Source organism: Octopus sinensis, unplaced genomic scaffold (assembly GCF_006345805.1).
Source record: "Octopus sinensis unplaced genomic scaffold, ASM634580v1 Contig10782, whole genome shotgun sequence".
Taxonomy (NCBI): Eukaryota; Metazoa; Mollusca; class Cephalopoda; order Octopoda; family Octopodidae; genus Octopus; species Octopus sinensis.
The window spans coordinates 73,436-142,333 of record NW_021832222.1 but is presented as its reverse complement, the minus strand read 5'-3'; the positions used below and the strand labels follow the sequence as shown (position 1 = coordinate 142,333).

The 68,898-nt window shown below is 35.0% G+C and overlaps 1 protein-coding gene, 1 long non-coding RNA gene and 1 pseudogene across 2 annotated transcripts; 1 reads left to right on the top strand and 2 right to left on the bottom strand.

The window, feature by feature from the left end:
* Positions 1–30,474: 30,474 nt before the first annotated feature.
* LOC115228522 (ras-related protein Rab-11A-like) lies at positions 30,475–31,230 on the bottom strand. Its single transcript, XM_029799093.1, is given in 3 exon segments — positions 30,475–30,889; positions 30,938–31,049; positions 31,182–31,230. Coding segments are annotated over 3 exon segments (555 nt in total). The 5' UTR covers positions 31,210–31,230.
* Positions 31,231–42,550: 11,320 nt separating this feature from the next.
* On the bottom strand, positions 42,551–50,932 carry LOC115228521 (annotated as a pseudogene).
* A 12,899-nt stretch (positions 50,933–63,831) lies between these two features.
* LOC115228514 lies at positions 63,832–64,355 on the top strand. Its single transcript, XR_003883220.1, has 3 exons — positions 63,832–63,889; positions 63,920–64,171; positions 64,204–64,355. It is a non-coding gene; the product is annotated as an uncharacterized LOC115228514 (long non-coding RNA).
* The last annotated feature ends 4,543 nt before the right edge of the window (positions 64,356–68,898 follow it).

Below are 68,898 nucleotides of genomic sequence, written 5' to 3'. Positions count from 1 at the left end.
GGGGTAATAATTTGACAGATCTCATTGCTATTTCTCGTTTCATCTCTAAAATTAGGTCTTCTAATCACAAATGAACTGTGCAGACAGGCTTGCTCCTTCAGAAGATTCTTGTTTTGACATTTTAATAAATTATGAAGCATTTAGATTTTTTCTCATTATTCTAAAATATCAATTATAAATTTTAAAATTTTATTTTTATTTATGAATCGGTTTTAAAGCACATTCTGCTTTGGCATCGATTTTAATTTTTGTATCGAATATATTTAAAACCAAATACCGCCTGGGGATTTGTCAATTTATGAATTGTTGATTGATCGCATCTAGAAATTGAGTGATCGCTCGCTGCGCTCGGTCGCTCGCAGCGCTCGCGACATAATACATGAGAACCCGTAAGAAATTTGAACTGTTCTGAACTTATAGAAGATTTCGAAAATAAAAATCATAATACTAATAATACTAAAAAATGAAATCTTAATTCCCGAAATGTTATATTTCAGTGTTCTGAAATCAATTTGACACAACTTGATAAAATAACAAATATTATTCGTGAGAATGATCATATTTTTTTAATGTGAAATTGTGTTTACTTTATAATATAATTTTAAGACAAAACATTCGAATGCATCGAAAGATTCCATTGGAGTCTTTACGCGACACGTGTCCAGTCCTATCGATCAATTTTCTGATAAGTCAAATCAATTTTAATTAGTTATAATCTGAAATCCTTTTGCCTAATGAATTCCTTTTTTTCACATTCAATCATGAAATAATTGTCGTTTTACTTTGGAATAAATCAACATATGTTTAAATGACCGAGTTTAAATGATTTTGAATAGGCGATGGAAACCATCCTATACCAAATTTAAAGATTAATATTCTATAATCAAATCGGAAAAGCAGTACCATTTAAAAATCTAGTCAATCTGTAAAAATAAAAATATTGAAATAATTGATCCTCATCCTTCATTCTACATCCTCAAGAACTATCTTTTGATCCCAAAAATTGTTTATACCCTGAGGAGCTCACCTTGTTTTTATGCCACCCAAGTGCTGGAATCTTATGATTACTTGGTTCGGAGGTCTGCGGAGAAAATTCTCAATGTGCATTTCGACGATATTGCCTGGTGTCAGGCTAAACTTCCTGTAAGTCACGGGGGTCTGGGCCTCCGTTCCAGTATTGATTTGGCTCTTCCTGCCTTTCTTTCTTCGGCGTCTGGATCATATCTTCTTGTCCAAAGATTCTGGAAAAAACTACTAAATCATCGTTGGACTCTGATATTGATTTGCCCTCGCTCTTGGAAACGCAATTTCTGAAGTCCCTTCCGATGTCTTTTCTCAGCGAGACTGGGACAAAATTCTTTCCGTCGATCTTCAACTGACTTGGAACCACTCCTCGACCACACACAACTGGCTTGTTTCCGTTCCGCCTGTCAGCCATACTCAGGCTCCTGGCTGAATGTACTCCCTTCTCCGCTTTGGATACTGTCCTCGATAGGGATTCACTCCGTCTGGGTATCTGTAATCGCCTTGGACTCCTGTCTGCAGACCTCACCCATGTCGTTGTAGGGATAAAGTTGACGCCTTTGGACTAAATCCTCTGTCTTGTCGAATGAGCGCCGGCCAATTTCCTCGGCACACCGAAATCAACAATCTAATTTACAAAGCTCTAGAAAGAGCTGGTTTCCCTTCTATTCTGGAACCGACGGGCCTTGTTTTTGAAGATGCAAAACGTCCAGACGGCTGTACGCTTTTTGCTTTTGAATCCTGGAAGCAGCTTGTTTGGGACGTCACCTGTACCGACTCTTTCGGCAAGGTGACTTAAATGCTAAGGTGTCGACCCGGTTCGTCGGCCGAGAAGGCCGAATTTGCAAAAGTAACAAAATATGAGGATTTACTTGATCGATTTTGCTTTTGGGCAATTGCCGTAGAAACTTCCTGTGTTTTTGGGGCCAAGACGCTTACTCATCTCAAGAAACTTGATCGCCTGTGCATTTACCGCTCCAGAGATCCGAGGGAATTTGTATTCCTTATTCAGAGGATCTCGCTGGCTGTTTTACGCGGGAATTGTCTTTCAATCCTGCGAGCCAGTACATAATAGCTAGATTTTTTTTTGACGATTTCTCTTATTCATTAAATAATCGATTATTTTATAAAATAAAGTGAAAGACCTCGGTATCCTCATTGCTCGGAAGAAGATGGATGCTCGCGAGTCCTCTTGGTTGAGGCAGAGGATCTCACTCGCAATCGTGCACGGGAACACGCAAGCAATCCGTTCGGCTGGGCTATAACCCCTGAGTAAATCTTTAACTTTCTAATATAGCGAAAGGACTGTTTTTGCGTTCTTTGCTCGCTTTTTTTTTATTTTAGATTTTTGCATTTGTATATTAAATCTACATTTCGTCCTTTTTGACTATTCCACTTTGAAAGATATTTATCCATCGCGGAATTTCCTGAATTCTATAATATCTTTAAAAAATAATTTCAAAAAACTATATTGTCTAAAAAATACTAAAATTGCAACTAACTACAATTGATTTTGCTACCAGATTATTAATTCTTAATTCATTTAAAAATATAAATTTCGTTGTTTAGTTTCCAATTTTTTTTACAAAATCTTGTATTATTGCCTTGTTTATTGTTGACGCTCTTCTTTCGACAAAATTATTTTCACAACAGTTTTGACTGTGTGAATTTTGTGCGTCATGGTCTTCCAAATTCTAAATTTCCTGTACAGATACAAATGCAAGTATTTAACAGCTTTGTGGTGTATTCGGAAATAAGAACTATTAAGCATTTTGCTATATTTGGTAGGCGATTTATTCCTAGGCCTGAGCAAATCAATTTCGGAAAACATCGGTTTTCATAGTGTATACCAGGAACGAGATGTCCGCGATGTCCTCCAAATGTAGCAATACGAGTTGCTTTGTGCACAAAGATGCATATTTTCAATTTCAACCTCAATCTGGCCAATCATCCTTTTTCTGTGTTCTTTCTATACAATCTAGTTCCGCAGTGAGAATCACTGGTGGCGGTGTCACTTGTCAAACTATTTAAGCATCGTAGATGCGTGGAAGCTTTTATCAGGTGAACAGCAGACAGGATCGAACAGGAAACCTATGTGACTCTAGCCCGACACCTACCACTGTGCCACCTGGTTTACCTAGGATCCGAAATCATATCCAATCTACAGTGTGGCAAAAAGTCACGGAACGCTTGCATATTTGACTAAATTTAATAACTCTCGAAAATAATATTAAATACTGTAGTTTAAAAAAGAAATTAGAAATATAAAACATTTAAGATTAATTGTTCAAAAAACTATACTAACTTGAGTTATTTATACTGCAATAATTATCAATTTTTTGTAGAAGTCAGTTTAATAAAGGAAAAAAGTCATGGAACGAAATCAAATTAATATTTAGTTGCACTGCCTCTAATCTTTTTTGTAAGGATAAATAAGTTTCTTATATTCAAATTGAGTAATATTTCCTATTGTTCATCGCAAATTGTTTTCAATTCCTGAATTTTTTCGGCTTCCTTAAACCAACTTTCATTTTTAATTTTCCATAAATTTTTGATTGGATTGAGGTTTTGTGATTGACTTGCCCATTCCAAAACAATTATTTTGTTCCTTAGTAACCATTCAGCAGTCATTTTAGACTTATGTTTTGGGTAGTTGGCATGTTAGATGTTCATTGTTGTGTTAAATTTAATTTAGCAACCGAACGAAACATGCATTCTTTCAGGATTTCGCAATATTTGAGCGAATTTATTATTCCATCTATTACAAATAATTCACCGACCCCTGTTGCTGAAAAACAGCCCACAGCATTATACTTCCTCCCCTATGCTTAATGGTGGGTATAGTGCATTTTTGGTTATACGCCTAATTGGATTTACGTCAAACTAAAGACATGTAGTTTAGTCCGAAAAAGTTGTATTTTTGTTTCATCCGATTATAAAATATTGTTTATGAATTCATTTTCTTTATTTAAAGGATATTTGGCATATTTAATTCGTGCAGAAATGTATATTTTCTTCAATAACAGAACACAACGAGGTCTTTATTTATTGATACTTTCATTACGCAGTGTAGAAGTAATTGTAGGAAGGGATACTAATATTCATGTATTCTTTAAATTATCTGCCAATTCTTTTCAAGTAATTCTTGGTTTTGTATCGACTATTCTTTTCATTAATGAGCAAGCACGTCGAGTTATTTTCTTCGGAGCACCTGATCTTGGTCTTTTAATGATAGTTCCGTTTTGTTTCCATCGGACAATAATATTCTAAACAGTGCTTTTTAGTAATATCAGCAATTTGAATCTTTCCATAACTTTACCTCTTTGGTAGGCAGTTACAACTCGTTGTTTTATGTCCAATAAATGCTCTTTTCTCGTCGACATTATAATTTTAATAACGAGTGAAAAATGAAAGTGTATTTATACTAATCACAATCTATTAATCAATTTTATTAAAGTTACCAATCATTTTAAAGAATAAAGAAGATAGCAAAAAGAAAGAAAAATTCCATATTTTCTTGATAGTCTCATCACTTTTTCCATATAAAATTTGACGTTTTTTAATTAAAGTGCAGTTTTAATGATATTTAGTTAAAATTCACGAAAATCATTAATAAAAAATCGGTCAAAAAAAATCTCTGGAATCACCATGTCAGTGTCTGCTGTCTCCAGGAGACGAAGACTACTGAGGAAAACATCACACTGGCCGGCACTTGTCGAAACTATGGTCTGGGAACATGGGCGATGAAGTTTGGAGGCAAACCTAATTCTATTATATCAATTATCAACATATATGAGACCCTGAGAGAATTGGCAAAGAGGAGAGGCACCTGGAGAAGGTTTTGGGACAGTATCGTTGTTCACGCGGCACAAGGGAAGCTTAATTAGTTTTATGACTTCTCGGGAGTGCTTTTATTTTTATATATTTGATTTTATTTAGCTGCGAAGACCACGGTAAGAGTCAAAAACAAAGGTCACGTGATCCCGATGCACTCGACCAGGGACCTCATCTTCGCCCGATGATCTTTCCACAAGCCCACACAAGATCGCACCGGGCGGCAGGCCGTTTTTGGCGGAGCATTCGCTGACGGGCCAAGGTTCAGCTTGATGAGGTCTTTTAGAGAAGCTGGACCGGGGCGTTGGCTATCATGTGACCAACGATCGGTTAATCTGAGGGCCCTTTGTTGGGCCTCCTCGATTCGCCTCCTGTTGGACCACGATAACCGCGGACCCCATAATCCGCAGGCGTAGGCAATACAAGGTTCGAAGTACTGGCAATAGATATTCGCCAGTACCGGGTGCGACCCGTTTTTCCATATTCCTGATAGAGTTCGTAGGATGTTCAATTTTTTTCGCATTTGCGAAGAAGGTTTAATAATAATAATAAAAATAATACAAAATTGCATTGTAAAGAGTTCTAAAAGCTATCAAAAATAATAATCATTATAAAACATGTAAAATTAAAAAAAAGATAGCCGTTCCATGACTTATTTGGCCACTATATATTTATTTGATGACAACTCAACGAGGAAGGAATCCACGCTTTCAAATGAGTTACTGAGCGTTGTGAGCATGGTTTGGTTAGTGAGTATAGACGCAGAACGGTGGGGAGAAGGCAGACAGGCAGGGCAAAGCCATCTGGTGATTGCCGAGGCAGCTTTCTTACTGATTTTGAGACAGTAGAGATGGAAGTAGCCATTGCAAAGGGAGCAGCGAACCTCATTTTTGCAGACACCACATGATGAGGTCTTGCGGAAAAAGTGTAGACTAGTTTGGTTTCTTTAACACAGCTGCCATTTTTGCCAAGTTTCTTAGACACTTTCTTGTCAGGTTTCATCTTCTTTATTTGATTGATAAGAGAATTAATTAGTAGCCCTAAGAAAATTTTTCTCTGATAATATAATAGAATCTTATGTTGCCTCTGACCCTTTAGTAGGTTTAACTATATACCAAATGCGATTTTACGTTATAATTTTTTCATTTTCACAAATAGTATTCATTATTGTGTCAATTCGTGTCATTTTAATTTCAGAATTAAAAAAACTGACTTGGAATAAAATATCACAGTTGTAGGTAAAACCATTTTACTTTTTGTATTTAGTTCACTGTTCAAATTATTGTGATTGTCGACATCCGAGACCCGATTTCCTGAACGAATCTGATTGCCTTTCCATCCAAGGAACCGGATGCTTCACTTGAGAATGGAATGAATTGATACTTCTCCACAAGTGAAGAGTACTTCCGCATTTTTTTCATTCAGCATTTACAATTTATTATGACAGATGTTGGCACCTGAAGGTTTTTCATGCATCCAATATGCACCGCCGGCCTGAGCGAGATGTCAATATGTTGTTTCATCTTGTCGCAGGGATATTTACGATTTTACGAGATGTTGGAATTTTAGCATAATTTTTTATTTTTAATTATTTTTTATTAACACATATCCGATGTGTTAGTTGGAATTGACTATCAAGGAACTTGAAAAAATTTAGATAATTTAAAATCTACCAATAGCTGAAAATTTATTGAATAAGAAACAACGATTTTGATTAAAAATATGTTTTTGAAGACGGTAAAGCATTTTTACTGAAGGATGATCTTAAATTACAGTTCTTTACAGTTGTAGATAAGGAATTTAAATTTAAGATATCTGCTCTATTGAAGTCTGAGCATAATAAAAACCATTTTGGCTGGATAGACTTAGTAGTATGTGGAGGAATAGTTTCTACAACATAATGAGAGAAGATATCCGTTCTGTTTTACACAAATGTGCTTATTTCTAAGTATTGACTGTCACCGGCCGTAGGATGGACGGCGCCGTTGAGTGGACACTAAGCAATATTTTTAATTAAAAATATTTGTACAATAATAATCTCCATTAAAAAATCAAAATTATTTAAATAATTCACAGAAACAAAACAATTGTCAGTTAACTAAATTAACCCAGCCGAACGGATTGCTTGCGCGTTCCCGCGCACGGGAATAATTTATTAAATATTCCTAATTTTTGTTTAAATTAAGAATCGCGTGAGAATGGTTTTGTTGTATCTATTGCAATCCTTTGTTGAAAAATTAATTAATTATATTGAAACTGGCTTGATAGAAGATGAAACACAGAGGAAAAAACGTTTTAAAATACGTTCTCTCTCAAAAAATTTTATTTATGAGCAATCTGTGCTTTTCATTCTGAAAAATGGTAAAAAACTAAGATTCTTCACTATCGAACAAAATGAATTAAGATGAAAACAATTAAGGTAAATATAAAATCAAATTTTGGTAGGCTAACACAATTTAAACCATTTTGGTCGTGATAAACTTTATTCCAAACTCTGTGAAGAAATTTATCCGATTACGAGAAAAGAGATCCTTACTGTTGTAAGCCGGTGTGAAGTTTGCCAGGTTTAATATTTATGAGCAATATAGGCGATGCGTTTGATGGCCACTAAACCAACTATTACTCCTATTATAGCTTATGAACCACGAGATCGTTATCTCATAGATCTAATTGACTTAAGAAGATATGCTGATATTAATGATGGGTATTCATGGGTATTCGTGATTTAATATTGTAGTTGTTAGTATTAATAGACTCATTTTCAAAATTTGGAGTCGTTGAACCTGCAAAGACAAAAAATGCTATTGAAATTTCAAAATTAATAAAATCATTTTTTGCACCATTGGACATCCATTTCTTTTGCATAGTGACAATGGAAAGGAATTAGAAACTCCTTGTTAGAGAATGTATGCAAGGAGTTTGGAACTAAACAAGTTTTCGGCAGGCCAAGAGCACCTTGGATTCAGGGCCAAGTAGAAAGGTCGTCTAAGAAAAATTTAATTATATAGATTCAATCAATCCATAAAAAGATGGATATCGGCTACAAGTGCTACGAATGGAACATTTGGGAGATATTTGGATATTATTAAGAAAATTGTGTATGACTATAACACAACAAAACATGATACTACGAAACACAAACCATTTGACGTGTTTATGAGAATTACTAAAAACCAAACAATTCATAATAAAATTAAATCACTTGAAATGTTTACTGCAGACGATATAAATGAAGAAATACTATACGAAGACATTACAGAAGAAAATACAGTTGCAATATTAGAACAGAGAAATAATGTAGTAGCAAATTTAGAAAAAGCAGGAGCGAAAATGTCTAAAAAATGGAAATGGAAATTCGACGAAGAGGATATAAATGTCGGAGATTCTGTTATTATCCGACATGATAGAGACGCAAATGTGAATAATAGGAAATATCCTCTTCACGATGAAATATCTTCAGAGAAATTTTATATCGTCGACAAAAAAAATAATTTATGTGTGTTAAAAGATGAAAATGGAACAGAAATTGAATCCATTCACATTAGTAGACTCAAACGATTAGGTTAAATTTTTGGTTAATAAAATTTTAAAAATTGTATAAAAAGTTTTTCAACTTAAAATAAGAAGCAAACACACCGCGGCCGAAGGCCGCATAGGGGAATAATTGGATTCTAAAAAAAATCCGGCCCGAAATATAATAAACATTATGATTTTTAACCAATAATCGTAGAAAAAACGGTGTGGTTGGTTTTGTTAGCTCTCTTATTTTCTCAAAAGTCACCAAATTCATCGAAAATAGGCTTAAAATGGGACTTGGAAAAATTAAGGTATGTTTTATATGAGCAAAATTGAAATAAATGAGATTTTGAAAGTGTCCAATGAACGGCGCCGTCCAGCCTACGGCCGGTGACATTGACTATTTATTAGCTAGTCAAAAAATTGATATTAATGAGATTTTAATGTGGTTTATTAATGAGCCGGTGACATAGAATGTCACAGGCTGGATAATGCCCTGGGTTGGATAATACCCCCTTAAAAATTTTATTAAAATCAAACGAAAATAACCTGATAATTAATTAAAAATAACTTGATAATGAAATTAAGTCGATTTATTCAATTTTTTATCAATTTTTTGATTGAATGAATTTTTCCAAGAGTCGACAAAAACCGGCATCACCAATTTTTCCGAATCAATAACGTATTGTATTATAATTATACAATTTTTTAGGTCTACCATTTAAAAACAAATATTAAAAATTCATAAATTTTTATTATATAAAAATTTTTTATAAGAGTCATTTTTTTATACGACTTTTGTGTACATGTTTGGATAATTCGTCATTCAGATCGAAATAATCGGATCCAATTATCTCCGATTGACTTGATTCAACCGCTTCATTTCCATCGAGTGACAATAACGCCGATCTTATTTCCTCCGGGATTAAATGATTTCCTCGCATAAAAATTTCGAACGGTGTCATCTTGGTCGTTTCATGCTTCGCCATGTTATATTTATAAACGATTTCTTGATAGAAGTCTTTATAGCTTCCAAAAGACCCATTTGAGGCACTAGTTGAGCTAATCCACCTTTTGATCTATTATTATTATTATTATCTATTGATTGAATCTAAAGATAAATTTACAAATAACTTGCCTTTCTCTGTAGAATAAATGGGGGACCAATCATGTAAAAAATATTCTTTAATTTTCTAGTAATTTCCTCCGCTGATTTCCGCCTGGCAAGTTTTACAACTGCGAATTTAGAAAATGAGTCTATAACCACAACCAACTACAATTTATACAAAAAGAAATACCCATCCATTATCGCTATTAAGGCTAGCATACCTTCTTAAATCTATCCCTTCCTCCTCGAAAATTAACTATTCTGCTAATTTTCTGTATCTTTTTTTCAGATTTCTGAAATCGGTCAATATAAAAAACATCTATTTGAATATTTTTGATTACTTCAAGTTCATCTTTGGTAAGGTTGAGTATAACCATTTCTGAAATATAGATTTGATCGATTATACTTATTATTTTTTCAAATTGGAAAACTTAGATAACCAAAACAAATTTACATGTTAGATTAGTTTGAAAAAAAACTTTGATAAATTACTAAAATAATTAAGAAAATCAAAAAATCTAATCAAAATTAATTTGAAAAAATATTTATTTTTTTAAAATAACGTTGAGAGGGCATTATCCAACCCAAGGCATTATCCAGCCGGTGACATAGAATGCTAAGTTTTTTGGTTATCGGAGAAATAGGATTTAATTGAGGGGCTTATGTTTCTATAAATATTTTATTTTTTAGTTTGATATTTTTAAATTTTATGTAAATTCAATAAGATTATTTGCATCTCCATTAATTATGAAAAGTGAGGAGGTTTCCGGCATTTACTATCTGGAATTGATTGATTTGTAAAATGATGTTGAACTGAAAAGTTGTCCAGCAACATTTCAATAATTGCCTTTAATCGAGAATTCAAAAGAACCGATTTCCGAATCTAGTCAATAATGTAAAGAAAAATTTAGCGCTGTTTGGATCAACATATGTCTGTGAATCGACATTTAGTAAACTTGTTCGAATTAAAACAAAGTTTCGCAGCAGATTGACTTATAGTCATCTAAATGATTTGTTACGTACTTCAACTAGTAAAATTAAACTTAAGTTTGTTAACCGTGGTCCCCCGGAATTCTGAAAAAAATATATTAAAGTTAACGTTAATTTTGTAATTACAAATCAAAAACATTGAAATTAATCCGATTTTATTAGCGTGGTTTATCATAAGAAGAATCATCGTCTTTGGGTAGATTCCCACGTTCAATTTGGATTTACTAAATTCATTCCTTCAAATAATGAAATAAAGCCAAATGCATGATTTGCCATAAAATTTTGGGAACCAATTCACTGAAATTAGCCCAAAAAATTTTATAGTGTAAAAGTGGTTTCCAGTCTATAAAAGGTTAAGAACTGCTTCTGTAACAATTCCGAAATTATGGTTTCTAATTCATCATTTTTAAAATGCTTAAGACTGGTCACTATAGTTATCATTTGAAAATGAAACGTCGTCAATTTATTGTTCAGATTTACTGGAAATGTTGTCTAATCCATCGTCATGTAACACCAATTCATCTTAATGGTTTCAAAAGTTATACATTCTTGGCGTATATCATAACTCATAGCACTTTCATCGCACGAAGGACGCCTAAAACTTTCAAACATTCCAAAATTCGACAATTCTGCAAAAGTAGACAATTTTTTAATCCACGCTAAATTAGAATAAGATCAAATAATACATCGGAACCAACCCAGACTGAGAAAATATCTTTTTATCAATCAATGGCCTCATCCGAAGACCAGAAAAAAGCCTTTGTGTGATGCCTCAAAAATTACAGATAACCAACCGTTGAAAAACGCGGAATACGGAAATGTAAGATCCATTATTTTATTTTACAGAGAAGAAATTTTCCGTGAGAAATACCTCCCAGTCGTGACATTTTTTTTCGTGGTTTGTATTCATCGCCCAAATGCCTCCAATGAGTGCCCCAATACTTGTCCTATAATCATATCAATGGGGATTTTAGCCTCCTGCATTCTCGGATGACCCCAATGTGAGAAATACCCCTTTTATTCTACAAACCTGGCATCTCCTCCACCCAAAACCAACCCGATTGTCGATCCCGTCAAAAAATTTGCCAGTCGGGAAAAATCCGACAAACAATCGATTAGTCAAATATTCCACATAATTTCTCGCCTAAAGTCCATTTCCCCAAAAACCTTCACTTTGTAGAAGAATCGCTTGGAACAGCGGACATGGTGGTGGAGTGTACACCAGGAACGAGCATTGAGCCACCGTGATGTCCCCAATGGCTTGTGTTTGTCATCCAAATGTAGAGCTGCTTCTGTGCACGAAGATGCATATTTTCAATTTCAACCTCAATCTGGGCAATCACCCATATTTAAACAACCGCGATGATTTCGTGCCCATCGGCTGCTCTGCTCACAATAAGGACACAATCCGACTGAGTTATACACCTTTGAATCCACACAGTGTTTGTATAGTCCGCCAGAGTTGATATTCATTCTACATATCAAATGCATTCTTTTTGAATTTTTGAGTACGTCTGAACTGGTTAACCCCAAAGTCGAATTATTGCATGACACAATTCAAGCAAAAATGCATTAATAGGGACTTTTGAGGTTATTGGCACTACTTTCACAGTGTAGATGTTAGTAGCCCGTCTGCTATCTGGTCAGCCATACACTAGGTGCAAAAAAAAACCGTTTTTTCGAAATATCAAAAATTTACTATGCAACTATATTGTTTTTATTAAATAATTGAATAATTTATCATTTTTTAACACTAGTTTTATTTTTATATTTGAACTTGTAATCATTTTTACTTAACAAATTATAACTAACAAAAAATCAAACGCAATAAAAAACCGTTTTATTTTTGATTATTTAAAGTTAGTATTCAATATGGTCCCCTTTTGCCTTAAAAAGCTTTTGTGCTCTATTCGGCATGCTTTCGATTAATTTTTTTATAAAACTAATCGGTATTTCGTTCCAAATATTTTCGATTTTTCTTTCAATTCCGAAACATTCTTTGGATGAAAGGTGTTTAATTCCCTCTTCATATGAGCCCATATATGTTCGATCGGATTTAAATCCGGTGATTGAGGTGCCCATGGTAAAAGGTTTACTTTCTTTTCTTGAAAAAATCGCATAGTCATCTTGGAAGTATGACATGGTGCCATGTCTTGTTGGAAAATAAAGTCACTAAGCTCCATTTTTTTGCAGATTCCCATAAATGGTTACATAGTGTGTTGATATAAAGTGCGGAATTCATATTCCCGTGTATAAAAGCAAGCGAGCCCATTCCGTAATAGGAAAAACAGCCCCAGACCATAACTTTCCCCCCACCAAATTTTACAGTAGGCGAAAGGTTGCTTTTTTGAAGGCCTATATTGTTTTTCCGATAACAATATTGCCGTTTTTTAATATTAAAAACTTCGAAACTGTATTCGTCACTGAAAATTGTCCTCATCCATTCAGTGTTTGGCACAGTAATGAAATGCTTTGCCATGTTATAGCGTTTTTCACTATTTATTTTGTTCAATAATGGTTTTTTTCTACATACACGAGCATATATTTGCTCCCTTCTTAAATTATTTGCGATGGATCTTTTACCGACTGTTCTTCCGGTTATTTTACGGAGATCATTCCTTAAGCAATCAGCTTTTTTTGGGGGGTCCTCTTTAACCAGGTTGAGTAAAATAAGGATATCGTCCTTATTAAGAATTTTTGGTCTCCTCGAACCTTTCATTCTTTCAGTCGTACCATATTTAATGAATTATCGGATGAAGTCAGCGATAATTGATCGCGGGATATTAAGCTCGTCAGATATTTTTTTAGTGGTCCAATTTAACGCATTCAAGCTTAGAATCTTTCCTTTTGTTATTACATCAAGCATTCGTAATTTTATCGAGGGTTAAAATTCTAAAAAAAGTAAAAAATGTCACACTCACCAGAATAAACGGTTTTTTATTGCGCTCGTGTAATTAAAATTTTTAATTTAGACATATAACACAATACAAAAAAATATAACAAATTTAGGGTTAATTTAATGATCCCTTTCGATATCGACAAAGAAAAATCACGGTTATCTCTGCAAAATATGCCGTATTTAAAAAAACGGTTTTTTTTGCACCTAGTGTATTTACTGAGATTCCACTCACTGGAGAAGCCAAAAGTTCTTGTAAATAAATTTAAAACCAATTATTGTTTTAAGTTTATTTAAATTTATTGACTATCTTTATGATTTATATATTTAATTATAAAATAATTAAATAGTTTCTCTAGTGGACGTTTAACAATGCTATCTGTAAAATCCGCACGAATTGTGGTAGAGGAGGAATCAATGCTGTTCAAACGCTGCCTAGTATATTCTTGTCCAAATATATTAACAGGACAAGGGAAAATTCACAAAGTCACTAAAACATGCCTCTCTAATGCTCAAGTCCCTTTCCCCCTCATTTCTCCCCCAAGAATACTCCGAAATTGGTTATTTATATACCCTATCCTAATTAGAGTCAATGTGCATTAAAGAACTGGACTATCTGTCCAAATGGCTGGGAATGGTCTCTAAGAATCCCTCTGATTTAAACCCCTACTACGAAGCCCTGCAGTACTGTCCCCAGACAGTAGCCCGTCTTTATCTCCTCATCACAGTGGGGTCAGTTCTATGCCGAATGGGGGACCCTTCTGTTATTATTGAAGACATTGAATGGATGTTATCCTCTCTACAACAACCACTACAGTCCTTTTATATTCGAATACATTTTTCCCGCCTTTTATATGATGTCTATACTCCACAAATACCCACTTCTCTCCTGCTGGATAATTTTATATGTCTACATCTCATGTGGTGCAGAATTCGTTACCATTCGGCCTATAAAGACAGTCAGGCTATAATCAGGGAGACTCTTCTACCTTTGGTTCAGAGTTCCTTGGATTGGCTAGCAGCTTATCCAGTTTCTACTGAGGCTATTTTAAAGCAGTGTTTGTACTCGAAGGATGTTCTCTCACAGACCACATTGGCCTTGTCTTTGATAAGATTGTTTCCTTCTGTGGTTGAGGATGTTGAATTTTTGGATTATGTTCTTTTATTTGAGTCTGGTGTGGATATTCCGTTTATTTTTACTGCTTATTTTAATAGGTTTTTTTAATATTTGTGTATTTTTGGTTAGGGTTGGGGGTTACTTGAATTGTCCGTCAGTTAACACACAGCAGACCAAAACTGTTATTTTTCAAAATTGTTTTAAAGCTGTTTTGAAGTTAATTTCTGTTTTGTTTTTATTTTAATTTTTAATAGGAATCAAATTTCGAGGTCATTGGGATAATAAAAATATGTGTTAGTTTTTTTGAGCTATGTAAAGACTACTCCACCAACGACAATATATTGTCAATAATTTCCATCCTTGATAACCTATTACAAAACAGGTTAACCACATATAAATAATAAATAGTATTAAAACCAGTTTATTTGAAATAAATAAAATAACAATAAAACTTATAACTGAATTACTGTCAAAAACGGTGAATTTATGTGACGATTTGTCACTAATTTTGACTAATCAAAACTTTATAAATCTCTCCAATACAGCATCTCTCAGTAAAGAGGAGGTCCTCACTTTGGTTTCCATTGGATTAAAGGGAAATCCATTTATACAGGAGATGAATAATGTTCAATTCATAATGTTAGTTCTAGTTCTATAGGTTACCTTTGTCCTGTCATATTTTGCTTCGGAAAATGGATTAGATGAGCCGGCAGTTGGTCCTCTGATTTCCGTCATTCACGAATTGTCACCAAAGTATCCAAAATATATCCAAGTTGTTATAATTTCTAACAATAGATTCTGGATTATATTTTTTCTGAGATTAAAGGCAAAGGAGACTTGGTTATGTCAGTATTGCCAGTACTTATCAACAAATGGATATACTATTCTTACATATCACCAGAACTGAAAATAATCGAAAATGTGTTACAAGCTGTCAATGTCCTCGAAAAAGCACGTTTTTACACTCTTTCAGTAAAATGTTTAATACAGACATTATTACTCATTGATTCCCTTAGCAAAATGGATTTACAAGTTCAGGGAGTTCTTTGTATTGACAAGGTTGTTTAACTTGTTATAAAAATAGATTTTTGATTATCTTAGTGTTGTTGATAAGGCTTCCCGATTGGATTGTTTTTTGCAATTGGTGGCTGCATTGACATATGTCAGTAACATACCAATAGAAGTAGTGGTTGGAGTTAAGATTGATAGGATTTTGTAAATAATTTGACAAAATCAGTCACAAATTTGTTTCAGGATCCATTTGAACAGTCATCTGCTATAATTGCCTGTTCCCGTTTGTACGTGTGTGTTGGGGATCAGAAAAGAATACTTTTTTGTTTAAAGAAGGCTTTGAAAATGGCGAGTCAGTGTTTGAATAGTTATGGACAAGTTGTTTTGGAGGTGGTGAATCATATAATATACTACCAATCCAAAGGGATATTGGAGGTGGGTGATATTACTTATGTTTAGGTCGAATATGAAATGGTAATGGATTGTATTAACAGGGTGGATGACCAGATTAGTAGTGGAAATGACCGCAGATATCGAGATAATATTAATGCAGCTGTCATCTCTCATTGGAATAATCATTAATAATTATTAACTTTTTGACTAATTGAATTATTTGTTTTACAAACAGGCGAGATTAATTAAGTAAGTGAAGCAGTATGCATTATACAATATAATACAAACACTTTTTCTCAGTCGAAAAATACGAACTGCATTCAGTTTTTTTAAACACGTCTTTTGTAGTATGCCTTCTTTGAAATTAGTATTCTTCTCGAATGTTACTTTGAGATAAGTTGCTCTTTCATTTCAGCCCTCTACAGATCTTGATTTATTATTCTCTCAAATTGAGTCTTTTGCTTTTGTCTGCACTTGTATTCACGTTCACGATTAGAATTTTGTATATTTTGAGACTCACATTCTGATTTCATATATACTGGTCCCATATTTTAGTTATATAATGCCATTTCTGACCAAATAGAGCAAAAACTAAAACACGTTTAATAGTAAAATTTTAAGGGGCGCCTTTCTTATTGTTTATGGCATCTTGTTAGACTATAAAAGAAATTTATTAAAAAACTTTTGATGTTAGTACAATGTTAAATCCAACGGAGAAAAATGCCACCTTCTCATAGTTTTTCAACGACAACTTGAATGAAAAATCTCACTAACTTTCAAGCAATTTGGAATAATGTGGGTTCAGAAAAACTTAATACATATTTTTATTGATACTGAAGGTTTATGGAAAGTATAGCTAAAATAGATGTGTCTATTCAAACGTCGATTTTTAATACGAAGGCAAGACCACGCTTGTGAATACCAGAATAAATTATAATGTGATCCGAGGATATTTGAAAACTGTTATCGGGGGCCGATTGAAGGATGTTGACAATCTGGACAAAATTAAAAGAAAAGCAAGACAACAAAACGAATGGAAAAGATTAATGATGAAAAAGTTAAGAACATGACACAAGCGAAATCAATAGCGAAATCAAAGTATTTTTTAATAGCACTGGTAATGGTAACCCAGACTTTCATTAACTAATTAACATTCTAGCAAGAAATATATAAAAATTCTAAAAAGTGAAACATCAAAATCATTGACTCATATCAAAACAAGCAGTAAAATAATATTAAGACCAAACAAAAGTCTATTTTAGAGTCTATATCAGAGGTGACAGGGATACGGTTCGCGAGAAAAGTTTAAAAGTGTATTTAAATTTTTTCTTCTAATTCCGTTGAGATCCTTGTTTAGTGCAACAGGGAAAGTGACCCTGGGCCTTCCTCTGAACGGTATGTTTACGTCCATCCTAAGTACGTGTCCAAACAGCCTCCATCTTGATTCTATAATATTGATGCTTATTGGTCATAGCGTATAATTTGTCATAGCGTATAATTTTCTGTTAGGAATCTTTTTTGGCCATTCCAAATCTTTTGCATTTTCTTGTACATTGCAGAGGCCTAAACTCTCCGGTACATCATGTCCTACTATCACCAAGTAATAATCCCAATTTCCTTTTTTTCCTCCAGCTTTCATTAATATATTTCGATTCCCTTGCGATTCTTACGTGTTCAGTCTTTTTTTGCTTAACGTGCAAACACCGTCTCTCAAATTCGTCCGGAATTTTCTCCAAAACAGATGGTGTATTTAAAATTTTGAATTATTATTTAACGTCAGATACAAATATCTAGATTCTAGAATTTAATTATCGATAAAAAATTGTAAATGGAAATGCGGAATATCTAGCAGAAATCAACAAACAAATCGACGAATTTTTCAAAAAACATAAAACTAAAGAATGGAATGATTTTATCACATCTATATCCCCACATACTGCATCCCGTGGTTTCTGAAGAACCCTCAGAAAAATTCACACAAGGCAAACATGCCCTCTCTAAATGCCACCGACATCTCGTCCGAAAAATCTGTCCTATCCTTTCGGGATCAAGCTAACATCTTAATTCGTCATTATGCAAAAATTAGTCACCTTCCTACCCCAAAGAATCTCCGTTTCATAAGAAAATCTCATTTTAATTCCAATGTCAATTCTACGCACTTTATTAACATCCCGGAATCACTTACAAAGCAGCTTGTTGTTAACTCGAGGAATTCTAATGCCAGAGGTCCGGATGGTCTTGTCATCCACCATCTAAAAAATCTCGGTCCAAATGGCTTTCTGGCCCTGACCAATTTAATCGAATACTCGATCGACCATGGTTTGGTTCCTATGCTTTGAAAAAAAATTGATCATCATCCATATTCCAAAACCAAATCGAGATACCTCTGACTCTTCTTCTTTTCGACCTATCTCTTTGATTTCAGTGGTTTCAAAAATAACAGAACGAGTAGTACTGAGCATCATAAAACCTTTCCTTCCATTTGCTGAATCTCAACACGGCTTTCGTTCTTTGCATTCCACTTTGACCCATCTTTCAAGACTGACACAATTCATTGCGGATGGGTTTAACAATCATAATCCTCTTCAAATAACACTTATTGCATCCATCGACATTGAAAAAGCATTTGACAGAACGTCGAGACATGTTCTGTGTAGGAAAATAATCGATACGGAATTTCCTCATCAAATAAAGTCATGGTTACTCTCTTTCCTTTCTGGGCGTCTAGGTCGCACGACAATCATGTCCTCTTACTCACGTTACAAATACTTGCCTAACGGGGTTCCCCAAGGCTCGGTTCTTTCACCTGCTTTATTTAACTTACATCTGTCCAGTATCCCGACGAACAATAATATTCTACTTCTCTCCTACGCTGATGACATAATTATTGTCTCTTGCCACCAAAACATTAACACCGCTTCTGGATCTCTGCAGGAACACATGAACACTCTATCGTTTTGGCTGAAATGCAATCTTCTTCAACCTTCCACATCCAAATCATCTGTTACTCCATTCACAACTGACCGTAATCAGTTCTACTTAGAGCCTAAACTATTCCTAGACAACATTCCACTCCTAGTTGAAAATTCCCCAAAAATCTTGGGTCTGAAATTTGACTGCTGTTTATCTTTCTCGAAACATGTTTCATACATCTGTGAAAAATCCCAGAAAAAACTCAATGTGCTTCGAGCTATTGCGGGGACGTCATGTCTAATAACTGTATACAAGCAGTTTATCAGAACAACAATGAACTACGCTGTCCCAGCTTGGGGCTCCTGTTTATCTATTGCAAACCTTGAAAAACTTCAGAGAACCCAAAATTCAGCATTACGAATTATTACGGGCTGTCTAAAAACGACACCTACTGACCACTTACATTGGGAATCGAAAATCCTTCCTATCAGAGACCATTTTGAAATGCTTGGGTTACAATTTCTTGACAAATGGCGAAAGCTAAATCACCCCGCCTACTTTCTCTGGCACTCCTCCAATAACAGGAAAATAATTCCGACCTTCGCGGACAAAATCCGCATGCTTAAACTATTTCTTCCGGACAATAACCAGAAGAGAATTCACGACTTGGTAGCTACGAAGGCAATCAAATGTCTTGAAATAAACAAGCTTCTAGGGCGCATTTTGCCACTAATAAACAACATCGAATCCTCTCTCGAGAGAGAAGCCCGAGTGAACTTGGCCATTTTCCGCTGTGACCATCATATTGGGCTACGCAATTATCTGCGAAGAATAGGCCTTGCCGAATCCACGAATCCCACTCTCTCAGTGACCTTTTCTCGTGTCCAGGCCCACCTTCTGCTTCCTCAAAACACCGGATCGCGATCTGAGATCTTTGGGAGCGTCCGACATTGACACTTTCGTTCATGTTAGCCACCGGTTTCCTTCAATTGAAGGGGCCGGGGATAAATAAATAAAAAATTGTCTCTTAAAATAGAATAGTTTTGTATTTTTCAAGAAAAACCAAAACCCCCAAAACAAGAAAAAGTCATTAACGAAGAGATAAAAACAAAACACCAAAGTGTCTTTTTCAATGCCAATTCCAATTATAATTACTTAACACAACTTTTTGCCAGGACCATTCAGATCGTGGGCACAGAGGATTCTTGTGAGTCTTGTAGCCTTCCATCAAGTTCTACCTCATATGCCATTTTCAAAGCGAAACGTCTTGTCTTTTCCAACTGTTTGATAAGCTAGTCACTCTCCTCCGTACAGAACCAGCCCTCGTTGCAATTTGTGAGGACTGCCGTTCTTTAGATATACATTTCCAAACCCAGATGGAACCTGGTTAGGCTTTTAAGGATTTTCAAACAATATTACAAAACCTGCCACTGATTTTCATAAACAACTCAAAACGAAAATCAGTTCATTCATTATCTTTACTATTGCTATTGACAGTGCTACATTATATAGATGTGGTTCAACTAACTTAATTCATTCGTGGCGTGGACGAGGATTTCACGTTCACAGAGGAATTCCTTGATTTGATACATATGATTGACACCACTATTATTATTATTATTAAAGCAATCTCGCGGAATCAAAAAGTTAATTAAGATTCCACTTTTGCCATCCGACTCAGGATACGCTCTGTTAGTCGTATCCACGCTCCCCTGTTACGTGCGAGGTATCTCAGTTCGTCCAGATTATTGGCCGATTTCAGTTTCCTTACAATCGACGTGAGATCATGGTCGAGCGTAGTCGGTAATGTTGTTCTTTGTCGGCCCCTATATGCCGTTTTATTTAATGAGCAGAAGTAGGATTCCATGTTCTGATTGGCCGGCGTCATTTCCGAGGCTCTTAGGACATGTCCAAAGAGCATCCACACCACTAAGGCAAATGGAATATTGAAATCTCTTATTTAAATCTCTTAGATAGGTTTAGAGTGGAATGGGGACGTGCTGTTAATGTGGCTACAGATGGTGCTCCATCAATGAACTGGCGTTGTGGCTCAATTTAAAGAGAAGGTACAAGCTGCAAATGGAGGATGTGATTTTTGGATATTTCACTGTATTTTGCAGGACGCACTCTGCTCTCTTGTTTAAAAAGTGTAATTTTTACAACATTGAATGTTGATATGAATCGTTACAAGGAGAAAATAATAGGATTACTTCGACACATTTTGAAATTTTCTGTGAACTTGAAAATAAATTTACTGTTTTCGATCAATATTCACTTGAAATATTCCTGATCTTGCATCTAACTTACAATTGGAAATGTTTGATTTGAAATATGACTCAGATCTGAAAAATTAATTCACCATCGTAAGCTTAGACAGCAAATATTCTGTTAAATCGAAAAATTCAAAAATTAATAGTCTGGCCCGCGGAATCCAAAATTTGTTTAATCCGGTCTGAGGAAGAAATGATCAAGAGCCATAATTATGAGGAATTCGAACTCCAAGAGAAGATCCAAATCAGAATGTGAATAAAATTTAATAAAAATGTCAGTTTATTAGATCGAATAGACAAGTTTAACATCGTCGACTGAAACAATAATGCCACGACACAATGGGCAGAAAAAGATTGCTCGGTCGGAACCTGTTCCGGAAAAGGCCAGGAAATTGACTATTTGTTATAAAATGTGCTGAACATATTTTGTCGAGTTTTATCCCCACGTAAACGTTTCCCTTCAATCGAAATGAATTTTTGAGAACTGTAATAAATTTGATGGTTCCTAGTTCGTTAACTTTTATTTTTATTCACCAGTAAAATTATTGTGCGTAATTACCCGATCTCCTATTTTAAATTTTTCGCAAAATGATTCAAAAGAGAAAGTCTGATTATTGCACCAAATATTATTCCGATTCCAAAAATTTATGCAACTTAAACATTTACATTCAAAAGGATTCATTTATATAAATTGGCACCGATGAACTTATATATATTCGCATTGATTTCTCGATATACTAATTTATAATGTTGTAACTACTAATTAACGGATTAAGCTCATTTGGGGAATAACAGCAGCCGTCACCTTTGACTAAAACTATCAAAACTTGCAATGTTCCCATGGGTTCCCGGTGACCCTTAGAACTTGGTTCCAAATCAACTTTAGAAAATTTATGTGCAAATTATTTTTGCTAATATCCTGTCTATTTTCTTTGTCTTTTCGACTTGCTTTAAAAATTTCCCAACTCGGAAAATAAACACAGACTACCAACATTTTCCGATTCAGAGTTTTGTTTAATTATTTAATAATTTTTTATAAAAATGAATAAAAAGTTAAAAAAGGACAAAAAATTATTCGTGTAATCAAAGTATAAAGAAAAGTGGATCATATATTCTGCATTTTTTCAAACTGAATAATCTACAAGAATAAAGAACAAATCCAACAAGCGGTGCCTGTGCTCTAGAAATGGACACAATCGACTTCTTCAGTGTCATGGGGTCACTTATATCCTTCAATATAAACACAATCCACCACCTTAATAAAAGATTTAGTCACGTTAAACAAACGGAGAGCACATCGAGTGAATATAACATCTGATTTCTCAATCTTGTTCTCTTTGAGCACTCTAACCACAACAGCCTTGAGAAACTAGAATATAATAAATATAATAACATGACTGTAATTCCCCACATTCCCCGACTCAGTTTCAACCAAAGATTGTTCCTCATCCTTCACTTGAGGCACATTTATTGTCTCAAAAAATAAACAAAAAATACTTTCTCAGCCAAAACTTTACAAAAATCCTGATTTTTAGTTTTCTGACTCAACAGCTGAAGGAATCTCAAATCAAACTTTGTCATATCCTCATTCCCTGAAATGACATCCGCGGAGAATGTCCGTTCATTATAAACCGATTTCAACTTTTCAAACACATTTTTCTCGTCACAATCCTCCCCAATAGCCCGAATGACAGCAAGGACTGAATCAGTGGTGGACAACCAACCAATATTCCCAATACAATTCCCATCAGAATATTCTCTAAGCATAAATACAACAAAAACATGTTTTTCCGTAGTTTGACCTGACTGTTAATTTGTATTAAATTAGTAAATAAGGAATCATGTGGAGAGCGGAGGAGGAATGCAGAAATACTGGATTGGGAGTCCTCTGCACTGCCTGTGAGCAGAAAATGAAATGTCTCGTACTTAGAAATGACAGGATTGCTGGGATATGTCCATACTACAAATAAAAACACATTTCACATTCATTCCGCTCATTTGGTGTGGTTTGTGTCCATTTTATCCACGCAGAGAGAGAGTTGGTTTCTGTCCCGTACGGGTTCTCCACCGGTGATCTCGACATGTAAATGCGGAGAACAAAAAACGACTAAAAATATATTTTTAACGAACATTTTGATATTCTTTTAATAGTTTACAAAAAGCGATTGATTGAGAATGACTGAAATTTTGGCGGGAAATAAACCTTTCGTTGAACTGTAAAGCCATTTCGACGGGCTCGAGTAAGTAACTCGGGACAGAGTGTGGAGAAAAATGTCCGTAAATATTTCCATAGAACGCCCCATAGTTATATGTCATAAATTTTTTCTATATATTTTAATTAATATTTTTATTTATTAATTACATAATATATAAATAATAAATAAATATCATACATAATGATCCGACGTGGTGACATTCTTTTCCACTAGTTGGCAGCCGATTGCAACAATTTTCTAAAATAAAAAGAATAATAAACATTATCAATTAAAATAGAACCACGCCAAACAAGATTGTTGTGATCAGACGATATAAAAGTCCTATGGAAACGAAATGCGTGTCGATCGGCCAGATTTCTGACCTTCGACTCCTCATTTTTGTCCTTATTTAAGCAAATAATATTAATCGAGGCATTATTCCACAATTGGAGACGTTTCAGGCCATTTAGTTTAGATTTGCTACAATTTTTATGTCATTTTTTACGAGAGCGATTCATCCGTTTCCACAAAACAAAAAACGTCCACAAAAACCCCGCGTTCTCAAAAATTTATTTTATTTTACCTTTTGATAAAATTGTGGCAATTTTGTGAATATTTTTAAAAATTAGACTTTTCAATGGCTGTCTAAAAATGTGAGAAAAATACAACGAGCAGGCTATTCGTTGTTCTCGCTGTTTGGAAATTAAATAACACATCAAATAATCCACGGACATGTCGTCCAGCACGTGTAAGGGCATGTTATTGTGGGCCAATGGGATTAAATATGAGTTGCTCTGTCCGGTGGATTCTGTTGATAGGATTGCTTTGTCCAAAATGTTTTGATGGCAGTTTAATATTGATAAATTGTCTTTATTTTTATTTAAGTTTATTTACCTCTTTCAATTTCATCATCGGTCACCACCAGAAAGTAGTTCTTGATCATTGCATAAATTATTTTTTTTATAAATTTCTTAACTATTAAATGTAAAACATTTACAAAAATTATTTTTCTAAATATTCTAATGATAGTATAAAACTTGACAAATAAACGTGTCTACATCCCCTGTGCCTGTCAACAATCACTTCGAATAGAAGGAGAAGATTATTTAATTAATATTTACTTCAATTCTTGTTTTGTGTCAAATAAAAATAAAAAAATGTATCTATGGAAATAAAAGTCGTTTTATAAATGCAAAGCAATGAAATTTCAGTATTTATGCTGATGGTAAAAGGTCAAATAGAAACAGCCAAAGTATTCTCAAAAATAAATATTTTCAGTTCCCGCTAAAAAGTGAAATATACTGCAAATATTCATTCGTTTATGGAGATGACTGGCAACGAATATCAGTACATGTATATATATATTTTCGAGGGTCTTGAAGAAGGAATCTCTCAAATGATCCGACATAGTTTTGACTACAGAAAAGAATTCGTTGTCAACTTCCCGATCGACATAACCTTTAAAAGTACAAATCCATTTGGCTGTATGAATATCCCAACAATCCATTAGGGCCACAAATCATTGTAGAATGCAGTTCGTATGATAGTTTTGGTCGTGAACATGTTTGTGGATATGGATTATGCCATGTTCCTACTGTCGCTGGAAAGTAATACATTATTCAAACAGAAATAGTCACGTTCTTGAAATCCCAATGTTTGTTCCCAAGTCTTCTTCCACATATGGCTCATTTATGGCGGCAATATCGGGAAAGTATCCTATTTTTGTAGATGAGAGACGCCTGGCCACTGGAGAGGACAGACAATGTTTAGTTTTTTGTTTTTATTTTTGATAGTGGTCAATGTGCAGACGCAGGGATTTGTAAAAATACAGTTTAATGTTGTTGCTAAAGATACTATAAAAATGAACTATGAATTCGATAAAAACTCGTCTTAAATAATTCTATTTGATCATAAAACATGTTTTTTCAATAAAAAAAGAATATAAATTCACATTTTTAATAACTAAGATTGATTCTACTCCCCACGTGTGATGCTTAAAGAATTGGATTTGCTTTGATTCGACTTTATAGTTAAAGAAATTATAAATTAAATGTATATTTTGTGACATGGGCGGCTGGATACGTATAGGCAACCGGTTATATTTTTGACCTTGTAGATGTCAATTTTTAATCATCGAATAACTTGAAAGAATAATGCATTTTAACAAAAAATATTAAAATTAATCATTTTTTACTCTTGCAATTGGTACCGTCCAAATCTCTCCTTTATCATATTTTATCTATTAAATAAAAATGATTGATTTGCCTCGACTCGATTACTTGATAAAATGTTAATTATTTCAGCGCCCGGATAGAAAGGAGACTCGAATTTATCCATCCCCTGTGTACGGGGATTGTTTGGTCTTCCATGTATCTGAACTAGATTGAACTCTTCGCATAGATCTCTCAGAGACACATTCTTGAATTCTGAACCATTATCTGATTGCAAAATCTTTTCAAGGTCCATATAGGTAGAAAAGTGATCTTAAGTTGTCGCATACTTCTTTTGAAGATTTATAAAAAAGAAGTCTGACAAATGCAAATCTGAATAAATTGTTGAGAGACCTACTACCAACCTACTATAAACACCTACTACCAACCTACAATTGTAACCGGTTGCCCATGTGTAACGCGTTGCCCATGTCACATATTTTCCACATTTATATAAACTCACAAATTACAAAATCGGAGAAAATAAGTATTCAAGTCTTATTAGAGCAGCAGCGGCCAGAGTTTATCTTGGCATTATGCCCTCTTGGTCTATATAGAATTATTGACCCCAATTTCTTCCAATATTCTTAGCCTATAGAATTATTGACATCTTTCTCTTAGCATTTTATTATTTCTGCTATAAAAGTACTCCAGGTTAATTCAATCGGGCTTAATATGTACGAATATAAGCCAATCGTAAAAGTTCAACATTTTCTTCCTGCTTCACAATTGATTCCAATTGATTGTGAACAGGAGCATTGTCAATTATAAAAGTAGAATCTTGTAAAGACCTGCATTCATTAATTAATTCTTTCATCCATTTTTACAATCTTCTCTGTAAGAACATCTTTTGCATTGAAAATTAAACAATGTTGAAGCAGACATTGCACTTATATAAGTTAGAATCTCTCGAATTTGGAGTCATAACAAAACTTCTTCCAGCAGATCTTATTTTAAACAGGAAATCCAAATAATGTATTCTCTTTTATTTATTTTCAGGTGAATTTACATTGGCTATTATAGGTCGACTGGTTTTGCTCAGCTTCAATCCAACTGAGTAATTCATTTATAATTACAGTAGACTATCCATTTAACGAAAAAAAATTTAACGAAAATATTCATTTTACGAAAGTCAAAATATTTTTTTACGTTTTTCCTTAGATAAATTCAAAAATAAAATTTTTTTTTCTTTGTATTAGTGAATATTTAAATATATTTAACGAATATTTAAATAACGAAAATTAAAATTTTTGATAAAATTTTAAAATAATTTTTCCTCGCTATTTCTTTGTAGTAAATCATGTGTGCAAGGGTGAACAATATGAAGAAAAAAAGAAAAACTTATCAAATTCAACAAAAACTTGAAGTTATTGATTTCAAGAAGAATAATCCTGCTGTTACTCAAGAAAATTTGGCTCAGCGGTTTAATATGCCTATTGGAGTGATAAATTCAACGTTGAAGAAAATGCAATTGTATGGATCAAGGCGTCACAAACAAAAAAAGAATATTACATTTAAAAGTTGTACTGATAAGATATATGAACCACTATATGCATGGATTCAGAACAAACGTTTCTGTAATTACACCATAACTAATGAAATGGTACGCGAAATGGCACTCAAAATTGCTCAACGATTTTATATTGAAAATTTCAAAGCATCTCACCCATGGATTTCACGCTTTAAGGAAGAGTATAAAATAAAAACACTCACGATTTCTGGAGAAGAACAATAGTGGATCCCGTTTTGCTTATAGATTCATATGAACGCTTTGCAGCCATGTTAAAAAATATGGATCGAAAAATTTTTACAACTGCGATGAAACTGCCCTTTTTTCAAATGTACTCCAAAAAAAACATTAGTTCTTGACTCCGAATCAAGGGCTTCAGGAAAATTTTCTAAAGAACGAATAACACTGTTATTATACACAAATATGGAAGGAGATAAAGAGCATCCGTTGGTAATCGGAAAATTCAAAAATCCTCATGGTTTTAAAAATATTAATATGAATAATCTTGGGATTCAATATGCAAATAGCAATAAATCTTGGATGACCAGTTTAATTTTTAAAAACTGGGTTGACCGGTTAAATTCCAAAATGAGTGTGGAAATAGAAAGATTTTGCTTCCTTTAGATAATGCGCCAGTTCACTATTTTGATAGCGAATTCAGTAATATCGAATTGTATTTTCTTCCTCAAAAGACAACATCTAAGATTCAACCAATTGATCAAGGGATTGTGCATTCATTTAAATCGTTGTATAAAAAAGGAATGACTAGAAATTTGAGTATGGGAACAAATATAGGAACATTGTCATATACAGATGAACTTACCAAATTCAAATTAGTGAATGCTCTACCTTTAATTATTGAGGCTTGGAACGAAGTCACAGTGACACTATCAAAAATTGCTTTAACAAGGCATTAAATAATTGGGCGAAGATAGATGAAAAAATACTTGAAGAATCCACTGACGAAAAAGGTATTAAATTTAAATCACCTTACAATTAAAGATAATAAAAGTGAAATTATGATTGAGTTTCCTGTCTGTGCACCTGTCGTCTGCGAAGAAAACGCGTATCTTGATACAATATAATGTGAGGAAGAAAATGAGCATGAAGAAATAGATAGCACAAATGACAATCCCATTGGTTATGCAGATGCACTTAAATATTTGGAAAATATTGAAAAATATTTTTTGCAAGAATCTGGTGAACATATTCACCTAATTACAAATTTGAGAAATATATTGGCAAAAATTAAAAAGAAGGAACCTAAAATTACCGATTACATGACAAATTTTTAATTAAAATATTTTTTTCGTTAAATTCATTTAACGAATGCTCAATTTTCATTTTCGTTAAATGAATAGTCTACTGTATCTGATTGCAACATTGACTTTCGTAATTACAAATTTGATTTTTATGTTTGCAATTTGAAGCTTTTAATAGACAAATTAACTTGAAAATGGCATCGAATCGACAATTGAGTTCTCATACTTAAAAAATTTAATTTTTTACCTAGAGTAATTATTTTAGATTAATTTAGTATTTTTACAATATTAATTCACTTGTGTGTTCATGTGGAACCTGTTTAATTGCCTTTCGGTATTTTATATCAAATATAATTAAATAGAAAAATATTTCAAAAAGATATTTCAATACATCAACATATCCACAAACAGTAAGATCACTCGATACATCCAATCTAACCACACTCAAGAATGGACTAAGAATAGCCACCCAGCCAAGCCCCAGTCTAAACTCCTCAGTCCTACTTACCCCTAAAATCACAGATCGGAATTTTTATCGACGTCGGTTCCGCGAATGAATCAACCACAAATAACGGAATCACCAATTTTATAGCCAACGTGGCTTTCAGGGTACGGAAACCCATTTTGACCACCAAGGGGACATTCAAAAGGAACAGAGATCAACTTAAACGGGAGGTAGAAGGCATGGGAGCTGTCCTCGACTATATATATCACGTGAAATATCAGGTTATGTCATAAACTGCAATTCTGAGGACTCCGATAAAGGTTTTGTTAGTTTTAATACTTTATTAGCCCTTGAAATACTTTCCGACCTCATTTTGAATGCCAAATTTGAGGAAATTGATGTAGAAAATGCAAGAAGAGAAATTCTTCAAAATCTCGGAGTTATTTTCACAAATTTATATTTTTAGGAATTGGAAAGTGACTATGAGACGGTTGTGATGGACTATTTGCACTCCACGGCCTATCAGGGCACAGCTCTCGGCCAGTCTTCATTTGGTCCCACAAATAATATTCGGTGGTCATTTTTTGAGTTATAAAAGTTCTTTGGATCGGTTTTTGTTGAGAGAATTCGCAAAAACTCATTTTAAGCCAACTCGGATGGTTTTGGTAGGATCGGGTGGAAGTTTCAGCCAAAATGAACTTTTAAAAACCGGAGAAAGACTTTTTGGAGAGTTGGAGAACACATATGAACATTCCGTGCCCAATTTGACTGAGAACTTTCGTTATACTGGCTCAGATGTCGATTTAGCAGTCATATTTCATAGATGAAGTTGAGAGATGATGACATGGACTATGCACATGTGGCTTTGGCAGTTCAGGGACCGCGGTATTCCGCGATTGACTCGAGAATTGCCTTGGATGTGGCCAATGCACTGACTGGGCAGTGGAGTGCCTCGGAAAGTGCAGGAGGGGCTGATTTGGCGTCTCCTCTTTTGAGGAAGGCGGCTGGATTGGGGGAGGTCGTCTCTCCTTTCAATTTATGTTACAAGTCGACTGGGCTGTGGTTGTTTGGTCATTTCATTGATAGGGGGAAGTATATTGTGGCTCCTCGTTCGACAGTATACTCGTTAGTGCAGGCTGTACAGCAAGAATGGATGAGACAGTCCTCTAACATAAGTCAATTCGAGGTGGAAAGAGCTCGAGCGTCTCTAAGAACTCGTTTATTGATGGATTGGACTAATCCTACAAAGCGTTGTTGGGATATGGCCAGGTGGGTGTGATTGGTTTATCAGGGATGTGTTTTACTGTGAGAGGATTCTTCCAATGCATGAATTGGAGTCGAGAATTGAGGCAGTGAGTACTCAGGCTTTAAGGGAGACTGTCCATCGCTACGTGTACGACCAGTGTCCTGTATTGGCTGCAGTTGGTTGGTGTTGCTGATTCCTGAGGTTGCAGGTCCTACGGAGACGTTGGCGAACTACAATAACTTGCGCACACAAATGTACTGGTTGAGGACGTGATTGTTGTACTAACACTACTAATTATTTGTTGCATTAAGTAATTTCCTACTTCATTTACAAAGTCGTAAAATAACTTTATTAGTATTAAGCCAGAATCATATGAAATAAACTTAATATTTATCAGCAACACTTTTTGTTGGGATTTGATTGTTTGCCGAGGGAGACAGTTTGTGATGATGGCTTGATTGCACCCACCTCAATATCCTTGGCCAAATTATGCGACTTTCGCTTGAATATTTCTTTCCAATAAATAAAAGTGAACTCACCCTTCAATACAATTCCAAATGCTTCCTCGACATTCACATTCCCCAAAGCTGACGTCTCCATGAAAAATAAACCATTTTCCTCTACGAAATATCCCAAACAAATAACCAGCGAAACTCGCACCTTCTTTGGCAGAAACTGCTCTCAAATGCTGCAAATCCTCTTTATTCCCGACCAGTTGTACAACAGCAGAAGAATCGACATGTTCTTTTAATTCTTTAAGCCATTCAGTGCAGTTCTCATATGTTTTGTGTTTGGTTATATCATAGACTAACATAACCCCAGCCGCACCCCTGTAGTATCTACAAATATGGACTGGACACTACGCGCTGGTTATTGCTTTGTATCGCTCCTGTCCAGCCGTGTCCCACACTTGTGCCTTTATTCGAACTCCGTCATCCAAGACAACTGTTCTAAGAAAATAAGTCAGGTGTGAAAAGTAGTGATATATAATAGCTCACTTGGTGGCGAATTCAACACCGATTGTGCTTTTGGATTCGAGATTAAAGTCATCTTTGGTAAACCTGGAGAGAAGATTGCTTTTACCGACGGACGAATCGCCGACCAGTACAACTATAGGAGGAAGTTATAATACCACAGGATTAATTGCTAGTAATAAATATAGACCACAATTGCTACATAATTTATGCTTTTTGGAATATTTTTCGTTTTTGATTATTAAATATAAAAGCCAATATATCTTACTTTTATAAATGTAGTCATAACCATCCATTAGTGGGACAATAGCCTTAAAGACACAAAGTTTATTTATAATATTTTTTAAAAATTAATTCTTTTATAATATAAACAATTTAATAATTAAATTCTAATAATTCATGATGAGTCAATTGGCTAACATTAATTGTGCCAAAATCATATTTTTCAACAAATTCTCACAATTCATGTCAGTCGTATAAAAATTGATAAATTTAAAAAATCCATAAATAAATCGAATATTTGTAAAATTAAAACTTTGGACGACATTGTTAAAGGACGAATGTGTAAGGATTCTGGTCACATTCATGCGGCATAAGAGACCGTGGCTTCCCTACATTGTCTCATTAATACAAGTATTATTGACACGTTTATTATTAAGTTTGGTTTTCAATATTGGCACAAACTTTTGGGAATTTTCTTCCTTTATTTGAAATTCTTTTATTTTTCCACTGACTTGATAACATAATTTAGAACAGGTCACAAGTTTGACATTTTTCATTAATCAGAATTGATTTTTTAACATAATCCATTTTGTGACCAAATTTTCAATAAAATCTACAATCCATAATAGAAATATTAGTTTCCAGCCCAAATCATTTCCGCTGTGCCGATTAATTGCCCTTTTCTCGGCTCTCTGACCATTAGGATTCATTATAATCCGCCTTTTTATTCTGACTGTAATTATCATAAATGTAAATGACCTAAGTCGTGTCTCATGTCAATCGCAGATCACCTTCCTATAAACAATCATTCATGAGAAATATAGTCCTCGCATATTATTAAAATCACTTCTTCATAAAAATCGATAAGCACTTATTTGAATTGACATTTCCCTTCAGTAATCGTTGTACTTTTATGAGCTGTTTTTTATATAGTTTATTTTACATATTCTGGATTTATTTACAAAATATGTTGATTAAAAATATTTTTTATTGTTTTGGTTTTCTGTCGTGAATGGTACTAAATTTAAAAATTGCCAAAATTGTTGCTCGATATCTCAGTTCCAGTCAAAATCTCGGAATAAAAAACATTTTAATTATCGGCGGAGGCCAAATGGGATCAGGAATAGCTCAAGTTTAAATAGTTAAGTGAACCCAAGGTCTCCGCAATTGGTGGCTATCAAGTCAGTGTGGTCGATATGAACTCAGAAATTTTATCAAAAAGCCAATCCATGATATCTCGGGGACTCAAATTGAGTGCCAGGAAACTGAAATCTTCGGGGCTTCCGAAGTTGATTTTTGTAATAAAAAATTCCAGGAAGAAATAAGTAGAATCAACAGTTGTGATAAATCTATAAATTTCACCTCAAACATTATGGGTGTGGCCAAATCTGCGGATTTAGTTATCGAGGCCGTCGTTGAAAAATTGGAAGTAAAAAAACAAATTTTCGGATCTTTGCAAAAAATGTGCCAAAAATCCACAATTTTTGCAACCAACACATCCTCGTTGCCCGTCGGTGATATTATGGAAGGAATCGACGGGATTGAGAGATGCGTAGGACTCCATTTCTTTAACCCTGTGCCAATAATGAAATTGGTCGAGGTAGTAAAACTCACAAAAACCAGTCAAAACACAATTGAAATGCTAAAAAAATATGTCGAGTCTTTAGGAAAGACATTTGTCCAATGCAAGGCTTGTTTTTTATTTCCAACAGTAACAGGACACTCCAGGATTCATTGTGAACCGTCTCCTTTTGCCATATCTCATAGAATCCATGTTAATGTACGACAGAGGGGATGCTGAGTTGAGAGATATCGACACTGCTATGAAAGCGGGAGCAAATTACCCAATTGGACCTTTTGAATTGTCGGATCTGATTGGCCTCGATACTATCAAGTTCATTCTTGACTGTTGGCATTTTTATTTTGGAATGTGTTTTAGTTTGGGCGCAGGCTCAGCCAGACAATCCTCAGTTTAAGTCGATCAGTGTTTTGGATAGATTGGTGGCTGAGGGGAAGTTGGGGGTCAAGACCAAACAAGGCTTCTATAATTACAGCAAATAATTTTGGTTGAGTTTTTTTCGTTATTTTGGGAAATAAACTTTTTTTCTGTTATATTTTTCAACTTTACAAGCGACCTCATCTTTGCTGGGTAATTTTCCCAGGAACCCCATGAACGATACAACCGTCATTCTAGAGTTCAAATTAATCAGATCCTCCAGAGGGGTCAGCCTGAAATGTTTGTTTCTATACGACCTTAATTTATCCTCTTTTATTTTCCTCCTTTTTGTCAAAAATAAAAGCGGTTTCCAAGCATGGTTTGATTTATTGACGATGTATGTTTGCCAAGACCAGATGAGAACTATTCTTCCATATTCCCAATAAGTTTATACCACGTTCATTTTCTTTTCGTATTTCATAACTATGTTATCTACATTTGGAGAAAAACAGAGATGGATATCAAGAGTTATTTCTAAGATCCTCTGACTTTGTTGAAAGATATGATGACATTGTTCAGGTTAAAAAGAACTATCTCATTTCCTATTCTTAGATGACTTCTCAGCATTCACAACGAGCCGGTTATTCATTAGCGAGTGATTTAGCCGATCCAGTTTAAATTGGAACATTTTAGTGGTCTTCTGGATGTCTCGATCCCGTAAAGCCAATACAATGTCATCTGCGGGAGGTTTTCCAGGAAAAGATCTAATAGACCAGGGGATAGGTGAAACGTGAAATAGACTTCAGTCTTCTTCGTCCACCTAGAAAGTTGGTGATCTGTAGTTTAAGCTTACCTGGAGATTCTGTTTAAAATATTTTCCATGATAGATTTTTCTTAGAAACTTAGTCAAAAGCTTTGTGTATATTGACGGAACAGAGCACTGTTTTTAATTGCCTCGGTTTGTCTGCAAATCCTACACGAATGAAATCAGTCAATGTCTATAAGTATATATACGTGGATTTCTCATTTTTGAACTCACGTTGAAATGGCCTTTCCGGCAAAAATTGATTTATTCTTCCAAGCACCGACCTTTCCAAAATTTTTGTTAGGGAAACACATGTCTAAAAGAGGCGGAGTCATCTCTAGGTCTTCCAGGTTTTATTCTCGACCTTATTAGTTCAATGTTCTGATCCGAAGCTTTATATCCAATTTCATTCGGTTAGATTTCTTGAGATAATTTTATCCTTTAATCAAGGCAGTCCTCCCTCGACAACTTGCTGGCTGAATGTAATTCACGTTTGGGCATAGCTCTTGATTTTGTTTCCAAAATTATTTTCGTAAAGTAGCTGATAAGCTTTTCCAGAGAGCTAAAGCTATCCTGATAACAATTCTTTAGCTTGGCTTCCAAGATTTCTTAAGACTTCTTGAACCATGTCTAGTTTATAGCATTGTAATTTTATACATTAGTAAATCTATTATTGCTGTTGTGGTGCACTTTTTTCTTTTTCTTTTCATTGTTATTTGCTATCCAATAATCCATTGTTGCTTCCCTTTCTCTTTTTTGTTTTTCTTTTCCTCTTTCTCTTTCTTTCTATCTCACCAATAATCCATTTATTGCTAATTCTAATTTTCCATATCTATGTCTGTCTTTCTGTTTGCAATATCCGTAATAATCGGAAAAAGACCATCCGTTGTGACCGTTGTTGTTATGCCTTTTCCATTTATCCTGCATCAAGCTTTCTAAGAAATCTGCCTCTTCCCTTCCCGATGGGTTTGCTCTGCTTGCTCTTCTTTCCCCCCGTCATATTTCGCTCCTGCCATCTGTACCGGGTCCTCTGATTTTACTAATCCTATCCCTTCGCCGGACCCCTTCCTGCTTAATCCAGAGTCTGTCTTAAGACTCGCTCGTGATTACCGGGCGTCCTATCGTATTCCTATAAGAATTCCTCGTTCTGCCCGTTTTTCCGCGGCGAAGGCTCTGTCTGCTTTGATCGAGTCAGTCATTTGTGTTCAGTCCATTCCGAATTGGAACCGTTTGTTTTGCTTTGCCATATTTGCCCTGGGCTCCCCAGTTCAAGGCTTGGGCTCGGTAAAATCCCTTTCCTCTTCCATCAAGGAAAATATTAATAAGTTCATGGAGGATTCCTTCATTCTGCCTCCTCTTCTGGGCAAGTCCCATGAACCAACTACTCTTAAAGATAATCGTATTCGTTTACGCAAACGTGTCAATTCCTGCCTTATGGCGCATGATGTCGGCTCTGCGGTCCGTATTCTTTCGTCTCCGATTCCGTCCGTTCGATAACCCCGGATGTCCTCAAAATTCTCAGCGCCAAGCACCCGGCTGGCGATGTCCCTGCCTTTTGTGCCCGGACCCCTGAGGAGGTCTCGATCGCCTCTTCATCTGTCCAACAACTTTTGTTTGCTTTGAAATCTTTCAGGGGGAACAGTAGTGGTGGTGTTGACGGTCTCCGTCCCATTCACTTAATGGACCTCATCTCCAATACTGCTGAGGCTGGAAACCGTCTTTCTCAATCCATTGCCAAGCTTTGTAACCTATTTCTCCGTGGGGACATATCCGAGCATGCCAGACTGCTCTTCTTCTCTGCGAACCTGTCTGCTTTGGGGAAGAAAGACGGCGGCATCAGACCTATTGCCGTCGGGAACGTTTTTCGTCGCTTGTTTGCAAAGGTCGGATGCAAGCTTGTAATTCCTTCTATTAGCGACGAACTCCAGCCCATTCAGTTGGGTGTGGGGGTACCTGGTGGGTGCGAGGCCTCGGTCCACGCTGCCCGGTGTTTCATTGAATCGGCTCGTCTCTCAGAGCGGCCCCAGTTATTATTAAAATTGGATGTGAAGAACGCTTTCAATTCGCTCAATAGAAAGCATCTTCTTGAGGTTTGCAAGGCCAGAATTCCTTCTCTGCTGCCCTTCATTTTTCTTTCTTATGGTAACCCGAGCCTCTTGGTTGCTGGCGATTCTTTCATTTCGTCTTCCTGTGGCGTACAGCAAGGCGATCCTTTGGGTCCTTTATTATTTGCCCTCTCGGTGGACTTTGTCGCCCGCAGGATTGCGTCCCCTCTTAATATTTGGATTTGGACGACTGTACTATTGGTGGTCCGCCCGACATTTTGCTAAACGACTTGCAATCTCTACTCCGGCGTTGTCATCTATTGGTCTTGAAATCAATTCTCTAAAATCTGAAATCGTTAATCTTAACGTCGAAGACCTCACCTTCGAAGACCTTTTTGCCCAGTTTCGTGGCCTCTTGCCCGATCTGAGGCAGACCTCTTATTCTGAACTTGAATCCTGGGTGCCCCGATCCACCACCAATCGGTCTCTCGTATTCTCGATTCCAAGAGAAATGCTCTGCTTCTCTTTGTGATAAACTTGTGGACATCGATCCCCATCCCGCTTTTTTTATCCAAAAAAACTTTCTTTTGATTCCGAGGATCAATATGTCCTAAGGAGTTCCTGTTGCTTTTCTGTTCCCTCTGCTTTGGAGTCTTTTGACGCTCTGGTGCGTTCTTCAGCCGAGATTATTTTTAACGTCAAGTTCGATGATGTCGGTTGGCGTCAGGCCAAACTTCCTGTTCCTTTTGGTGGGCTTGGGCTCCGCTCGGCTCTCGACATTTCTCTTCCCGCTTTCCTTTCATCGTCTTCAGGATTGTATCTTCTTGTCCATAAGATTCTTGAAAAATCGCCGGATCTCGTTTGGACTCTGATATTAATTCTGCACTTTTGCTTGGAAGGAAAAAGGGCTTGAGTTCCCTTCTGATAGGTCCCTCCAACGTGAATGGGATAAAATTCTTAGTAAGCATCATGCGGACTTGTTGGAGGCTCTCCTGAACCAGCACAGACTGGCTTGTTACCGTGCCAGCCGCCAACCGCATTCTGGCTCTTGGCTTAACTGCCTTCCTTCGACCCATTTGGACACCTGTCTTGACTCCGACGCTCTCCGTTTTGGCATTTGCCTCCGCCTCGGACTTCCGATCTGTAGTCCCCACCCCTGCCGGTGCGGATCTACTATGGACGTATACGGGCTCCATGCCCTCTCCTGCAAGAAAAGCGCGGGTCGTATTCCACGCCATTCGGCGATTAACAGAATCATTCTCGACTCACTCGAAAAGGCCGGCTACCCTTCTGTCCTTGAGCCTAAGGGTCTCGACCGTGGTGACGGGAAAAGGCCGGACGGCTCTACGTTGTTCTCGTTTTATTCTGGGAGACCTTTGGTCTGGGATTCCACTTGTGTGGATACCTTCTCAAAGTCTTTCATCAACGAATCGGCCTCTTGCTGGGTCTCGTGCTAATAAGGCTGAGCTTTCGAAGTGCCGGAAATATCAGTCTTTGATGGATGACTTTTGGTTTTGGCCAATCGTTGTCGAGACTTCCGGCGTCTTTGGCTCCGGACCCTCACTTCCCTAAAGAAATTGGGAATCTTTGTTCTTCGCGGTCCAAGGACCCTAGGGAATTTACTTTCCTCATTCAGAGGATCCTGCTGGCTGTCATGCGTGGCAACAGCTGTTCCCTCCGTCTCGCTGGGAGAATTTATTAGTTTGTTGACTTTACTTAGTAGTTTGACCCTTACTACACTAAAAAAAAAAAAAAAAAAAAAAAAAAAAAAAAATTATTGACCTACTTTTTGATTCTCACCACGATTGATTGTGGTCAATTCTTGTTTCGTGAAAGACTGACCAATCAGTAATAGATGAAAGAGATGAAGAGCAAAGTGTAACATTCAGTGTGGGCTCATCCGTCACCCTGAGAGGATTCCTTGTGTTTCTTGATGAATCATTTATTGTTGTTGAAGAGACCATCTGAGATGACAGTCATAAATGATGCTTTTTATTCAGATCCCCATTAACCTCATCAATTCATGCCAGTTTTGAGGAATTTGGAAATATATTTCTTTAAACATGTGCCAGGGGCGGAATGTACATATTGATAGTCTTCCCTTCTTTCTTTCAAACGAGATCCCAGTTATTTTGGTAAACTCATCAGCTTCAATAAGTTTTATCACTTTTAAGGAGATATCTATATATTTCAAGTTATTTCTAACTAGAATGAGCAGTTCTAACTAGAAAGAGATACCTCGATTCACTTTGCAATCTATCCTGATAGCCTTGTAACTTGGGAATGTGGGGGTATGATCATTAGGAAATAGCTTGGTCCCTTGTATCATAGCCACGTTACTTTTCAGGTTTGTCAGTAGTGAGTACAGCTCTCTGATTTTTATTTTAAATCCATTAATGTTTAGTTGAAGAGCATTAAAGTGTTTTCCACTTCTATGAGCAGGGGATTTCTTTTAGGAAGGTTTGATCTTACCCAAAGTTCATCGCCCTTCGGCGAGAATATCCCAGAGCGAGGAATTCTAATGGTTCTTTTTCGGTGTCCATCAAGAGCTTTCCAAACGTTTCCAAATCCATTAAAATTGATAAATCCAACTGACTTGGTAGACCACTATTCCGTTATTTTAAATATTTTTCTCATATTGTTTCGGCGTGGATTCATGCGGGACAGAAAAAAGTGCAATAAAAGATGGGAGGGAAATATGTAGATAGCCGTCCCTTGTTCACTCCGTAAACTCAGTACTTAATTAGATTATTTCATAAAGACTATGCTTAAAATCAAGTTGTATATCTTTCGATAGCAGAATTTGTCTAAAAATTGTTTAGTCAAAAATCGACTTCTAATTTCTTCAGTAGAAGTAAAATGTAATTAACCTTTGATTCATATTTATTAACGTTCAATTTTTATTTGACTTTAAAAAACCGACAAGTGCTGGACCACAAATCATCATAGATAGTTTAAATCATAGCAAGTAGAATGATTAATTAGACCTACAAAATTCAGCCATAACTCAGTGACCAAAAGAAAAGGTGGAACTGATGCCAAGACCGAAAGTCAGAAATAAATAGATAAGTACAGTCTCAACATGACAGGCTCCCTAGAAAGAATTGCATTGACTATGGTGTTATCTGAAATATTTTTCAAACAACTTGAATTCCCCATCATAGACCAAATAATGACTACAAAACTGCGTGAATGATAAAAAATAAATTATCAAAAAAATAATCAATTGAATATCGAATTATTATCAATAATTTAGTGTCCTGATTTTATTTTTGCAGCAAACAATTCACCAGCCTTGACAGTCTCCTCATCTGCCAAATAAAATTTATTAATGATTCTGCTAGAATTGTCGATTTGGTAGACGAGAGGAAGTGCTTATTTTTAAACCATTCAAAATACCATTAGGAATATTTACTTTTTCTATTTCTTTTTCCGAATATTTATTAAGAATCATTACTAAAGCGCGAATACTGCTTCCATGACCCACAATTAATAATTTCTTTTTTGCCTAATACCGCATAACTACTTTTATTACAAGTATTTTAGGCCAAATTTCATCTTTCCACAATTCGCTAACTCGTTTAACTGTGTCGAATAAACTTTCAGTTTTAGGAATATCATAATTATTAGGCTATAATATAAACAATTTACCAAAACCAAAAGCTTTGGATCAAAATATAAGATTCCTTTGGTCTCTGGAGGAGGACGTTCTCTGTAAGATCTTCTCCACATAGCAATTTGGTCTGAACCATGAATATTGACCATATCTTTTTTGATTTGCCCTTAAGTAAATATGTATTTGTAACCCTGTAACTGACCGTAATGTCTTTCATTAAGGCGATAGTCTACTAATATTGTTGCAGAAGATTTCAACTTCTTTTTTATTATTTCGGCAGTTTGTAAAGTTCGACTTAAAGCACTGCAAAATATTTCATCAAATTGATAATTTCCATTATAAAGCATCTAAAAATAAATATCAATTTACATCAGCTGCATCGTTTGCTTGTAGAATTCCTTTTTCGGATAAAATTGGGTTATGCCATCCGCAGAATTTGTCTTCATTGTTATATAGACTTTCTCCATGTCTCATGAATACTATCGTATGCGAATCGCAGATAATCATTTAAAATTTAGCCACAAACTTTTCCTAACAAATAATAAGTTTTATAAAATTTGATATTTAATTTTTCAAATTTAATAAAAATATTCTATAAAATTAAGAATTGAATTTTTTGAAGATTTCATTCGTGACCTTTTAAAGATTTTTTAACTAACTTTAATAAATTATTCCAATCATACATAATCATAATTAATTGCATATCAATTTTTGAAGTTACAAAATCCAGATACTGAAATTGTTGATACGGACAAAAACAATTTATTACGTAATTAACTTTCCATTCTTGGTGACCCTACGTTACTTGAACGATGTAGTACAAGGGATTTGTATCAGTATTTATATCAAATGCAATAAATTCGTTAATTCCGAAATGAATGTGTTGAATAATAAGATTAGACTAACATTAGTTGATTCTTAAATTTAAATCTCGAACAAAAAATATCAAGCTAGAGAAAATTGTAATATTTTATCTTTTAGTCGCTCTTTAAGTTATCATTTTTTCGATACATTTGTGACTATCTGAAACTAAATATCAACCTTTATTTGTTGTTTTCATCTAATGAACTTATTACTCTCTTCCGTGAGCAAATCTGTTTTTGTTTGATTACATAAATTAAAATGTTTTCTAAAGTTAATATTTTTCCGTTTTTGTTCCACATTTTTAATTAACAAAATGATATACCTTTCTCCCAAAATTGGCCAGTTCGAAACTGCACATTCTCTTAAAAAATATTTTATATATTTTCTCCTAATTTTATATTAAAATAATAACATGATCCTCTTGCTATTATTTTGCCCTTGTTTATATTAAAATTATAAAATTTATTTTTATTTTAAAAATATATCAATATTTGAGAGTACTTAAATTTCCCTATTCATAATCCATAATCTGTAGTGATCAAAATATTAAATTATATTTAGAAACACGTTAAAATGGATAAATTCAAAAATTGTCGAGTTAAACTTCCCGACGATACGGAAAAAATTATAAAAATTTCTGTACACCGGTAATGACTATTTCAGTCAGTAACAACTGGGGGTGACTTAGTAAAGATTATATGCAAAGAAATAAAGGCAAACCAGAACCGATATTTCGGACTGTTTGTACGTAAAAACGACATTCGAGTGATAATAATAAAAATCATGTAGATTTGGTTTGACTTGGCGAAAGTTGTTTGTAAATACGCCATTAAACATGGTATTTATAACTCAAGTAATAAAAGACCGAATATCTTTTGGGATGCGCTATCATCCGACTGAACTGACCACCTGCCAGGAAATAGTTCAATATTTTGCGGCATGTGAAATTATCACAGAATTCAAAGTCACAGGGTAAGTAAACAGTCCAGAAATAGAATTCCTATTTCAAAAATGATGCTACTCCGTCTTACCATTTTACAAATGCATATCAAATGCCACAAATTCATGAAAATAGAACCAATACTCGAAGAATGTGGAATAAAATCAGGTGGATACTACAATTTATATTACGACTACGTAATTTATTTCATCGAGGAATACAGGTAGCCAAAATGTTTGGAGATTTAGTGACATATCTCATGCAACAGCGGTCAGTATATATTTATCTTTAGTCAAGCTAATCCCTCTGTGCGGATATGAACAATTTCCGATTAAAGTATTTATATTTTAAACTTAAAAACCAGAAAATCAAGTCTTATACTGATGTTACAATTGGTGTTGGGTTCTGCGGAATCGTTCTATATAGCAAATATATTCGTATTCGCCGAATGACGTGGAGGATATTGCCAAAATTTTCATTACAGGACAATGTACTTACAGTGATTCTTAACAAAACCGATTCGTGCACAGAAAAGCATGATCAGAGCATCAAAATAATCTTTCGCTCGTCATACACTGCAGAGTTTGTGTACCAGAGAATAAAAGATTACTTTTACTACTACAAGTACTGCGATATTCTGATAATACAGATTTGAGTATTCATCAAAGAAAAAAGAAGCGCAGGGCGACGTAGAAAATATATATGAGGACATTAAAAAGCTATCAGTATTAATTTCCCTATATTTCAAGATTAAATTTATGCATCACCAAAAAAAAGTTCCAATGCTATTTCGCAACTTGAAAATGGGGGACAACTACAATCCGGAGTCCAATACATTAGAAAAGGAAAACTAAATAAACACGTTTTAAAACATTAACTTTGATCAAATCAAACTCAATAAAACATAGTTTGGATAAACTAGATAATTTTTGAAATAATAAACTCAAGAAAAATTGTATCGAAAGGAAAAAAGAGTAATCAAATTATTAAAATGGGCGCTTTTCGTTAGGCAGCTCCCTCGAAACCTTTGGATTTTTAACAGTCCCATCCACGTTAAGAAGACTTACAGCAAATTCAAATGCAGACGTGAAAGCGTTGATCTTCATGGAGGCCAATTCAAAAACAGACTTGTCCATCAAATCACATATCCCCTCATTCTCAATATCGACCCCAGCCCATGTCATACCTTCACAGATCGACATAGGGACACTAACCAGAAGCGTGCTTTTGCCGAAGTTCACTCATCAAAGCAACGGAGTTGAATCCCGCATTTTCACATAACTGCTGAGGAATTACTTCAAACGCCTTTGCGATCGAAAACATAATAATCTGTTCTTTTCCAGCTACTGAGAGTGCATATTGACGAAGACGACGACTCAACTCCATTTCAATAGCACCTCCACCAGCCACCACGGAATCGGCCACCAAAGACCTCTTCACCACCATCAGTGCATCATGAAGAGATCGACTCGTCTCCTCCATAAACTGCTCAGTGCCTCCACGAATTAAGATTGTACAGGACCTTGCTTTTGGACACCCAGTGAATATATTATATCTGAAACACACAAACAGAAATACCTTTCGGAACCAATCTGAATCTCTTCAAATAACTCACAATGACCGAGATCCGCGTCACACAGAGAAGTCGACGTAGTCTGGATCGAACCCCCACAGGCATACATCGTCCGATTCAAATCATCTTCAGGCACACGTCCGGCAACAAAAATTCCACTAAAAATATAAATCCACAAATTTCAAACGAATCGACAAAATATTGGACAGCAACGTCTCCAATCGGCAGCTTTGACAAAATTACAGTCGCACCCGAATTGTAGATCTGTTCCAACTTGTCATATAATATTCTCCACTCTGCTTCCACTACTCTTTGATATTCCTATTGATAGTAATCATATATTTCAACATCTGTCGATGTCAGTCGCATTTCCGCGTTTTCTCTTTCAGCTTTTAACTCCAATTCGATATTCAAAAGAGCAATTTTTGGATTTTTCTGTTTCTTTGGAAGCATTTCAAACCCAGCATAACTAAATGTCTTTTTGAAGGCAACCCCCTTTATCAAACACGAGTCCTATCAATCCCAACATTCAAAAAATAACCTCCAAGGCCCCACCAGGAATCTTTTTGATCCCAATCATCTCCTTGACTGACCTTTGTGCCATCTTACACACCCTCGGACCCCCATTTACGATCTTTGGGTCCACAAAACTCGTCAAAATAGCATCGACAGTCATTTTGGCAAAGAAATCCTTGTTAGAAGATATTATTTTGGAACTCAGAGATGTCTTGGCACAATTTTCATACACACGTCTTTGTAGACTACAAAAATGAACAAAAAATATACATTTCGTCGTTTCCATTCCTGTTCCCCCCAAATACATCAACTTTGAGCTCATTTACAAGTTGTAGTGAAAGTCGGGAAGCTTTTCTTAAAGCAGAAATAATATTTCTGGTATGAACTCCATTTTCAACATGTCCTGTCAACTTTGCGGCTATCTCTGCTCCCAGTAAGACCACAGTTGTGGTTCCGTCTCCAATCTATTATAGAATATTAAGTAAGACCTCATCATCCTGAGCCTTGGCGATGCTTACAAGCAATTTTGCTGCTGGATGAGAGACATTGAGACTGTCAAGAATAGTGGCACCGTCATTTGATATGATTGTGTCGCCTATTAGGTTAAATTAGCATAAATTATTACCACTTGCATTGACTATGAGCTTGTCCATTCCTAATGGGCCGAGGGTGGTCCGAACTGATTGAGCAAGTTTTTGACAGGCATTGATGTTTGTTATTACTTGGGAGTTCCCATGTGTCTCATCAGTGCCTTCTTTCAGTATTAAAATAGGGGCTTGCTAGTTAAAATTAGATTATTTTAATTTTATTTTAATATGTTATTTAGTAAAAATGTGCACACAAACAACCATGTTAATTCCTATGGATTTTATGAATATTCACGCTGTTTTTAATATTAATTTAATTCTAATTATTTAATTTTTAAAAATAATACAAATATATTAATTATGCTTTTAAACAATTTCCCCTTTTCGGCTTGTCGGCTACACATCGGGGAACTTTCCATCGATGGCCAGATTGAAATCCTCAGAATATCGCAAATAACAAATAACAATACTCCAACTAAACATTAACAATGTCAGAGGGAACTCCGTTCTTTGCTTGCTGATCTGAATATCGCCCAGCTCCTGTCCAAAGTCCTATATTGTACCTACACATTCCTCTAAAAGACGTGATCATTGGAGGAGATATGAATGCTAAGCACCCCCTTTGGTTTGCTAGATAAACGTCGGACTCAAGCGGGAAGCAACTACTTTCGCAAATCGGTTCCCTTACGGTCCTGAATGACCGTACAAAAAATTCGAGAACCCCATACAGGGCAACTGATAAGGCAACATCACCTTCTGCTCTCCCGCCCTGTCTACAATAACATCCTGGTCTTTATCGTATAATTCCAGCAGTGACCACAATCCTATTATTAGAGAATTAAGAAGAACTGTTCCCCAAAAGAATGTTTAATCAATTACAAACACACGGATTTGATTATTTACCAAAAGCTTACTGATAATACTTTCAGAATTTTTTGTAGACAATTACAATCCTCTGGACAAAATAATTGTTTATGTCAACAGTTCTATCTCGGTCGCTCATTCTATGTCTGTTCTAAAACATCACAAAACATTCTCGAGAAGAGTTGGCAAAGCACGCCTAAAAAAACCCAACTCAAAAAACATGTCAAATCAACTTTAAGATCATGATCCGATTGAAGGCCTTGAACGAGCAAATAAGAAGCAAGGAGCTCTATGTCCAATGGTCCCGGGTGTTTTTCTCTACAAACAGAAACAGTTAGACTCTATCAATTTGGAAGGCCACCGGGAAACGGCCTGTGCTGAGAATAAGCCCTCGGAGGATGACCACAACGAAAAAATCTCAACAAAGTTCTACGTAAAAATTTGCACAACGACTACCAAAGGTCTGTCAATCTCGAAAAAAACAAAAAGGCAGAAACCAATTAAAGATGTGTTGAATGTATTAAAGTCAATCAAGTCAACACTCTCAAGCGGACCTAATGAAATCCCAATGATTCTTTTAAAGAACATCGGAAACCATAATATTGCTGCAATTTCCAAAATTTACAATCATTCTATCAACACAAACCGTATTCTTTCTCTGTAGAAAATGACCCATCTACACTCATTCCTCAAATCGGGAAAACCGAAAAAGGAATTGAGCTTCTACAGACCAGTTGCCATAATCACTCCATGTGAAGGTCCTGGAAAAACTTGTTCTCTGGAAGATCAAGGGCTATCTCCCTGACAAGCCTGAGAAGGAAGATCCACTCTGACACACTTATCCAGTTTGACTAGCTTTATTTAGCAAGGATTCTCACAAAAGCACACTCACCAAAAGACCGTTCTCTGTACTATTGACCTAAAAAAAGCTTCGATTCAGTGTCGAGAAAAATTCTTATTCAGAAGATATTTATAGCAAAAATCCCAGCCAAACTTAAACTGTGGATATCAAACTTTCTCAGTGGTCGGAGAGGCCGTGTTTTCACTGGACAATCAAATTCAAGATCACTCCTCCAATAAACGGAGTTCCGCAAAGTTACCCGCTATCACCCCGCTCTGTTCAACCTTTTTACTGCTGACCTGCCTCTACCAGTTAACGAAAATAATATTTTGATATTATTATTTTCGATGAACTTGGTTGAATCAACTTGCCAAGAAAAGTCAGCATCTCCCTCTTCACCTTAGACAAAAGACTTGGGAAGAAGTCAGTGGTTCTTAACCTCGACAATCACGAAATTCCGTTTTTGTCGGACTCAGAAAATCCTAGGAGTTACGTTTGATGCGCACATGTGCTTTTCTCCACACGTGGACAACGTCTAACAAAATGCGAAAGGAAGACAAATGTATTGGAGTGTCTCGTGAGGAGTCTCCTCGCGCATGTCGGGATCACGAAATGTTGTTACTTGTCGTGTCTTTCGCGTTCCTGATGGGAAAATCGAAATTATTATGTCGAAAAATCTCCAAAAAATTTTATCAAACTATCTAAATAATTTTCATATCCGAGCTCAAAAGACCAATAAGCTCCAAATCCAGTAACCCTAATACTGAATACGACAGATCTAATACAAAAGAACAAGTACAACATCTTTACTCAAGATAAAAAAATACAACCAAGCTCATCGCAAATAAAGTAATTTTGTTAAAACATGTCAAATAAAGTAATTTTGCAAATAAAATGAGAATAATTCTTTTTGACAGGCCCAAAACGACCTTTGCTTTGTCGCAGTCTCATTTATCATTAGCAGGATGCAACAACCTGTATGATTAATTTATTCACATTTTTGTTAGCTAATTAAAAACGAAAAAACAAATATTTTACTAAAAATATGATTTAAGATTAAATTCATAGTAAATCGTCATCTTTTGTAGATCTATGTCTCTATTAATATATTAATAAAGTAAAACTGAACTTTAACAAGAACAACTCTTTCATTTTCCCACAAACCTGCTCCAAAAAAATCACGTGTTTGACAATCCAAGTCTTCTTTACTAAAAATAAAATTTTGTAAGTAAAAACAGTTCATCAGATTTATATTCATTCAAGTAATTACATTTGTCCAAAATTACTTTCTTAATTATAAATATTGTTTTTTACTACTTTTGAAGGATGTGTTGAATTGTAGTACAAATTTGACTCTTTTTGTGTCTAAAAATCAAATAAAAAATTACCGGTGTATTGAAACTTTCTGATGTTCTTTCTACTCGAATATTTGAGGCATATAAAACATTTTTATGTGTGGACACGTTGAATGAGACTATGTCTCCTTGTCTAACTCGTTTTATTCGACTATTAGAGGTTTACTTAAAGAGAAAACTCGAGGTGGGTATGGAAAAATTTATACAATGTACTGGTTTCTAAGCTTGTATTAATTTTTGGAATTTTTACCATTTGATGGATCCAATTTTTGATATATTATTATAATACATAACATAACCAGTAAGTTTGAATCGCATGCACCACCAAAGGTAAAATACTTTAATAATTTTAAAATGTATTAGTACAGATTCTTATAATTTTGAATTCTATTTATGAAATTAAAAAAATTAATTAATTCTTTGGCTCTTTTTAAGTTCCTTGTTTTACCCTTTCATACGTTAAATCAGCTTGCTAGTAGAAAACAATGCTGTCATGATTCGTTCTTTTGGTATATAAAAAATCGTTAGTTTTCTGACGTTTGAGACTTTGATATTTGAACGAAAAACATAGTTCATGGGCTCGATATCGTACATAAACACAGATTAAAATATATTCGTGTATATAATTTTTAAAAATATTGCTTAAAATCAAAAAAATCGTTAATTTAAGATACTGCCTTGCTAATCTAGTACATATGGAGTTGAAAATTTTAAGAAAATTTGAATGAAAAATAAGAATTTAGGTTATTCGATTAGATTTCCAATGAGCAAAATCTGTAACAATTGAATGACTTAACCAAAAACGAGTGAATTTAATATGAAGGTAAGTAGAAAAGGTGAGAACATTTCTGTGCCTGAAATATATAATAATAAAAGTACAATAATCCAATATCATCTTCCCCATACTTATCCAAATATAAAGAGTGTTCAACAAAGTTCCGTTTTGCGTTTCCAACAAGAATGATGACACAGTTTTGAACACTATACGACATAACCAAATATACACCAACTCAAATATTATGAGATAATCATAGCAAAAGCAACCGGACGAGTGATTTGCCAACGAAGTGGATGCCTGATTGCAGGAGAGACAAGTGTACTCCCCACATGTCAAACATATTCCGGGCAAATACACCCTTTTCGAGTTAAATGAATCATCATGAAGACATCAAACTATTAGTCAACTCTATCAAACCTTTTCTGGTAGCAAGTGTGGTATAGATCAGCAAATGAATGCTGCAAAGGGACCAATGTACGAATAGATAAGGGATATCGTGGACATGACAGATAAGGCATCTGCTGAGCCAAAATATGTGGGCGACACCAACTGGAAATATGAAAAACAAACACCACCTTCTAGTCAGTCTGAGTACAGTAGAGAGACAAGATTCCAGAAAGTCCATAATTGAGACATAGGACGAACCCAGACAGTAATTCATCATGTCCACAGTCGTAAACAAATTGGCTTAGATTATTAGTCGACAATAAACCAGATTTGAAGGACGAAGGAGGTTTATCTCCAAGTAACGTGAAGAATATGATAGAACACCTCACAAAACTGAAGGATGCCTCACTCAAATATTCCTCAAACTTTTGCACGTCGAAAGATCGTTTATATGTGAGACTAGCATGAAAGTGGCCACTAACCCCAACGAAGACCCAATAACTCCCATAATTTGATGAAAACAGGTCTCATCTGATAAATCACCTTCACTAATTTCCACAGGGCCTTAAAGTTATTACAAACCAATTACGGCTAGTGAGGAACAGTTGAATCAAGTGGAATATGTAAATAAATTGGAAAACATGATTGGTAAGATTAACATCAAAGGACGACACGGCGGAGACAGACAAGGCCACACTCACTAGGAAATGAAATGCATCCACATCCAGTATTGATGTCGTCTTGTGTTCAGTAAAATCCCCATGTGCCAACAAAACTGTGAATAACTAGAATAAATACATGCAAGGAATTTGACAGAATATTTCTCAACGAGTTCTTCTGGAATAACAGTGAGGAGAGCACTGTGTGCCTTCATGGTGACACTGATACAGTCATAGTCCCTCCAGTACAACTCCGCACTGTTCGCCAATGAGTTTCCATCAAATGTCATCAAATTCTCTGCTGATTAAACAATTTCCACTACCGAATGAACGGATGGTATAGGCTATCGTTTCCCAGCTGTATGAAGGAATAATAAAGAGAGACTCGTCTGAATCGGCAAATAACTACAAGATTCAATATATTTAATCAACCCGAGTAACACTGTGGAAAAAACTTTTAATATTCTCCACAATCTCAGTTGATATGGTGGCCCCGGCTGCACTGGCGACGTAGTTGTAAAATGTCTGGAAATTACGACTTACACTCTTGGCCATTTGCTTAGTGGCTGTGGTGATAGGACATGGGTCAAATATATCAAACAATGCTTCAAATACACATTATGCCACCACCTTCAGGGTCTTTCGCGTCATCAAAGTATTGTCTGAGGGATGACCTCATCGACTTGACCAGATTAGCCAACCAATCGGAAAACTCCAATTCCACGTTGTAGTGGAATCTACAATCCCTCACCACTATAATACCCCAACGAGGGTGTTGAAACAAAGGAGGGCAGTATTGGAATTGTGGCAAGTCCAGGACGACTGCAGAGTGGGCAAATGTAGTATAGATTGTCCACATGTGAGTTTTCGTTCAAATTTTGATAAAGTTTGAAACAGTCCACGTGGAGTACATGTCCGCACGTGGAGACAAATACTCCCATGGGTAAATCCCAAGGCATATAATCCCTATTTTCATTCGAAGTATCCCCCGGACGCTGATGGAGGACTGTCGATCTGACGAGTCAGTATCAGTAAAAAGTAACTTTTGTATAAACACTGGCATGACTATATATCTTTCGGTCGATAATATGGTTGGCTGACAAATGTTTTTGCAGAGCACGCAAATTCGCTCATCCCCCGTATATTCTGCCGTGATCTCCTCTGCCTCGACCTCCCCTTCTCTGCTAATGTCAGAAATGAGAGAGAACCCTTCCACAAGCATTTCCTTCATGAGTTCAATCGCCTTTTTCCGCCGATTCTTCATCAAATCCATTTCCCGTTCTCTTAATTTATCAATTTTCCGTTTTTTGTTTCGATTTTTGTTATCAATGTTCGACTTTTTAGTATTAATACAACTGGATGTGTCAGCCCCTGTTATTCTCTTTAATTCCTAGGCATTAGACGAGCACACAACATTCATAATATAAGAATAAAGCCCCGACACTTCTTCGTGGAAACTTTCGAAATAATGCCCGACTGGACTGAGAATGGATGTCAAAAAAGACACATTCGGAGAACACTGTTTGTCAATCAGACTAATGCCAACAAGGTATAACAACTACTGTGAGATAATCGACTATATACAGATTCTAAGAGTGATTCAGAGGCAATGGATGTCCCCAATAGTGATAATTCCTGTTCTAACATTGTAATCAACACATTGCTTGTCAGAATCCCAGAAACGTTTTTAAAATATCCCACAAATTTAGGCACCCTTGCTGGGAAAAAGGACCCTATTGATAAATACAGTGACATTACCAAATGTAGTTCCTATGCTTTTAGCAATTTTCAGACATCGGTCATGAGCCTAGTGATACAAAAAAAGTGTCTACAATGCTTCTCTCCATCGAATTCAAATTGTAACAATGTGGGTTGTACATCTCCCAGCACTCGTCTTTGAGTTCGTAGTACTGCTGCTGCTTCTCCTTCGTACTGAAAACAGTCAAAAATGAGAAATTACCACACATTGGCCACTTGGTGAAGAACATCTTCCAAATCATGTTCTTTCATGTTCTTTGCAGTCTGTGACATAAAAACGGAACAACTAAACCTGAAAGCGGTCAAAGATCTGACTGTATTTGGATATATTGGCGGCAAGGGCATTGATCAGTTCATATTTCATTACGTCATTTTCGGTCACTTCTGCCAATCCAATGACATATCTCTCCACTCGACAATTAGACATAAATATACATATCACTCTGATTATAATCTGCATAAAATTGGAGGCGTACTCCACCCTCTGTTGGTCCCCCGAAGAAGATGTCTCATGAAAGTCAGTTTGATTAGGACTGCCATTAATTTTACAAAAACCTCAAAAAACGTGCCACTTTGAACTTGACAAGCAAGATTCTGAGGAAATCGTCGGACGGAATTGACGAAGCACAGAGTTGTAACATCAAAATGTCCAAATTGCCCATATTCCGAGACAGAGGATGTGCGTAGTAGTGTTGGGCCTATGTTTATGTAGTCCAACTAACTTGATAAGTCATTGACAGTCCGTTCATTTTCCACAGGCCAGCCATGGTTTCCAAATACAGAAGAATTGACTGAAGTGATGGCTCCATCGCCAACATTGGAGTCAACATTCGTGCATTCTACAACTCCCGGAAATAACAAACTTCACATTCCCCAAAAATGTGGACGGTTCGGTCAATCGCCTGAAGGCTAAGCACAAAGACGGGAAGCATATTAGTAAGAGAAGTATGGAACGACAAATCATCATTACTGTTTGTATAATCCAAGACATGCACGTGATTTCCAGCAACTATTATAACAAAAGTTCATTTTACAATATTCAGTCACCATACTCCGACGGAAGAACGGCTGATTGGTCAAATACGTCCCCAGTCGTGTTTTAAGTATGGAGAAAGCATCAATCAGAGTTTCAGTCTTGGAATCAGAATCAATACACACATTATTTTGCAGAATGGTTAAAAAGCGATCAAACATCCCGTAAAGATTGAAATTCATAATGAAGGCCTCTCTCCACGAGTGTTCTCGAATGACATGTTCCCTCGTGCTTTTCTTCACCGCGTTGATGTGCTGAAATGTCTCCCAATCAAACAAACCTGAAAAATTGTGGCCAAGTCGAGAAATTCTTCGAAGGCATTCAATATTTTTCTCTTAAAGACATCTCCAAAGTTATTTTTGTCATTCAATACTCCAAGAACATAACTCGGACTAATTTTATGCACAACAACTTGATTGGCTTGATTGAATATAAAATTCTGTTCGTTTTGAGTGGAAATTCGTTATAGGACTCGACGTCCAACTCAATGTCGGGAACTATATAAAAACGGGGAGGATTCCTTATATAATTATCTATAGTGGTAAAATATGTAATATATACTGAATGTCAAAGAACGGACATTCTCGATTGCAGTTCGGAATAGAATTTGCAACAAATCAGTCTCCACAATGAGAGTTTTGACAACGGAGGGGACTGTATAGAACTGGACAGTCTCGTGGATAATCGAATTCTCCTCCTCCCCTTCTTCAAGTATGTACCATTTGAAAATCTTTGGATATAACTAGAACTCTCATAATTATTACGTAACCTGAGTGTATAGGCGAGCAAACTCCAATTTGTTGGGAGTGTTGAGTCTGATAGCCAGAAATAATATTTTATGAAATGTAGTTCTGGCGTCTGTCCACAGTCGGGTGTTCTGTTCTAACAGTGGACGAATAAAATATTCGATTGTGTCATTTCTGAGGACCAAACTCTGACAAAATTGCTCCAAATAGCCTACGTGGTTTAATCATCCACAAATCACCATATTTCTCCAAATATTCCAGAAAATGAATTAGTGTTGCAAGAGCTATTTCCTGGAACATAAAAACGACTCCATGGATGACCTCAGTCCGCATAGACCCGTTTAAATTCCGTGAATGTGTCTAAAACAATCAAACCAGGCCAATACTGTGATAGTCTGCCCAATCTTTAAACATGTTGACTCTATTCCTTGAAAAAGTACATCTCGTCCCTACAAGTCATAGTCGTAGATAACTCGCTTGTCTACATTCAAAGCAATGTGATCCGCTTGGCGTGAATTGCAGTGAATTCCAGTCATTATGGATTCACATGCCTATACAAATCAACTCAACCGTAAAGCACTTCAGAAAAATTGTGAAGTTCATCATTCAGTAAACAAAGGACGTAGTCTTCAGGGAGAAGAATTTCTCTCAAAAAAGGAGAAAGTGACTCAAAAAAGAGTGGAACATTGAAGATACTGATGGCAGTAGTCCTCAAAATATCCAAAAAAACTTGACCGAGAGTTGAAATGATGGGAGAAGACTCCTATTAATATTTAAAGTTCAATAACTGGGAAATCACACTGGGAGGAAGAATGTAAAGAACAAGTTGGGAATTGTTTCCATGCTTCCACGTCACCGCAATCACACGAACCTGATCCTCCACTCACACAAAACTTGATAAAAATATAAATAAAACTTGATAACGATGATTTATATGTTCACTCTTAACAAAACATTCGTAGCACCACACACATGTGGGGTCATTCGCACAGTCACTGAGATAAGTCAATATTATAGTTACTTGCAAATAAAAAAAAGTTCTCCGTTGTTGAAAATTTGGCTACAAAATCCGTGTTTTTCACGGAATGGTAGTTGACCGTGCTGTTTGATTATTGATTCAAAAAGAGGTTCGATGATTTTTGATTTGGATTCATCATTAAGTATTTCGTGGTATTGATTTAATATTTCTTTAATTTTGATGTCTTTTATTATTTCCTGGATCTGATTTGAAAAATATAGGTCATGCATTGTCAAACAGAAGGACACCACAGCTAACTACAATTTATTTTGTATAATATTTTTAAATAAATGAAGATTTTTTTATTCTTATTTTAAAGAGAATGATTTTTTACTTGGTTGAGTTCGTCACATAACTCCCTGGATCTCTAATACTACCGAAATACTAAATTTTATATAATTCAATATTCTCGAAATCCATTTGTTATATTTCTAGGATTTTTCATATATTTGAATTCAATTTCATTATAGAAATTGCCTTTGCTGTTTTTTAAAACATAAAAATTCTTATTTATAATTAAAAGTAAATTGCTTAGCGACATTTATTATGATTCGACTGTGTAACGTAGGAAAAAATAAAAAGGAAAGATATGGGACAGTAAACCTCATCCCTCAACAAAATACAAGTATATAACATCCTAGCAGTGATTAGCTGTTTGGTAGAAATTATTTCAAATGGAAATAAAACCAGAAAACATTATTTATTTCGCAAAATTGCGTTTGACCGGCTTTCTAATACGCTCGTAGGAGTTGATTCTGGGGAAAATTTATACATATTTGATATTTCTGGCAACAGGTTCGACATATTTAAATATTCACAATCTAGTTACCGACATATAACCAAACTTACAAGCAAATGCAGCGCACTGAACATTGAAAAAAATCTAATTATAGTTGGTTGTGTAGATAAAAGTCTAAAAATAATAAACACTCTAACTGAACAAGAAATTGCTTCTTTTAAAAGCCACAAAACAGCTGTTATTTCTATTCAAATCCACGTTTCTGGATTGTTTGCTGTCACCACCTCCATCGATTCAGCTTGCATTTTGGATTTGACCAATTTATCTAATTCAAGAAAACTTTCGATCGAGAATGATATTGGTTTAGCCGAAGTATTCGAATTATTATATCATTTCAGATTCTTTTCACTGCCGATAGTTATGTTCTTCTCGTTGTTTATCGTGACAATTCTATTTATGGTTTGGGAGCCAGAGATGGCAGGAAACTGTTTAGTTTACCCACAGAAAATATATTAGAAACAGGTTACAAACATTTCACAATATCAAAGTAAAATCATAAATAAACCTATCTTCAGAAATTCACAGATGTTGGCTATATCTGGCAGATCGGCAATAGTTTATTTATTTTCTCTAAAATCATATGAATTGATGTATACTTATTCAAATACTTCAAACGCAATTATCGATATTCACTTTTTAGAATTTAAACTAAATGGAATCACTTCTCAAGTAACTAAATGATAAGCTATTTCGATTAGATTTTGCTTATCTGGAAAGCAGGAGATGAACTAAGTATATTAAATGCAGAAAATTTTGAAATAACTGAAACAAAAAACTTTTTTGGAGTCAATCTAGAGTCAAACTCTTTAACTGGCAACAGTCAGTTATGCAGCGTTATTTCTGAAAACGGTTCGGCACTGATTTTCAGTTGGAAAAACACAATTTCAAAAATAAAAAAAGTATTTCTTTAATTATTAATATTTAAAGTTGTTAAGTTTCGTTCCCACACAAGGAATTGCATTAAAACGCGTAAAAAAGCCCAAAATTGTCCACAACTCGGGTGAGAAAGTTAGCCGCTCTGAATTAAGACTCCTACTCAAAGCCTATAATGTATTCCCAAACAAATACAGACTCTTTATATGGAGGAAACTTCTTTCTCTTCCAGAAAACTATTCAAACTATTCACAACTGACTGAAAAAGGAGTTCACCCAACTTATAGAAACGTAGAGAAAGACTTTCCTATAAAGAACAGAAAGCTTTTACGTGTGTTTAAAAAGTAAATATTACTCCTCTCTATTTCTAGAGTTATGTCTGCTTTGTCATATTGGTCTCCCATTGCCGCTGAATCGGGGTTTACTGCTCAGATTGCTTTTCCATTTGTAACTGTTTTCCAAAACAACCATATGACCTGCTTTGAAGCGGTCGCTACAGTTCTCGGTAATTATCACAAGTCAATTTAGTTAATTGGTGTTCATGTTGGTTTGATTTCATGCCCGGACCACCACTAAACGTGCTAGTAATGATTGAAAACATTCTTATGTTCTACGACAAAGAACTCATCCAGCATTTAGTTTGGAATAACGTTACAACGGAAGTTAACAAATATATACCAAAAATAGATATATGCATGGTCTTTGCTCAAGTCATTTTTTACCGAAGTTTTTCCTAGCGACCAGTGGCTTCAATTCTTTGATCACTTGGTCAGCCATGATCCATATTTCTTACTATTTTGCGTGGTTTCATATTGCACATGCAGTCGTCGAGCCCTTCTAAATATATACTCTCAAGAAGATTTCTTGGTAGAGGATGATTTGTTATATGTATAGAACTATTTCCGAAAACTCAACCCCCTTAATGTTGAACGTGTATTATCAGAAGCTTACAAAATAAACGATATTACCCCATCAGACATTCACCCACGCACAGCATTTGCCTCATTTAGTCCTCTCCCAATTGGAAAATATCCGACTTTTGTCAGAAATCCACAGGCAGTCATCGATTATAATGTACTGTTCTTTTGATAAATAATTTTAAAGAAAAAGGAAAAAAATCGAATAGAAAAGGAAGAACAAATGTATTTAAAGTCCCTATAATCATTTAGTCGGGAATCCGAAGAACCTCCTCAGGTTATCCTAAGCACTGAAACAAAGTGGAACAACGAGGAAATTTCAATTGAAAAATTATTGAACAGCTGTAATCTTTAATATCTCCAACTTTTAGTCTCACTCCATCGAGATCGATTCAACGCTGAAAATGCTGGATTAATCGAAATAGCCCATTTAAGACAACGACTATTAATTAATGATGTCGATCAATAAATTTGAATTCTTTCTTTATTGCGACTATGCGGTTATTTGGCGGCGTCAATTGATAGCTTTAATAAATCGAATATATCACCGCAATTTAAACGGCTAAGTAAATGAGTGATATTTGTGGGCATTTATTCCAAATTGATGAGGAAACTCATAACAAATGGGTTCCACTTTTTGATAAAAAAGCTGTGAATATTGAAATATGTTCTGATTCTAATGGAATACGACTAATCTTCTCAGATTCAACAAGCGTGTGAAAACTATTATTTAATCTTCAAGTTGTTGAGCAGTGTGATTCCCGGGTATTCCAAACTCAACAGAACCTCTGCAAAATTTTTTCAGTGGCCAGACCTAATTCACGGAACTAAGTTCGGTCTTGGTTTTTCATCTGATCATTCTGCTGACCGAGTAAATAAAATAATCTAACTTTTTTAGTTTTACAAAACACTTTTAAAAGAGCCTATGGTGGCAGCGTCAAGAACAGATGTTTCAAAAGATTCATTTAGGTCAGTTCATTAGCATAATATTAGTCCTTATTCAACATTAACCAAACCAAACACTTCTGAAAATTCTACAATCTTAAATTTTACCAGAGAATCTCAAAAATTAGCCAGGGAATTCGAACAGTATCAAACTCAGGTGGTCACTTTTATAATATAAGCAGATTGGTGAGTATGCTTTACAAAAAAAAGAGACGGAAGAGGAACTTTCAAAATACAAAATGGAATTGCACTCGATTAAAACGGTACTTTTTTATTTTGAGAAAATAGATAGAAACACACATCAGAAATTGAGTCGTTGACTGAACGAATTGAAGTTCTCCTAAAAGAAAATAAGGTTTTCTTTAATCGGATTTAGTTCTTAAAGGAATTAACTAAACAAAGTAAAAGAATCACACTCGAAAATGAAGAACTGAATGATAATTTATTGAAGGCAAGGAAATTGCTTCAACAATATAATAATTATTTTACTACATTGAAAAAAAACGCCGAAGATTTTGCAGAAGTATATCAAAAAAGTCCCTTTTCAAGGGATTCCTAATTTTCTTTACGGCCAATTTTATTTTTTGTGTTAATAAATCGTTTATTCTTCAATTTTTATTAATTTTAATGAAAAAATAAATGTTAATAATCTGACCGTTCTATACATAATTGTCATAATATACGATTTTTAAATATTTTGACCCACTTAATCATATCAATATTTATGATTTATTGTTTAAAAATCAAATTTATTGCCATTGGACACGTCAGGATTTGAAGATAAATTGATTTCCGCAGCACTTAAACATAAGCATTTTGTCCAATTTTCGGAAATCTTTTTTCTTATTGAAATCATCTCATTAAAATTAATGACTTGGAAAACTATTAAAAGTGAACTAAATTTTGAAAGGAAAGACAGAACAATTATTTTAGGCTGCCGGCGCATAAGATGGGCTGAAACTCGTTGAAAAAATGACGAGTCTCGTTGGAATTTTAATTTTCTCTTGCAATCTTCGTTGCCAGCCGACGAAGAAGAGAAAACGATTCCGGACCGATGACCCCAAATGTCTTAACGGCTATTAGTGCAAATGTGTGGTTTTTGGTCAGGGACGGGTATTTTTGTGCAAGTTCCGCGTGTATTGCCCCCGAGCCGGGCTCAAAACTGTCGAGATTAGATTATGTGCTGAGAATGTGTAGAGCATATCGCGTCCCATGATGAAACATTTTCCGTGATTGAATAGAAATGTAGTCATGCCACATGGGCTTTTTCCATCTCTGCAATCCAACCCGACAAGTTTTATTTTTATTGTGCAATTAAGCCAAGTTTTTTTTCTAAATTGATTGTATCCACATTATTTTCAAAAGTGACCACAAAAACCACACCGCAAACTGATGACTTTGGCTGTTTAAAATTTACAATTTTTACAAAGCAAAACATATACGGTTTATAGCTGCTCTCCCATTTTTGTGAAATTTAAAACAAAAGCAATCAAATGGATTATTTTTATTTATTGAACACATAATAAAAAATAATTTGAAGTAGGCATCTCCTCATCTCGACAGAAAGGTGATCAACTCAAGTTTTTTCTAAATTGATTGTATTCACACTATTATTAAAATTGACCACAGAAACCGGATGATATCTAATCTTCTTTCATAAGCATTTTTGAGTAAGTAATCCATTGTATTGCAAAAACAGAGACAGTGACAGAAATTTTGACGTCTGATACAACGAGACGGCTACAGTCGAACTCTTCTGAGGAAACGTCTATTCGCTGTCCGGAGACAAGCTAGGCGGTTACCGGTCCCGATTGATAAATAGGTCGGTCACTTGAGATCGTCTCGGGAAAGCCCGGATAGATTTCTCAATTTCTCCGGGAACTTGCTTCGGACCGGGCCTCGTAGGTCAAGTCTGTAAGCTAGCTTTAGTGCATAGGGCCGAATTTTTTTCGCATTTCCTGTTAATTTTCCCAAAATCTTTCGAGTAGAACCACGCTTTTATCGAGTACAGCAAGCTGGGTAGGATGGTTGCGTGGAACACGAAAAGGAAAGTCTTTGGGTCCATATGCATGCTTCTTAAGAGGCGGAGAGCTGCGATGGCTTTTGCTCTTTTTTTCTTGGCATGCAGACAGTAACCCGGATTAGCGTCAATTGTAAGCTCCAGGTAGTGTATAATTTCAGCTAGGAGGCCGGGACTCTGATCTGGTGACTTTTTTGTGCTGATTCGCAGGTAAGTGGATTTGTCCATTGCTAACGAGAGCCGCTTACTGGCACACCACTCCTTTATCACCTCAATGTATTTGGCAAGCCTTCTTTCTGAAGTCTGCGTTTTTTGAGGTGTCTAGGACGAGAACTTCATATGAAAGCAAAGTTGTTCGGATGTCGGAGGGGGGGCAAAGGGAAACTGCTCATTACCAAATTGTAGAAAAGTGGACTGAGGCAGGACCCTTGCGCGTTTGGTCGATTGTGATTGGCAGTTTGTATGACATGAGATTGAGAGTGAATAACCGTTTATGTTGGTAAACCCAATATTAAGACGGTTAATAAAAATAATTTAATTTACGAGACATGACTGAAATGTTTATTCATGGATTTTAAGAATGTTGAAAAATTGTGGAATATTTTTATTTAACTAAATTATTTTTCATTGTTAATTATTAAAAAATATTTTATAGGATAACCAAATAATGGTGTAGTTCACATGTGTAAATTAATTTTATAGCACGGAAGACCTCGCACAGATTCCATCGACCCCAGTCGCCGTGAACATGAAAAAGTAAAAGTCAAAAAATTTCAGGATGTGATGGAAAATATATTTTCACTTGTTTGTTTTATACTTTTAACTGTCAGGTTAACGAGGATGAAAATAATGACAAATTACTCGAACTTACTTCACGTGTTTTAAATATATTTCAAGACATATATACATTGTGGGGTATTCGTCGCAAAATTTTTTTAAAAATGGAGTAAAGACTGATTTTTAAGACCTAGATCTGACTCACAGCTTGTCAAAAATGAACTTTCCTTAATAAAAAGATGTCTAATGAGCCATCCAAAATGCTACTGCGTTTGGCATCACAGATTATGGCTTATACAGACATACCCTGAATTTGTCTCTTTAAAAGAAGAACTCAGCTTGTGTAGGCAATTATTAGACGTTGATGGTCAGAACTGTATGACTATTTATATCCCATTTTAGTCCACTGTTGGAACTATCGTAGAAGAATTGTCGATTTGCTAAAATTGCCTTTGGATCAAGAATTAGATTTCACTCTTGATTTGATAAATTCTAACTTTTCGAATTATTCATCTTGGCATTACCGTTCTATACTTTTGACTTCCCGTATAAAACAGCCAAATGAAGAGTTATTGGAGACTGGTTTTATTTAAAAGTTTATTTTAGAATTCCAATTGATAGAAAACGCATATTACACTGATCCTTATGACGAGACTGCCTGGATTTACTATCGGTGGCTGATGATGAGCGAAGATTGCATTTTGAATGTCCCCAGACTGATGGGATTCACTTTTGATAAGAACAGACAAGAAATCGTGTTCTTTCTTGATAAACTAGTCGAGGTCACTTTTTGATTTATATTCAGATTTCTGAACTGAAAGAGACTCTTAGTGCCTCTTTCTTCTATGAAGACGGGACTGAGGTTTCTGTGGATATCACTGAGTTATATGCACTACCTAGTAACTCTATATATGGAGATTTATGGGTATCTGAGAGTTAGAAATTTTTAGATTGCGAAACTGTCGATGGAAATTTTGGAAAGTGAAGTGTCTAAAATAAAATTATTTTTCCGTGGGAAATGTCTTTTTGTTGATTCTTCGTTAAATTGGACTGTTCGTGTCGAGGACTGGCATCCTTGGAATAGGTTTACTGCCCCTTTTTGTTACTACAGGAAAGTTATTCGCTGTCCAATCCGAGTCAAACACGCAATTTCTAGACAACTTGACTCTTTAAGACAGCTTCTGTTATTTGAACCGGATTGCAGTAGTATTAAAAACTGAATTTAGGGTGTTAGATGCGCAGTTTCATTTAGCCTGGATTTTGCAAGCAATTTCCAATGTTGATAATAACACTGAAATCAAAACAATATTTGCAAAACTTCGTGAAAGTAATAGAAACCATGAGCGATATCTTCATCCAGGTTTTGTGGAATAAAAATATATTTAGCGGATAAATTTATTGCAGAGTGTTTTGCGTGGTCAAAAATTATGGTGGGATCGATAATACTGACGTGGTTTTCAGAGGACTTCCTGCGGATTCAACTGCATATTTGTGCTTTGCTGGAATCTACGAGCTGTGTCTTTCTAATGTTGGCCTTTGTTCTCTTTGTCATTTCAATGTATTGCGATATCTTCGTATTCTTGATGTTTCTTCTAACAATATTATGAATTGTTGTGGATTGGAGGATTCTGTCTATCTCGAAGAATTGAATCTTGATAAAAACCGTATTTGATTTATCATTATTTTTTTAGAAATAAAAAATATTTCTGATTTGGGGCCGCTTCGAGGATGTACTGCAATTAAGTTTATTTCAATTAAACAATGTCCTCTTGTCTTTGATGAAATGGAAATACTTGATTTTGATTTTAATATTTATTTGTAGTTAAATATCTAATAAATGTTTTTCTTGACATTTTTATTATTTTGAACTATTATTCTGTTTCTAAATTATCCATTAAAGCTTTTATGTACCTTCACTTTTTTGGTTTTTAGCAATTTTTATCTTTAAAAAATACTCCATTAATGATTACCCAACCTTTGAGTTGATCAATTTTCAATTATTAGTACAATAAAAATATTTGTAAACATTTCAACCAAATCCAACCAAATTTAAAAATAAAGAGTTTTTAGTTACGTATTTTACTAAAAAATATTGTCTTTAGATTTTTGATTTAAGTAAAAGCCAGATCACTATCATAATTTAAACTTTTGTCACAAAATTTCGAAAGAATATTTATCGCAATTAAGCATAGTAAGATTCTTATGCTGTAGTTTTGTGCCGATATAAATAAAAAGGTTTACCATACCTAAAGAGGATGTATTTTTGAGTTATCTATCAACTTTTTTAAGTTTCGATCTATTTCTCAATATAAATTGGTTTTACCAACAGCGTAGTCTCTTCGAAAAAAGAAAGACCGGTATTTCCTCACCTCGTTAATAAACCAACAGTAGACAATTATTTTAAAATCATTAAGAACATCCTGCAAAGTTTCAAATAGATATTTCAGAAAATAGTTTAGAGATAGTAAATGAAATTCTTAAAGATCGACTTTTTGGGTATAGTGGGAGGCGTTGAGAAAATAATTGTTCAGTTTTATTCACTGCATTTTTGCTTTAAATGGCAGATGTATCGTATTAAAAGAAACTTTTCTCTTAAAAACATAGAGTAATCTGACGCTAATCAGATATCATAATTATTGACTTACAATTAATTTTATGTCTGCGATTTACTCAGAAATGGCATCATGTAGTCAGTTCTATTATGTCACATGCCTCAGGGATTACTATGCCCCACTCGTTACCTCCGAATTATTTCTGAGAAATAATTGATTAATGATTTTTCAATTTTTTAGAAAAATTAATAATCAATCACAACGACATAAAATTCAACCTATATATTAGGTTAATTAGAGTACAATTTAATGATATACTAAAAGATGCTTTAAAACAAATAAATTAAAATAATATTTTTATACAACAAACCATTTTGACTGATAAGCACATTAAAACATATTTTAAAAATGTGAATTGTGTGAAACGCTTTAAAGGCACATAATTTGATAGTTTTATAATTAACTCTAACCAGTTGTTAGTGTTATTTAAAACATTTTTTGAAATGTAAAAAGATAAAGGTTTAAAATCATCTGTAGATCTCTTATAAAAAACTCAAACTTTATCCAGTTTTTTAGTTTAAAATCATATATAGATCTGAAGTTTAAAACGAAAAATTTTTTCAAACCCTAAACCCAACCAATTCCCTAACCTTCACCCAAACCCTAACCTTCACCCAAACCCTAACCTTCACCCAAACCCTAACCTTCACCCAAACCCTAACCTTCACCCAAACCCTAACCTTCACCCAAACCCTAACCTTCACCCAAACCCTAACCTTCACCCAAACCCTAACCTATACCCTAACCCTAACCTATACCCTAACCATAACCATGAGATAAAACAGCATGCTTAATTTATTGTTTTTTAATGATAATGGTTAAGCATTGAAAAAATAAAAATCCATAATATTATTAATTTTTAAATTAATAAGTAAATATATTTCAATCATTTAAATATTTTAAATTGAAATTTTAAAAATTTAGAGCAATGGTAACGAGCGGGCATGGTAACGAACAGGGCATGTGACATATTATAATATGATTATTACGGAATATCTGAAAAAAACATTAGATTTAATTATCATTAAATGGTATAAAATTTCAATATTTTAACATTCGAATAAATTTGTGACTTATTATCTTATTTAATTGTTAGTTTTTGAATTAAACAGATTTCTAAAATTATTGTTTCCATAGTATAGCAATGTCACGAAGCAACAGCGTTGTTCCAAAATCATCAAAATCGATTCGTAAAACTACAAATCCTTCTGTCCACGTTTTTTTTCTAATATTTTGAAAAATTATTTTTAGAAAAGTGTCAATTCATCCATATTTGTTACAGAAAATATTAAAAATAGAAAATACAAAAACGAGTTCTCAATTATTCAATTTTTAATTTTAATTAGAGTTAAAAATAACACTAAAAATGAACAAGAAAATTATAAAATGGAAGAATATCCGGAGGTTAGATTTGATTTATTTATTCAAAGGCTGATAATCAAATTTTGAAAATTGAGGACGTCGACAATTATAAGCAAAGTATTGATGCGGTAAAATCGCAAAACTAAACGTGTTTGTAGGATCAAGAGAGTGGAAGATGGGACCAATGCAGTGTATCGTCTTACTACTCTGCTGAGAAAATGGAAGAGATCATGGATTCTCTTAAATTGTTAGAAAAAGAAGAAGAATTTCCACAATTTGAATCGAAAACACACAAAAGTGAAAAATTGTTTGGAGAATCTTCAAATCAAGAAATCGAGGACAAATTAAACAAGGTCATCCTATTTTTGAACGAATCTGAAAAAAACGAACGTCTCGGTCAACTTAACCAGGTCAGCTACACCAACAGCAAACAGTAAATTAGGAATTAGTAAAACGAAACCAAAACTTACATCAAGAAATAACTAGCAATGCAATGCATGAAAATGACTTACGAATACAACATGCATCACACGCTGCTACTCAACTTTCCGAATACTTGGCGAGGCAACTACACGAAAATCAGGAGAAGGAATCTCTTATCGATACTCTACGACAAACTTTAGTTCACGTATTTAAAATAAATTTTAGGAAAACCAAAAAACACTTTTTGAAAAACAAAAGCAACAATTAAAGTCGGAAATGAATACTTCTATGGATTCTAATAAAAAGGAGGAAGAAAAAAAAATTAACTCGCATCTTTCATTTATCGACAAGGTTTTTAATTTCAATTATAAAATAGTTAATCGACGACAAAAAAAAGTTGATGACACGTTGTGATCAGTTGGTGACTCAATTAAAGACTCTTGAAGAAAAATATTCTCGAAAGATTTCGGTGCTGACAGAAAAGTTTTTTTGTTAAAATTGAACTTAAATTAGTCACAAACTAGAATTAACCAAAATAGCAGAAAAACGTGAAATTTCAGAAAAATTAAAGCAAGAAAAATGGATTTCTGAAAAAACCGAAAGAATAAAGGTACCTTTAAAGTTGGATTTTTCAGTTTTAAAGGAAATTACTATAAAAGGTCTAGAGCCAGAAATAAAAAAACTAATTTCTAAAAACAAACAAGAAATAAAAGCCTTGAAGGAAGTTCATGAAGCAGAATTAAGGGGTACCGAAGATCGAGTCTCTCAACGATACATCAAACTTACCGATGATCTAAGAGAACAGTTGTCACTGGAAAAAGAGGCTGCGTGTACAAGAGAACGCGAATTAGCAAAAAGAAGGTTTAGTTTTTATTGATAATTTCAGTTACGAAAAACAGTACGAACACGAACTACAAGCTACAGAAAACTATAAAAAGAAGCTCTCTGAGCAAGTAGAAGAGGAAAAAATTCGTCTTGAAAGTCAGTACAAGAGCATGAAAGAAGAATTGGACGTTCAAAGAAGAGAAATCATGACAGATCACGTCAAAACAATTGAACTTATGCGCCTTGAATATGAAAAGGCTCAAAGTGATCAACAAAATCGTCATGAAGTACTTTGAATTTTTTATGTTTTAGATTGAAATAAGATGTATTGAGGAAAAAGCCAATTTGGAAAAGGAACTTTGGACTCAAAACATGATGAAGCAACAGGAAAGCAAACTCATTGAGTGTGAACGAAAAATCCGTGATAATGCACGTATAGAACGGGACAAACAAATTGAAATGGCCATAGCCAAATTGGAAGAAGAGACTCGTCGTCAGCTTCAAGAAAGTGAAAAAACTGCAGAAAATCGCATCAAGTTATTCTTTCCAAAGTTCACATTTTAGTCGGATGCGAGACAGATATGAAGCAGCACAATCTGATTTGGAAACATCAGAAAAAGATTTAAGGAACAAATACGCTGAATTGAAAGTAGAGGTTCTGATAAAATAGTTGTAGGCACAATTTTACGAGAAGGAAAGCGAATGTGAAAGACTGCGTGTAAATCTTAATAAAAAAGATTATGAGATTGATGAAAGAGAAAAGGCAAATAAAAATACAGCAAATAATATCTATAGAAACTAGAAATATTTAATTCTGAGAAAGATAAATTAGCGGAAATAGTTCGGCAAGAGTTTATTGAACGAATTGTACGGACAGACGAAGAAAACAGACGTCTAATGAATGAAAAATCGGAGATTTCAACAAAAGCTAAACTTGACATAGAGAGAATAAGAGCAGCCAATGATGTAGCTCTAAAAATGAAAGAAGATGAACTTCAGCAAGTTCATGAGATGTTTGTCTTTTATTTAATTTTAAAGGGTTACAAAAGCGTTAGAGAAAAGGGACCAAGTTGTTAATAGTTTGAAAGTCCAATATGAGGCTGCAGTTAAAAGAGCAGATCATCTTGAATCACTTTTGCTGCAGCAAAAAAAAGATTTTCTTAATAAATAATTACAGGGTTATGTGTTTTAAATAAATCTTTTTTCCCATAATTTGGAAAGTTTAAAATTCATTAAAAATCGTTTAAAAATTGAATTTGTTTTCATATGGACAAGACCTAATTTATTTTAAAATTCACAAATAATGAAATTAACTGTAATCAAAATAGCTGAACCAATTCTATTTGTTTCTACATTTGTTATGGCCTTTGAAATTATTTTACTCCGTTCATTTATTTATGAGTCAAAATGTAAAGAAACTTACGGAAATTGCTCTTTTTTACGCTCAAATGATATGACGAACAACAGTACTTTAGCCAAAAGAATAGTTGTTCAATCACAATCGAGTCATATAATGGCAATATATTTGTTTCTTAATCTGTTTATGACAACTTTTATTGGCTTTTATTTTGGTGCTCAAATCGACGAAGGAAAATACAAACTTTCATTAATATTGTCAATGTTCAGTAACTCCCTTGGAATAATATGTCTCATATTTTGTGTCGTTTACCAACTTCCTACAAAGTTCACAATCCTGGCAGCCTTTTTCAAATCTATCTTTGGAGGAGACATTGTGTTTTCCATGACATGTTACACGTTTATTTTAAAAACAGCAAATCCCAAATTGGTCGCGGAAAGAACCATATTTTCTGAACTGCTTTATATAATTGGATTTATCTCCGGGACTATTTCTTCGGGATTCCTAACAGACAGGGGCCTATACTTTATATCCCTGGTAATTGTACTTTCATTGTGCGGATTTTGCGAACTTTATTCATTTTTGTTCACACCAGACGCGGCTCTGTCTGAAAATCTTTCTCTTAAGGCAAAAATGACGTTTTTGATAAATTTTACAATTTATAGGTCATTTGTCGACGTTTTTCGGAAAAACTCGAATAAAAAGATTTTGCTGTTGCATATGCTGTTTTATGCTGCAATATTCTCTACTATAGAAGGTTATATTAAAGAATGACTTCATTTGATAGCTTTTTCAATAACAAATTACTTTTACGTTAGTGGCGATCCATTTATAATGGAAAATGCTCACTATAGCTTTTTGAATTTAAATATCGCAGTGTGGGGAACCGTGTTTTGCCTTGCTGGGTGCTTTCTACTATATAAAGATCTAATCGGACTAAAAAAATTATCCCTCACCGCATTGGTGATAAATTTAATAGGATATATAATATTCGGAACTGCTAACTCAAAATTGGTTTTATATATCGGTTTGAAACTTTGTGAGTCATTTATCAGGAGGAGCATTTATTTCTTCTTTCGTTCTTATTCTTGCTAACATTAAATCAATTATTTCTTCACTTGTACACAAAGATGAAAAAGGTATTCTCAGTTACTCTGAAATTGTCAGGACGTCTCTTCACGTGTGTATTCCTGTCTGAAAATTTAATTGGAGTTTTAATTTCTCCGATTTCTTTGTCATTATATGCGGCATCACTAAAAGTTTATTCGGGACTGATATTTTTTGTCTTTGCAGCCATATTGCTTGCTGTGGTAATTGCCTTATTTTTCGTGCCAACTAATGAAGTAAAAAGCAAATAATTTTATCTATTCTTCCTTTATTAATAAAAAAACTAAATAATTGCCTAAGTCCAGAGCCTTTGAAATGAACAGAGATGGCACTCCACGCACCTCCTTCCCTTCTTCCTCTTCTTCTCTAGCACTGTAGACCTCTGAGAAGGTGCATTCCAACGCCTCTCGCTTAATAAATATCAGGAAAGGACCATCAAACGAGACACTTTCCAGAGTCCTTTTAATAACAGTTGTATAAGCCTGTAGAGACTACACCCAGCTGTCTTAAGTACCCCTTGTGGTATTTAGTGGCCATCCCATGTCATCACACGGAATGACATGGACTTTAAACAGCTCTAGCTCGTTCAAGGAGATCATACTTGCCTTGATTAATATTTCGTGCATGATGTTAATTAATTATTCTTTTAGCCGAAATAATATTCTAAAACTTACATAGCCCGTCTTAAACTCAAAAAATGTTGTGATTTTTTGATTAAAATTAATTAATTAATTAATTATAAAGCACTTTCGGAAAAGTCATAAGTTAATTAAGCTTTCCTTGTGCCACCATTGAAATTCTCCCGGTCATGCGTCTCCAGGCTCTCCGGTCAGTGCGATCGTCCTGAGTGAGTCGAGATCATCGCCATTTTTCAGTTTTTTATTAATTCCAGCTAGATCTTCATTTAGCGTGGTAGCCAGAGTGACCCTGGTCTTCCACGGAAGTCTCCTTTGGAATGGGCAAAGTAGTTTTCCATCGCGATATTCGGCGGAGTGAGGCTGTCAAGTCTTAATATGTGTCCAAAGAGTCGCCATCTGGACTCCAGGATGTCCATAGAGATCGGTCTCGAATTGCATCTTTTGTATAGGGTGGAATTTGCTATTTTCCTTGAGAATTGCATGTTTATCACTCTTCTCAGTTGGTTCCGATGAAATCGGTCCAAATTGTTCATATCGGTCTTACTGATTCCCCACGTCGATCCATTGTACATTAGGACTGGGACAACAAATGTGTTGTATATTTTAAGTTTTGTCTTTGAATTAGCTTCTTTAGGCGCCAGATGTTCATAACTTATTGTATGTGGCAATTGATAGTATTTTTCTGTGCATAATGTCTTCAGAGTCCCCTAAGAGAGATCCGACTTTTTTTTGTCTTCTCCAGGGCTCATCATGAGTTCGTTCAGATCGAATAAATTTCGTATGTTCA